The sequence below is a fragment of the Ammospiza caudacuta genome, chromosome 1 (genome assembly GCF_027887145.1).
Source record: "Ammospiza caudacuta isolate bAmmCau1 chromosome 1, bAmmCau1.pri, whole genome shotgun sequence".
NCBI lineage: Eukaryota > Metazoa > Chordata > Aves > Passeriformes > Passerellidae > Ammospiza > Ammospiza caudacuta.
The window spans coordinates 26488590-26552779 of record NC_080593.1 but is presented as its reverse complement, the minus strand read 5'-3'; the positions used below and the strand labels follow the sequence as shown (position 1 = coordinate 26552779).

The window sequence follows — 64190 nt, the reverse complement described above, 5'->3', positions numbered from 1 at the left end:
GATAGTTTCTAAAACACTTGTGGACAATCTACTCCAGCATTTTTAGCAGCTGAAGCAGTTAGGTGCAAAGCAGAGAGAAGGCTGTATTGAGTTCAAAACAGCCAATTAAATGTTCTTAAAGGCTCAAAAAATGTTTGTTCTGTAGGTCACAGATTCTAGACTTACAGGATTAAAAAAAAAAAAAAAGACAAAAATGCCAAAACAATCAAAACAAGGCACAAAACCCCAAACTACTGTCTTGACTGAGACAATTAAGAGCATTACAGAAGTTCAGCTAATGATGTTCTAAATCCTTATCCTGTTCTTAGGTAGGAAAGCATGAGAATCATCTTCCCTTTCACATAAGGCAAACCACAGGTGCAGGGGTTTTTCTTTTCCTTCCTCCTCACACAAACTGCACTACCAAGTAGTTCATATTAAGCATTGATTTCTTGTAATATATAATTTTTGAAATTACTTAAGCTTTGAATCATTTACAATGCAATTTTTTCACACTTTCAAATGAAAAAAAGAAAAAAACAAGCCAGAGATATTTAAAATATAATTGATTTTGCTTAAAGAAAAGCAATTGAAATCCATGTGTACAATGCATTATCATCATAAAGATTTAGTGAAGTTGAAAAACAGAGCAGAAAGCTACAAATCCTGCAAATAGACACTGTTAATGCAAAGTACAGAGCTACAAATAACCCTTCCCTCCTAATAAAGAAGTGTCTGTCACATGCTTGTCAGCAGCCTGGGCTGGGGAGTCACTCCCAGGCCACTGGGAGCACTGTGCTGTGCTTTCAGGCTTGGGACAGCAGGGCAGTTCATCATCCTGGTAAAATTAGATTGATTTTCTACACACATAATGTTCATCTTGATTTAATATGCTTCGTTCCAGTTGCATATTCTGATTCAGTAGTGGATTGTTTTAAAATAAAAACAGCTGCAGAACCCCTATGGCAGATGAAAACAGTAGCAATTGATTAACTGTCCTTTTTGTGAAGTTTAATAAATGTGATGTAATTGATTCTGATGATTCAAGGTTTCTACAAATCTCAGAGCAGCTACTTCAGAGGAATTGGACTGTGAGCCTTGGCAATTGGACAGCTCATAGAGAAAACTAATAAGTAACTTTTCTGGCCTTTTGGAATGACCATGATTTATTTCAACAGGGTAGAATAGGACTTACCTTGTTCCTTTCTGCTGTTTCCATATCCAACATTGCATGGGCATGCCACTGATGTACTTTGAAGGAGGATCACTTGGCCACAAGCAGCCACCTGCTTTCCCCCAGCATCCTTTTAAATTCCTTTCAAACATTAGGGGCTGCATGTGCTAAGTGGGAGCACCTGAGCAACAAGGTGACCAGCAAGCAGCTTTGCTCCAAGTGGGAATACAGGAAATATCATGGTCTACAAGCCCTGACAGCATCTGAGCCTGGAAGGGCTCAGCAGAGTAGGAGGCTGGTGTGAGGCCACAGTACCCAGGTGCTGGCATCATGCTGCCTTTTCCTGGGGCCTCTGTAAAGTGCTGTCTGCATCCTTCCAGCCACATCCCACTGTGAGTGCCAGGGGAGACGGGATGAGCAGCACCAAGGAGTGAATGGTGGGTCCAGTTCTGTGCTGAGGGTGTGTGGAGTCAAATAGGCCCAGAACACAGGAAGGGCAGCTGGAAGATCCTGTCTTCTCTCAGTGCAGTTCCCAAAGATGCTCAGATGTCAGGGCAGCAGCAAGAATTAACATGGTACAGGTGCAGCTGCCAGTATTGGTCCCTCCTCACTTCTTCAAGCTTTCTTCCAAGCACTTACTGCAAATCCCGCTCTGGTTAGCCTACTTTTACAACTTCTGCTCCTTTTATCTTATTTTTAAACAAGCCACCATATGGGGGAGGCAGGAAGCAGAGCAACCACCAGGCTTTGCCTCAGCTGAGCAGCAGAAATGCAGAGATGATCTAGCACCTCACTGGCCAACCAAGCACACGGAGCTGCTGGGGCTGCCATCCTCCCTCTGCTGTGCTCAGTGCACACACATGGGGTGCACAGTCACAGAGCCTCTCCTGGGACAGCACACAAGGGCACCGTGGCCAAACAGGCCCTGCAGGTCCAGCCAGTCTGGCCTTGGGTGCCCAGCCAGCCTCCAGCACCAAGTCAGTCAGTCAGAGCAGTACCTGGCCATTCATTAACAGTGCTCTCCTAGGCATAAAATTGGCTTTTCCCCTCACTTACTAATTACAAACCCTAAGGGCTAAAGTGTGGCCCTCCCTCCAAGTCAGAGAAGGTGTTTGCCAGCACAGGAGCTCTCCCTGCCGGAGTGGGTCCAGAGGAGGGCCACGAAACCAGGGCTGGAGCAGCTGTCCTGTGAAGAAAGGCTGAGAGAGCTGGGGTTGTTCAGCCTGGGATGCAGAAGTCTCTGGGGGTAGACTTTACTGTGGGGCTTTCTTTTCAATATGTACAGATTGTAAGAAAGACTGAGACTGACACTACTGGGGCCTAAGGACAAGAGGCAGGTTTTTAGCTGAAAGAGTGTAGGGTTTAGATTGCACATAAGAAATGTTTTGTGGTGAGACATTGGTACTGTTTGGCCAGGAAAGTGAGTGACACCCCAGCCCTGGAAATGTTCAAGGTCTGGTTCAATGGGACTATGAAGAACCTCATCTCATAAAAAAATGTCCATGGCAGGGAGTTTGGACTAGAAGACCTTTAGAGGTCCCTGCCAATCCAAATCATTCTGCAAGCCTGTGACCAAGCAAGGAGGTCACTGTTTGCCAGACAGCAGTGTTCAGCTCCCAGCAGCTGCATCAGCTTCTAACTCTGTTCTACCACAGCAAAAGCTTGATGGGCCCAGCCTTGTAATTAATCCATAGCGGTTTGAAGTCTCAGCTGCTTGCAAAAAATTACAAAATTTAAATCAGGAAAAGCATGCTGTAGCTTGGAGGTAGAAACTTGGCTGACACTACCTGAGCTATGTACACTGGTTGCTGTTGAAATCCTTTTTCAAGGATTATAGGGAATTATTATAGAGAATACCCAAAAATATGAGGAAAAAAAGTAGATAAGCAATTTCAGAAGAGATAGCAGACCTACCTAAACTGTTAAAGAAGTTACAGCCAGTCTTCTCTTTTTTCATCTGTCCCAAAAGCTTACTTTGCAGTCTGCTTCTTTTATTTTGGACTTCCACAGCTATAATGGCAGTAGGAAAGGCCTAAGGACAGGTGTTGGAAGCCATATGCTTGTTTCATCAGTAGGCTGTAGCAAGGTAAAAAACAATTTTAAAAGTGCTACACAATTAAATCATCCAACCCTGTCTCCATCTAGGTGGGTGGATAACAGCTGGCTGCAGGAAACAAGCATGCTGAATGCAACAGGAGCAGGATGTGACAAGGAAAAAGCCCAAACTCCTGTTATTCCAAGCACAATCCTCAGAATAAACCCTTGACACATAAAATACAGGAATTGAAATCAGGAGCCACTTTGCTCTTACAGCTGCTTATTTTTCTGGACTGTTCTGGCAGTCTGTGTGGTGCTCCCATGACCATCTCTGCCTTGAACTTGAGCACCAGAGCTTCAGAACACCAAAGCCTGACAGCAGAGAGCAGCCCTCACTGAGTTTGATTTTCAGAAAGATTTTTAGAAGACAACAGAAAACATGAGACAAGCCCCATGGGGGACTTTTCTGATCTGTAGTTCAGCTGGCTCTTGGGCTGATCAGCCTTTTCTGCCAGGTTTTCCCTGCATTTGGAGTCAGCAGCCATGGTTGCAAGAGCCCAAGGCACAGGAGCAATTCCAGGCTCTTTCCCCAAGAGCCAGTCTGTGCTCTGGAAGTCACACAAGCCTGCCCAGGGCTGTGAGCGTCCCAAACCCATCTAAACATGGGCCACCACTGTCCCAGCAGGTTATCTCCAGAGCTGGAAAAGAGTCAGCAGTGGCACTGATCTGGCTGAAAACTTACCCCCCTCCCCCCCACCCCCTCCCAAAAAAAAAAAATTTGAAAAAAAAAATTGAAGCATCAGAGGGCACAGAGGGGTGTGAGGCTGCACACTGAGGAGATGGCAGCAGCACTGCCCTGTACAGCCCTCAGGCAAGACCTGTGGCCACCTCTACTTGTCACCAAACCACAGCCAAGCTCACACGCAAGATACTCACAGCTGTTGCTGCTCTTCATGTAGGGGAATGATTACAAGACACCTTCCTTGAACAAAATCTTGCTTTTCTGAATTGTTAACCTTCCCTCCCCCCCTGCAGCACTTTGCAACTTTTGCTTTCATTTTTAAGCGAAGTGACCCAGGTCTCCTTGGAGGCAGGGGACCTCTTGGCTTCAGCAGCCTTTGCAATGTTCATAAGTTGCTACTGCTGTGCTTCAAAGCCTGGCTAGACCTCAGAGTGTGCAGTACACCTCACTGCTTGCAGTTTAAGCCATGGGAATATTGCTGAAACAAAGTATAAAAGGAAATAAGATTAAAATGCAAACGGAAGCATTCAGGAAGAAGGGCTGCACTGACACTGCTTTACAGCCCCTCTCTTGCTCCCATCCATTTGATCAGCCCATCCTGTAGCAAATATTAAATGCAATTGAAAAACACTAAAAATCCATAAAGGTAATTTTCCTGCTTGAGATTTGGAGGAGCAGATTGAACTGTTTGTCCTGGGGTGGTTTTTAATGAACAGTGCAGCTTGTCTATAAGTGGTTTGGGTTCCCTTTCTGTTCCCCATAAACATGTGAAGTATTTAATGCAGGGCTTAACTGAGGCTGAGGTATGTAATGTTGTTTTCTTTAGTGGTTGTTATCCAAGTGAAAAAAGGCAAGTGTGTCAAGGTACAAGAAAATGCTTTTATGGGCCCCAAGTAAGTCCTCTTGTGTAGCAGCACCAATACATATCAAGTCCTTTTCTGCAGGAGCCAACTGACAAAATGAAGTGTCTTCCTTCAGAGAAGATTAATCCAATATATACACCATCAGCAATCTCAAAATCTCCATCAAGGTGCTTAAGTTTCTGCACCAGGGCCTATCAGAAAAAAAAAACCAAAACAAACAAACCCCTGAGCCACAACAGCATCAAGTAGCTTGGGGCCAGTTTTACCATGACTCAGGCAATGATGTTCCTGTCCCCCAGTGTCCAACAGCACCACAGTGCTCCCAGAACTCCCAGCAGCTGCAGGAGTCCAGGTTTGCAGGTTTTCCCCCTGGTTTGCAGCAAGGAGACAACATCTCCCAGTCACCAGAGATGGTGGAAATGAGAGTCCCATGCAGGAGGGGCCAGCAGAGCCTGCACGTACCACAGTGGGAAACAGAAACTTCCACGATGGGGAAGGCTGGGAGATGGAACACAGCTCCTGCTCTGGCAGACCTGCACCCACAGGACAGAGCCAGTGCCACAAAACCCCTGTGCCTAACAGAGGTACCAGTTTCTTGTCCAGTCTGGAGGTATATTTTCTCACTTACTGAATACAAAGGCAAGTCATGATACAGAGCAGCATTCACAGCCTTTCAGCCAGGATGCAACCAAAGGGACAGATTGCAATCTACAGATGGCCTGATTTATAGAACAAATGACATTTATCCAGGCTAATACTCCTCTGGAGTATTAAGGCATCTGCTGTGTTCCTAACCCAAGGAACATCCTGTATGTATCAATACAGATACACAAGGTTGCCCTCCATATCAGGGACCTAGGCTGTCTTTGCTTTCCCATTGTTTAGAAAGTGCAAGACCTACTGCTCCCATCTTCATCACTCTCCTACCCCCAAAGGTTTAATATTCCCCTGCAGAAAAAGAAAACCAGAAAATCCTCCCTAGAAGAGAACAGATTTCTTAGGTACTCAATTCAGGAGGTGTTTAAACAACCTCCTTGGAATTCTCCACTAGAACCAAAACCAGATCCACCAATGTACCCAAACTCATTTCATGAACAAGAGCCCCTGAATGAAGTGACAATCCCTAAAATACACCTACGTGTCGCATCCAAAATATAACCATGCAGTGAAAGTAGGTAGTGTGGTACCATCTCAGTGCTGTCACAGAGATGGAAAGCTACATCTGAACTTTCCTATATTTTCAGCAACTGACATCAAAATGAATGGATCTCAGCATTCTCAAGATGTACAATGAACTAGAATCCAAAGGAATCACAAAAGCAGATTTAAGTGCTTCTCCCCACCACCTCCCATTTCCTAATAACAGTATTTAGTTTCCAAAGGCAACACCCTCTTTAAATCTTTCACAAGAATGAGTTCTTACTTCCCTGTGTAACAAGCCCAAGGATAGCACCAACCTTATGGAAAGGGAAGCTGCTACTCTCTGAGAAACCTCTGCATCACAAAGATAGGGTACATCTAGAAATTCTTATCCAAATAAAACTCAGAACTGGAGTAATTGCACCAGCCAGACTTTTGGCAACAAACTTTAACAGAAAGTCTCTTTCAGCTTTGTCCTCCTTGCAGAAAGAACCTCTGTCCATAAAAATCTCAGAGCACTCAGATCTCACCTGCAGAAAGCAGGTGGACACCTGGTTTTAGTTAACATGACTAACACCTGTCGTGTTAGATGATGCCACTTACTACTTATTTGCAGAAGTAAAAATTAAAATCAAAGGTACAAGAAGTAGATTACCATGGGTATTACTACTGCCCTGAGCAAATCCTATTTTCAACCAACAGCTGCAAAAAAGCACTGAAAAGTTTAACCACACACACTTCACTATGCACATACACAAAAATAAATCTCACACATACACCCCCTTACTTTTCTACAGGCAGTTATTAGCCTAACTGTGCTTTCTTGTGAAGCTCAGTCTCTAATTCAATGGGGGGAAGAAATTACACAACTTTCTCCCAGACTTCCAGCTCCTCTGCCTCTGAGCTTTCCAGGCTACAGATCAAGGCAGTCTAAAATTTTCCCATCAGAACTTCTTACAACCTCAGATAAAACTTCAATTATTCTTAAAATGGGGTCAGCTCTCTATCCAGCTTAATCTAATTGCTCTTCTTTCTTGTCATCAACTGAATTTGCAGTTTGACTTATATGTTCACTCACTTCCAATGTGGCCTTTACGGAGGGAACTCGCTACCTCCTCTCAGCTCCACTTGAGTAACACTTTATTTCTGGGACCTGTTGCCCTCCAAAAAGACAATTCCTACTCTCCAGTTTCTTACCACCTCTCCATAATTATGCTGCTATAGAGGAGGTGCCAAAATCAAAAGAACTAATAAAGCTACTCAACTACATCTACTTTACTGGAGACCTCATTCATGTTTGACAGACCAAAAATTCCCAGAAGCCAAAAGTTACCCTCAAAACCCTATTCCAGACAGTTTAAAAGATGTGTTAACACCCTAGCTGAAAGTATTGCAGCATGTGCTTCTTTAGTGAGGCAAGAATTCCTAAATTTCACCTCTTAACCATCAATTAAAATGCAAAATGCCCCAAATAATCACAAGTTAGTAAGGCTTATAAAAACCTTATTTGAACACATCCTTTGTAAAATCATCTCATTTTAAACATATCAATACTTGGGAAAAAAAATCTTTCCTTGCATATTGGCCCAGTAATTAATTACACTTAGTGCTAAAACAAATTCACATTTTTAATATTAAGTCATCTACCTTCATTTTCTTACTGCTTAAGATTCCATGTCTGCTAAACTTTAAGCTCATTAGTATTTCCTATGTGTAGGTATTTACTAAGTGAAATTAAGTCACTCTTCAACCATCAAGTTAATCATGTTGAGCTCCTACACAGCCACCTTCTAGTTTTTCCAGTACTTTATTCCTATAGCTCTTCCTGAGCCTTTTACAGTCTCTCCCAAACCAGAGTTTTCCAGGACTGTTTACATTAATGCAAACAGAAACAAGATACACATATTTTAACTGCATGTCAGTCTTTCATCAAACAACTTCCTTCAGCCAAGTACCAAGTATGGATGACTGTACGTGTAATGAGTGTACTTTCCCAGCTTTAATTCACTTTTTCCTTGCATTTAGGTTCTGGACATACACAGTAGGAACTTTGGCTATTTCCTCCCTGAGCTGAGTTACCTCAAATCTGTGTTTTTTGTGGCTGTGTTTTGCATAGCAAGGCAGGCTGTTTTACAACAGTAATTGATGTAAACTTCTACTAGTTATCTGTCATCTCCAAACTGCTTGGCTTGTACCTCAAGTAATGTCTGAAGGTCCCAATCCAGTACCCTGGAGGTACTGGTTTTGCTAAGCCTCCATGGTGTTTGCTTACAACTGAATAAATTAAAGAGATGTTGGCTGACATCACCATTTCTTTTGTTTGTGTTATTCCTTACGCATGCATACTGTGAAGATTCTGAGCCCTTCCCAAGAGCTAATTTGTCAGGAAGCCAAAAATCACTTCCCAGACAGCACCGTTTCCTAAAAGCAGCAGGTCACTCACTATCTGTAGTCCCCTACCCCAGCACACACAGCCATGGGCTCTCCTTACACAGACCTCCAGCCTCTGAAGCATTCACTGCCAGAGCCACAAATTACAGAGGTTTCTCAGAGAGTAGCAGCTTCCCTTTCCATAAGGTTGGTGCTATCCTTGGGCTTGTTACACAGGGAAGTAAGAACTCATTCTTGTGAAAGATTTAAAGAGGGTGTTGCCTTTGGAAACTAAATACTGTTATTAGGAAATGGGAGGTGGTGGGGAGAAAAATATATGCTCAAGCTAAGATCTTATATTCACAAAACAGGGACTCAAAGCAAAATTTTTTCATTAGCTCTCTACTCTCAGTGCTTTTCAGACTCCTTGTTTTGGCTTTGGGGAAGACAGAGGCAGTAAGTTACACACAGTCCACAAAGTGTGGCTCATATGGAAAAAAATCCAAAATGTGACTAACCAGGCAAGGCCTAGGTTCATGGGACACAAACTGCACCACCTCTCTGCAGGGCAAGCTACAGGCTTTTGTCAAAGTATTTCCTGAGAAAACACCCTCTCACCCAAAGACAGCCTGAAACTGCTGCAGCCAAATCCATTTAGGGGACAGGATGGTCACAAAATTACTCCTAGGAGTAATCCTTCAAGCTGATGATGAAAAGGCTGAAATGAAGCCATTTCTGACTGAAGGACACGAAGCATTCCCATAGGTGGGTGGGATCACAGAACCACAGAATATCCTATGTTGGAAGGGACCCACAAGGGTCATTTAAGTCCAGCTTCTGGCCCTGGACTTTTAGTTAAGTTCCAGTTAATGTTTTTAACACAGTCGCATAAAAACTTTGTAATCTTTAGGATGCTGAAAACTTAAAATTTCCACTGACTGGCGACAATAAGCATTAATCTGTTCTTGATGGTTATTGCCATAGTACTCTTCAGTAAACACTGATTTTGGAGGATTTACATGTATTTAAATATTATCCTTCTTTCTTCCTCCTTACCCCCCACCCCCATCTGGAAAGAATTATTCTGCAAGTCGAATGACAATCATTTGAGTCATACAAAACAACATGAAATCAAGACTGTCAGTAGATTTATACCACATCCTTTAGGAGTTTAGTTTAGTTTCACATAGTGAAACATCTAATGGCTTTCATAATTTTCAACAGATAACTTGAAATTAGCCATACCACAAACACAGCAGCAGATACACAGTTTCAAACAACTCTTAACTGATTTTTTTCTTGTGCAATGTTGAAATAGAGTATGCTATTTAAAGTATATTTAAACATTCAGCTATTTTAAGGGGTTTTTCCCACTCCTGAGTACAGTATTATGTAAAAATCAATAGATAAAAGACTATCTTGTTCTAGAAGACACAGCACACTTGTCATACATGGTTGGCATTATTCTAGATGTAAATTTGGAACAATATTAAAATTTAATCTCCTTCTATGGTGTTCTATGTACAGTTTCCAAAACAATGAAATGAACCACTGCTTTTGTGTGTTGTCCCCACCACTTTTTTTTTTTTTTTACTATAATTTTTATTTAAATAAGACACAGGAACTTCTATACCGAAAAAAATACAAAACACAAGCCACACATTTCCTTGTGTAAAGCAATATTGTGTGATAACTTGAATACTGTTCAGCACAGTGGCTAGAAATAACAGTACAACTATGTACAAAATTTTAAACAATATTTGACAAATTTCTACAGCTGAATGTAGAATACAATTGAGATAAACAACTGCTGGGAAATTTACATGGCAAAGCATTAGCTTTAACACATTTGGTTCAAAATCTTCAATTCTGCTAAGAACAAATGTGCATTTTAATTAATATTTAGTTTCTCATGGAAAAAATATAAAGAACATGTAATGGCATTGCAAATATTGTACAGAGTTCAGCACTGATCTAAAAACCACTCATCGTATCCCCTGGTAACCTAACACAAATAACTGAGACTACAATGTCATATCTGGACATAGCCAGAGCATAAAAAGGTCATCATACGGCAATGTTAGTCTAGAAAGAAAAATATTAAAAGGAATCAATACTTACGAGTACTTCCTCCCCTTTATCTTCAGTCTATAAAATATATAGTGTTTTCACCTAGGCCTGAGATTAGTAAGGTTAAAGATGGCTGCTGTGTTTCAATAAGCTTTTTCACATGAAAATGGTTACAGACAGACCTCCTACGTTTTCTGCAAGGGGAGTCCAAAAACAGTGGATGTTCTATAGGCTGCGAATTCCACCTTGTAAGACAGCGTTAACAAAAACTCAGTAATAAAAAGGAAGCAATGCTGTATCTCCAAAAAAAGCACATATCTAGTGAGTAGTTACTGGTGGCTCACTCTCATCCCCCTCCAATCTCATCTTCCAAAGCAGAAGAAAACATAAAAGAGCATGTTTAAATGCTCCTAGTAGCTGCAGGCCACTAATCTCTTCAACTCCTGGAAATGGTGAACCTTATTCTCTTAGGAGCAGACAGCATACACGCAGTTCCACCGAGCTGAAAGCAATGGAGCAAGAACATCAAGTTTATTTTGCCTTTGGGGTCCTCTTGGTATCACAGGAAATTCTCTGAAAGCAATGCTCCTCTTTTTCTAGCACAATAGAAGAGTGTCACAAACCCAATCTTGCCATGTTCTATTTTGAGACAGTGTCCAGCCTGCAAAACCAGGATTATTTTACATGGATTTTTCTTTTATTTACACTTAAGGAGGGGGGGGGAAACACACTTTTACACACACAGCTTAAGTAACTGAAAGTTATGGGAGAAGCTTTAAGTAACATAAACTTAAAACTATTGTTTTCCCCACCCCTCTTAGAACACCCACTTGCTACTTCTGGACTTTCATCCAAACACAATTACTCACTACATAAATAAAACACCACTCACCTAACACTGCTCAACAAAATCTGAAAACCTATTTCCAACCAGCAAATGAATGAACATTTCCAAAAGAGAAACTAAACATTAATTTGACTTTTAGACGGTAACAGTAGCATTTCACATCCTTAACTGCCAACAAAAACCATGAGAGGAAATCCCCAATTACCCCCCCCCCCCCCTCCCCCCCGCGTGAAACCTAAAAGAATTTCTGTCCTTTAACAAAAACATTCTTGTCTTTCAAAATCCTCTCACACACAATGTGGAATGTTTCTCATGTATAGCCCAGTACTGAACACTTTATTTGCAACAGTTTAACAGTCATTAACTGAGCAACACCTGAAACCTTTAAATGCCACAATTTTACATCTATTGAAATGACAGTAAATGCAACAGTTGTTTTACTTGTAAGCACATGACAAAGTGATATACATCACAGATTTGCTGGTTCTCCTCATGTTCACCCATGTTCAGGGTCATCATCCACCTGGATCTGAATGCACTTATTCCAAGAAAGTGGAATGTAATGAGGAAATATAATGCATAAAACAAGGAAAGGCAAAAGAGTGATGTTCCCTCTTTAGCTTTGTAGCTGTAAAATATTTTATATTCCAATATGATATACATTCCAAGTTACCTGAGTTTACACTTCAAGAGAAGTACCTGAAGCTAGGCCATAGGGTGGGCACTGTGCAACTGCTGTGGCCATTTTTTTTTTTTTTTTTGCATTGTGTGTATTACAGAAGTTAGAAACATAAACACCTGGATCAATTGTAAACATAATCCTGAAGTACAGTATTTTCCATAGGACACAACACAGCAAGACATTTTCTATTCAGACAGGCAACATTTTTTTATATATAGAGAGAGCTTATTTATACTGTAGAATTTGAAACAGAACACAGGACACAGTACTAATCTGGTCAAACGTACTATGAAATGCATAGTCTCCACTTGAAACATTTCATGTAATATGGATTCTGCAGGCATTACTGCTTTCTCACAAAAAAAATGCCAAATATGGATTCTGTCCCTGCCAAGAACAGTGTTGAGATATTTTTTGAATGCTGCTAAGTATTCTGTGGTGTTCTGAAAGGTTGCCACCTCATGCAGATGTATCTGAACTAGGATCTCCTCCCTCCTTGTCTGGGGCAGAGGCCTGCTCCACCTTGCTCTAGATCAACACGTAGCTCTGAGGAGAGGAATGCTCTTCAGTCTGAATCTCCTGCAGGGGCGGCTGCTGCTGCTGGCACGGCTGTACCGGGGTCTCTGGGGAGTCCATTGTGCTGGTGTCATCTGACAGAGACGAGAAGGAGACCCGAGACGAAAGCTGCTCAACAGTCAGGGTGCTCAGAGCTGTGCTTTGAGCCGAGCTGGGAGAGTTCTTCAGCGTCAGGTCTGAAGCGGGAAGGAGGGGGCCCAGGAGTTTTACAGGACAGAAAGCTGATCCGGTTGGGATGAAATTAACCTTGTTTTTGTCAGGACATGAAAAGAGAGGGGCTGAGACAGGCTGACGAGACCTACAACGAGAAAAAAGATTATATATCTGGCCAGCTGAGATGCCCTTCACATTGTGAACTTTGTGGTTCTATACGTTGCTAAAATGTGAATGACAAGGAATGGGATTAATTGGACAGAGGGGCAAACATCTTCCATATTGGTAGTCAGCTAACTGATCCACAGCATTAAAAATAGTACCATCACAAAAAATGACTTGGTAATTACTGGACAAACATGCAAATTCCAGCACGAAAAATCTGCAGTACATATGCACATGAAAAAATGCCATGATTAATTTAGAATGGCACAAATTCTTCTTTGATAAGCGATGCAGCAACAACACATTTAGTTATTTTAAATTCCTTTGAGGACCTCCACAAAACAGACCTCTCATTTCCCATATTCCATAATTTGTCTGGAGGCTTTTTCCACAATCCAACATTGCTCCCTTTACCACCCAGAAGGCAACGAATGCTGCTACAGCAAGAAACATCCCCTCCTTAATTCTTTCATCCACAGGAGCTTAGCATGCAACCTCAACAGCATGTGCTGTGCTCAAATACTGCTGGGTCTAGGGAAAAAAGACATGATGTCCAAGAGTTTCATTTCCAATTTCTTGCTCAGCAAAAATATTGAGCAAAGTCTATGCCATAAGCATACTACCATCTACAAACACTTTCACTATGTTTCATTCCATTTTCTATGTTTTATACACATCAAAATGCAACCTATGCTTGAAATGGATAATTATGACAAGGGGAGTTTTTGCTTAAGCCATGAAAATTTAAAATGTTAAAAAAATACATGGAAAGAGGTTTATATAAATGCTTAGGAAATTAATGTACCTTATCTTTCCTGCTTAGATTTTTGTTGCCTTTTGTAAACGCACAAAAAGAGGTAAAAGACTCCATATTTTCTCTTCACACCAATGTAAACACTTGAACTTCTCTGTTGCACAAACTATAAGAATAGTTTGCTCCTGCAAAACCCATCAGCTGGAATAGTTTATTCATCTGCAGTTGAATAGGCTCAGTAAACAGGTTTACTGCTTTGCAGATACCAGCTGATATAAAAGGCATTACTTACGACATTTCCTCAAAGACCTTCACTCGCTCACATCCCTCTGGGGGCTCTCGTTTGAACATGTAGCTGTTGTTTGGTTTGGGAGATGAGGCATACTTGGGCAACGGTGAGCTACTCCCACTGTCTGAAAATTTAAAGCAGTTATATTACTAGAGATTGAGAGTGCTTTTTAATTAAATTCGATTTCCAAACAAGATGCCTTTTTTCACAATTTAGCCACTACGCTGGTTTGCTTCTACCACAACGCTTCCTTTATTGCAGGCTACTTCTAACACCCTTGTATAGCACATTTCTTCTGAGTCACAGCTTCGGTGCAGCAGCAATCTATTGTATAACAACACGTAACAGGAGGATATTTTTATCCAGAACACTGCAACTGGAACAAAGCAGAGCTGTGATCCTGGAAACAAATACATTCTTTATTACATAGCTCAAAAACCGCAAATGAACAAGGTAATATGCATAATACATGCAGAAGAATTAAGAGTGGTAATGATAAAACACCTTCTCACTGTATAAACAGTGTACACAGCTTGTATCTTATTTAAAAACATAATTCTTCACTGGAATATTGCCTTATTAGCCTCATGAGCAGCTCAGAAGTCAGAACTAAACAAAACACATTTGTAACACAGGTACTGCTACCTTATCATTACAATGTCTTATCTCACTTGCTTCACAGTTGTGAAGTTGCTTTAGAATCTAGAATAAAACTTCTACAGTTTAATTCTCTCATCACTACTGGCTATATAATACAGGTATTCTTCATAACTCCAGCTACCTGTGTGTATTTTAGCCAGACACGCTTAGAATTAAAGGTGAGAAGATCTAGGACAAAAGGCAATGGGCAGATTTATTTGTACTTCTCAGAAAGTATAAGAGAAGGCTCAAGTCTGGTAATGATAGAAGCACAGAAGGTTCAAATCTTTGGATTATGGAAGGGTTCACTTTAAACAGTCATGCTGACAACATCATAGTAAATGCATTAAGGAAATAAAGTAGGTACAGAAATATCTATCCACAGAAAATTAGCTTTCTCCAGCTGCTTCTACCTTTTCAAAGCGCAACACCTCTCCCAAGGTAGTATTATTGGTTCCCTATTCCCTGCTTAGGATTTCAATTAAAAAACGAAATAGCAAAATTAATGAGGACCCACCAACTTACAAATACACTTTAACTGGAGAGAAATAGCTGCTCTTGCTTTAGCCCTTTTCAAGTCTTTCCACTCATGTGGGGTACATTATTTTTAACTCAAGTTTATAGCCTTTGTTTACTTCTCTGCTGTGCATGTGTGATGCTTTTTCAGCTATCCAAAGCACTACAATCTAACTTCACCAAAGTGGAGAGATTTGTCTTTAACAGCTTGAAAAGAGTAACTACACAAACTATTATATTACCATGACTCAAATACTAAGGCTAATCATTAGATGTTTTGAAAGATTTCTGCTTCCTCTTACAAGAAGAAACAAATCGACTCAAATGTCACACTTCCTTTTGAAGATTTATTATGCAAGATATGAGATGAAAAATAATGTTGACGTGAACCTCAGTAGCATATTGATTATTTAGCTCTTTCCTGCTTTAGAGTGAATACAGAACTTCTATTTACAGAATTTTTGGTGTTAACTACGAAGGCAGAAAATGCTTAGAGACGATACAGATATTTGCCAAGTTGGGAGCACGATGGTCCTGTTGGCATTTTTCCACTGTTGGCCCACACCACTCATTCCAAACACAGAAATCATTAACAGAACCCAGACAGTTTGTTTCCTCCTGCTAATATTTAAAATTGAACATCCAAGTTTCTATTTAAAAAATTAGAGACATAAAATGTACTACTGTTCGTTCCACTGCATAGTGGAAAACCATGGCAGTACACCCAAGTGAAGAATCAAACAGAATTCAAAGTTAAGTCAGGTCTTGGAAGATTTAAGAGTCTTGTCTACTAGCCAGTTCAGCTTTCAATCAAGTTTTTGGTTTAGTTAGCCCTGCCTGGCTGAAACTTTATACGTGAGACAGCTGCTGAACAAGTATTTCTCTTTATCCTCCCTGCTTTTAAAGCTTGTGAAGTTGTTGGATTTTCATTTTGCCCGAACACAGGGCACGCGCTGTTGGAGAACTGTGAGGAGACTCGCACATGCAAGCTGGGCCTTGGGCAAGAGCAGAAGGGACTGGGAGCACAGGCCACCAGTTAAGTGCAAGAGGTGGCATCCACAGCTTAAGCCAGATCCACTTGTGCATCCTGTGGGCTCTGCAGCGCTGAACTGTCCCATCATTAACCCCTGCCCACACGGCACATCCATGTGCGCTGTCCCGGGTTTGATGGGCGCGCTCGCTGCTCCCCCAGGCCGCAAGGCCGAGCCCCCGGCTCCCTCCAGCAGGGGGCGCCCTGCCGGTGTGACCCAGCCCACCCATCCCATCCCATCCCATCCCATCCCATCCCACCCCATTGCATTCCATCCCATCCCATCCCATCCCATCCCGCTCCATCCCATCCGGCACTGATCCTGGAATCTTTAAAGGGAGTTTCCCTCCCACAAACACACAACAGAAAATATGGAGGCTTATCACGCCGAACTTCTGGACACAAATTTAAAACACATATATTCTGTTATCTAGAAAACATTTTAAGAGTGTAATTCAAACACTACTAATGATACTATTTTAACCTTAATACAGGAAATAATATCTTGCACATATTAGAACAACAGAAGAGGGTAACTAAAAAACAATCTGTAGAGCAGTTTTTTGAGTGACTGTACTTTAAAAAGAAACGGCCAGTGAGCCTTGGGATTACTTTTGGTAGGTTCAAAAATTACTAATAAGACTATCCAAAGACTCCACTAACAACTTTCCTTTAAAGAGCTATGAATCAGATGCCCAGAATTTAACAAGGATCTTCACAAGCATCTTCACAAGCATGTTACCTGGAAGAGCCTGCTAGCAACAGTGGGACTACTAAATGCTGCCTAAATCAAAATCCCTGAAAAACAGGGTATACAGTTTATATTTGTACAAAGAAACCCCTCCAGATTTCATCTGGTTATACCTTCAGATGCCTTTGAATTTCACCTCTGTCACAGTTGCTGAGGATGCTATGTGGGGCTCTGAATTACAGTTCCATGGACCAGAGTATCACAAAACAGATCTAGTGCAACCAGTAGTTTTAATACAAAATCCAGGTGCCATGAAAACACATTCTTTCCCAACCCTTCCTTGTCTGCTCTAATCAACACTGTGTAGTATCACTGCTCTAGCCAGAGTAATACTGTCAGCCTCTTCTGAAAATTAGCTTTCACTCACTTTTGAAAAATTCAATTATTTAACAGCCTCTTGCAGAAAGGTAAACCCACCAGTTGATAGAATCCAAAGGGCAGCTGGGAGGGCCTCAGGCCAAAGCACAGCTTTGCACAAAAACTAAAAGATGCTTTAGGAATGTAAAGCAGTGCTGTGTCTGTACAGAACATTGGCTCCTCTCACTGCCTAGTCTCTCAGTCAAACTAACCTTCCTTTCCTATTCAGCAACACACCCCACGACCATTAGTAACACCAGTAGCTCCACTTTTTAATGGTAAATACAAGTTATTTTCATCAAGAGAAAAACTAAGCCTTTACAAAAGTAACAAGAAAAGGTCACCAAAACATCTACATTTGGTTACACAATGCATATTTTCAAACTTAGCAGGCCTCACAAAAAATAGCTGATGGTTTCATTCTAGCTCACAAAAGCTTTTAAAATGAAGGTGTGAAAACCTTCCCAAGTTTTTATAGTAAAGAGCAGTTAGCAGCCACAACAAATGTAATAAACCATCCCTCAAACTCGCTATTCTGTTGTAATTTACAGCCACATCCCTCATTTATCCATAATTTAATAATTTTGAAGCAATATTCTAATTCAGAACAAGTGGCCTGTAGTATTTAGATGATACGAGAGCAAAAAGCACCTTTTTGACTATACTACTGCAACCTCTGAAGAAATTACTTTCTCTTGGAAAACTGCTACATGTTTTCCTAGTTTTTACCTTGCCCTTAAAAACTTAAGTTCTGATGAGAAGTTCAAGGTTTTATCTTTCATACAGACAGTATTATGTACCTTACTTCAACCAAGTTGAAAGTGCCATTATGATGACGTAAAAAACTGGCATCACCTACACACTTCTCCTGGAGAAGACTTTTGATGCAAGCCTAGCATTAAAGGCAGTCTTAAAATCAAAATCCACAAATAAGGATCTATTCATAAATTTCACTCGATTCAGCTGTTCAAAAAATCCAAGGCAAGAGATAAAAAGCCTTGAAAAGCATTAAAAAGGCTAGATGCACTATTTCAAACTGTCTTCACTCACTACTGCCAATAATGTACCAGTGAAAATTCCCATTACTGTGATAACGGAGTACTGACTGAGAAGGAATTATTCATTTCCTTGCTTTTTAACTTATATTTGTTATCAGGACATATATGAACCAATTTACCTGTCAAGATGTTTTTTCTGTGCTAATACTTTAATAGATGTTTCTATAGTGATTCAGTCTCAACAACATATTAAAATTCACATGCATTGTATAAGAAAGGAGTATGGTGGGGGCAAGCTAATAACACTTATTTTTGGAGCATAGCCAACTCTCATTTTGAGGTAAGACTTCTACTTTAATGTGGTTAACTTGCATACACCCACCCCCAGTTCAGGATTTGGGCAGATGGATTGTTTTCCACTATTTCCTTTTAAATCCAAGATGTAGGAAAAAATACTTTTCAGAAATCAAGAAAAGTGTTTCTCCTGTTGACTTCCCCAAGCCTAGTCCCAAATTACTTTAACTCTTAATAAACAGACAGTATTTACAAAAAAAGCACTTAATCTTACTTACAACCTCAAAACTCTGCTATCTTTAGCCCAGTGGTAAATAAAATATATCTCAGAAGTTTTCATTTCCTCTGTGAAACTTACTCCTCTTAGCTTGCATGATTTACCCAAATCCTACATCCTCCATACTGAGTCCATGCTTCAGCTAGCTGACCAGAAGCACAAGGGTAATTTTATTAGTAAACAGTTGTCAAAAAAACCAAAGTCCTTTTTACACTGGTGCCCATATACTCATACTCCATAGTCTGTCAGCAATTCTTAATTCCTGAAACTCCAGTTGTACTCCCACTATAAAACCAAACAACATTTTACAGACTTCGAAAAAAACGCAGGATATTGATAAACGCATAAATTACTCAGAATTTTTGAGCTGTTATGCAGCATACACAGAGAAGTAATTACCCTCCACCAGGCTGTTCAAACAGGTATCTGAGCTCCTCATCAAACAACTCCTAGTAGAATGTAAGAGTTCAGAAGTAGAGTTCTTTTAAAAGCAGTCCAAAACTTCATCACCATTTTCAACAGCAAGCAATTCACCTACAATAAATATACAGTCTACCACAAACCTTACTGAAACCTTTCTTAAAGTTAAACATGTTAGAGTCTGAATTCTTCACATTAGAATCTTCAGAAATAGGTAACTGTTTGCTGTGCTCCTCTGACGTATTTATGGAAGATGTTTGTGAAGTTTCACAAACAAGAGGGAAAAAGATATGTAAACAAACAAAACCAATTTTCAGATAAATCCTCAATCCCTCCACAACCATCAAACAAAAACAAAAACTGATGTAATGAGTAAAATGAAGGTAGTTGTAAAAGCATGACATCGCATGCCTCCCATAGGTAAAGGCAGGCTATTCTACTCTCACCTTTATCACGGTCATAGAGCAAATCTTCTGTTGAACAGGGGCTGCCATCCTGAGATTCAGGAGGGCAGAAGGGAGAGACACAGGGTGAGTGGCTGCTGCAGCTGCTGCTGCGCTCCTGCACAGAGGGCGTCTGCGTGTCGATGCTCCGCGTGCTGCTGCTGCGGTAGTGAGCGGGCAACGGCGCCCGCCGCCCGTCGGGGATGTCCAAAGGCTGCAAGAGAAACAAGCAGTTACCCAGAAAAGATCAAACTCACCAGCAATGCCGGCCTGCAGCACCCGTCAGCAAAGGCCTTAAGAAGAACAAACATGGCATTTTAGAGAGAACAGGGAGATCTCACATAAGAAAGTAATGCAGTGTACAATGGATATAACATACATTAATTATATGGAGTACTGGGGCAATGTGCACATGTTCCAATGCAAAGTTAACATCCACAATTCAACACATGCCAGTGTTGTGTTTTTATGGTAGTTAAAAAAGCAAACCTTCCTCACTAATTATATGTAGTACTATAATTTTCAATAAAGGTCACTGCTATTATAATACAAAAACAAGTACCCCAACAGAATCGCATTTGGATAAAAGGGAAAGTAGAAAATGTCAAACACAATGGCATACTATTGCCATAACAACCAACCGAATTACAATTATAAAAGGAAACCATCCAAGTTTTGCTAGTAAGTTGCAATTCTCCAGCACAGCCCTACAATCCATCCTTTTACAGATGATGCACACATGAAGCAGGCTTGTAACAAGGCTCACAAGCTTTGTCTTGAGCCAAAGCCAGTAAGCTCTACCTGCCTGTGTCAGCCTAGCTGGCACTGGCCAGTGATGCTGCATCCCACTCTGCAACACACTGCATAGAAATGTTCACAGCAGTAGATTGGCATGCTCTACTTATTTGTCCTTCTCAATGGAAAATTATTTTTTTAATAAAGACAGTGCTGCTTTAAATGTAAGAAACCAAGTGGGAATTAGAGTCTTGCTTAGAAGCAAAGGGGAAAAAATATCTGCAAGATTTAAAAAATTTTTATTCTCACTTCAGTGAGAACTGTGTCCAAACCATAAAGAACAGCTTAAATGTTCTAGCTACAAAAAATTAATGTCTTTTTCCTTCTCACTTCAAGTGAACATTTTTTTTTATTTTATTGCCCCTCTTCCGCATATATTCCAAAACTGTAACAGCTTGTTCCAGAGCCTAAAATTCAACCCAACACTTTTGCTAGCAATGAGGACATGACACCTATTGGCTGAGTATCACATTCTCCCCTTTTCAGCAACAGTCTACCCAGAAAACCACCACATATTACACAAAGAGGCAGACAGAGCAGAGCTGGAAGATAATTTTCTTCTTATGAGTCTTCCAGTTAGTACCATTTCGTATTTCAACTAAGAGCAAAGAAACACACTTAAGGGAACATTACAGCTGCTCCATCAAACGCCGTAAGGTTTGGGCACAGCTGTGTGGTCTGTTCCAACAGCTCAGCTCCCATTGCACATGCGTTACAACATGACTTGGTGTTCCATTCCCATCACCCCAACAGGCCCTGACTCATTCAATGCTGCAGCTCTGTAGCATTTGTTACACAGACCGAAGAGAGAAAGCAAAATTGAAGCTGCAGAAAGAACGTAGTCTCATCATTATCATAACCAAACCAACAAAGAAAAAAAGACCACTCCAAAAAAAAAACCACCACCAAAAAATCTGCCAAACAAAACAGCATTTTTATTTCTCTCTCTGCCACAAAAATCCTGTGAGATGTCAGAGAATCAACTAAACCAACCTCTGTCTTCTATAGTATCTCTTCTGGATGCCCAGTTTATACAGGTCTGATTTGCAAGTCCTCTGCATTAACAGATGCAGAAGGAAACTACAGGAGACTTAGGATTTTGAACTCCTAAAATGGAATGTATCATCCTGAGTTACCTGAACAACCACACTATAGAACCCTGATGGGATTTGTGTTTCCCCATCCATAAAGTGTAAATAATACCATCTTTCTTCTCACATAACTGTGATGTAAAGTGAACAAAATTTCAGACATGCTGCTATTATAAAGAAGCAAAATCTCAGGCAAAAGTTCACATTTCTGACTTCAAAGCAAGGTGTAACAGTAAGCATGAGGACACAAATCTAAGGAGGAGAAGGGAAAAACACCAAACAGCTGCTCATTAAGGTCATACACTATGGTCTATGCAACAGGTAAAACAAGGATTACAGGGGGGCGAAAAAACCAGCGAGTGATCATGATCACATAATTAAAGACTTCAGGATAACACAGATGTTCTTCCACACCTAGAGGAACAATGTAGTCTCAGGCAGTCAGGAAGTATATCCCACATCACATGTTTCAATCTCCCCTGAACTAAAGCCTGAGGTACAAAAATAATCCGTATTTTTAAACACATATCTAAATATACACACAAGCAGAAAAAGCTAAAATATTTATCATTCTTTACAAGTGCAGTAACATTTATTAGGCATAAAAAATGCCTGTTAATATCTCAGATTGCTGTGTTCTTATATTTATCTTTCCCTCATTGCTGACAAGTAGAAAAATCACCATGAAAATATCAATTATAACTATTTAGCTTGTTAAAAACTTTATATATCAAACCTGATCGATGGAAAAAAACACTTTTGAAGTTACTTTCTATGAGTCATGCCTGAACTATTCTCAAACTGAAGTTCTCACATAAGATAAGAAAGAGGGTAACTTATCTCTTATAAGGTAAGAAAGAGGGTAACTAATTTGGTACAGCTGCTATTACTTCCCATAATGCCCAATGCATGGAAAACAACTAGAAATTACTGCATTCTATGTGCTATTTCTTGAGGGTTTTTTTCCAAGTATGTCATGTATTAACCTTATGTCAAATGCATTCTGACAGGACGTTTGTCCATCCCTACTGGATGCGTGTTCATGGACACAGTCACATACTGCTCTCATCTCCCAGCAAAGGCAGGAAAAAGCTGCATTTGACAACACATATGCATTTATCAATACATTGTTACCATTCACCAACTTGTTTTCAGCATCAATCTTTTTGCTGGAAAACACCTCAACAACACTCCACTTAGAAGAATCAGGAATGCCACCAGTCTGTAAGGGCATTACCAATGGGAGTCTCCTCACAAGCTGTACATCTATTTAGGAGGCAACTTCTTCAGAGCAAAGCATTCAACGCTATTGATTGAAAAACTTTCCTCCAGACTGGAACACAAAGGCCAACACAGGAAAGTGCTTCTTCCTGCTGGCATCAGTGAAGCCATCAATGTACTTTATAAGGTGCAAGTGCAAAAACCATAATGTACCCTAGGAAGGAACATGTAGGAAAAAAACGATTTTCAGATGAAGGCTATGAGAAGTTAACTAAGGATCCTCTGCATCTGTGCAAAATAAAAGAAGTCATTTTATTAAAAGATTAAGTTTCCAGATAGGTACATAAAACCACCTTGCCATCTCCTTCCAGAAGCATTAGAAATCAAACAAGGAACAAAGTAATCAGTTTACTTGCACAGTGTTGATAATCCATCAAAATTTACTTATTTCTAATTACTTCTGTATACTTGTTCCAGTAGAATGTTTTTCCTAACAGAAGGCCTATGAATGTGTCTGTGTTCTGCTACAGGGCACTTTTCATAATTTCCACTATTGTATTCCAGAAGAGGGAACACCTCTAATCCCTACAAAAAGCCCATCATCTTTTTGCACCTGAGTCTCCAATGATGGTGTTGTGGAATTACAATGGGACAAAGAACAAAAGGTGCAACAACTTCACAAAAACTGATCCCATCTTACAAGTTATGGCGAGAATAGAGACACACCATCACACCTTGTCAGAGTTAATCCGCAAGTTATAAAAAGAAGGAAGGAAAATATATCCAAGAATTTTGAATAAATGCATTAGAACATTAATTAGAAGTTTATTAATAAATTTGAGGAGAAAGAGGTGATTAAGAAGTGGCTCAAAAAGGACAAATTCATTTTATGAAAGCAAAAAGGGAATACCTTCAGCTAACTAAGCAAGATGAATTATGCGAAAAAATACAGCTATGGCTAAACTTCAAAGAATGAAATTTTTTGAGTATTTTGACCACTACGCAAACTCTCTAAACTTTACCTTTTAAAAATCCTATTGACTGTAATGACACAAAGACATTACTAATCCTCAACTATCTTTATGAAATACAAAAATAACTGAACAACACAAGAGTGGTTTGGTTATTTTTGCTTTTATAACTACAATTTTAACCACCATTAAGATGCTAAAACAAATTTTTTTAAACATTTCAGAGAAGTAACAGAACTAAATCAGTGTGAGTTAAGACAGAAGACATATTCCAAAGCAACAAACTATCTTTGACTGTGCTTTTAAAAGAGTTTCTAAAAATACAAAATGTTACAGCGAGAAAGAATGGCAGAAAACTGAAAGAAAAACGAACAGGATCACTAGAGTTTGGTTTCCTATGGTTTATCTTTTGTTCAGTGGTTCCTAACCTTTGACCCAGCTGCCCCTAGTCCCCCAGGATAAACTGCTGTATTAGGAAAAAGTTCACCAGCAGTAAGATTTAAGTAAATTATGATCTTGTTATGATCTTCCATAAGCAAACAGAGAGCTTGTAATCTCACAGTGCTAGGAGTCCCACTCTAGGTCCCACAAGACCAGAGTTCACAGAAATGAACAGTTACATAGCAGGAAACACCCTCTGCCCACAAAGATGGACTTGACTTCAAGGGCAATGTGTGATTTATGACTTTCTTTTGTGTCTGAAGCTCTTGCCAGCTGAATGTTTGGAGGAAGGGTTCACGATTGCCTTGGTTGCGTAAACTGCGAGCACCTCTGGCCCAAATCCAACAATGCACTTAAGTATGTGCTTAGCTGGGTTGCTGGATCAGAGTCAGTACATTCAGTAACACAGGAGAGCTCTGCATCCCAAGCAATAAGCTGTTAAAACACAAGGACAACATTTACAAGGATGATTTGTCTGATAGATAAATGAAACATCCTCCAACTACAGGAGATTACAACCCCAGCCATAGCAACGTCAATGGTGGCACTGCAATACACACTTTTTTGTACTCTTTGGAGATGCTGCAACAAGGCTTGTTGAGCTGGGCATTCAGGCTGCATGTGTGGGTTTTTCCTTATTCACCTGGCACAATACACACTTCTTCTAAAGGGATAAGACAGACTTAGGAAAGAAAACTTAGCATAGAACTACTACTACATTCTTAAGACTGCTTTGTCCACACAACTAGGGGTCTGGAGAAGGCAAGACTACTCCAAAAAAAATTGAAGTTTACTACTGATATGAAGAACTGCAAACATAAGGTTTCAGAATCTTAAACCTCTGATGGAAGTTTTATAGCTTGATTTGTACACTGAATTGCTGTTATATGACCATTCATGAGAAAAGCACCTACAACTTGGAGATTAGGAAAAAAAAACATGGAGTACTTTATTCCACAGCAGAAAATTTTCACTGGCTGTTCAGGAAACAGCAGCTGTAAACCAAGTAATCCACATTTTCAGTGTCATCAAATTCCTCAATGAAAAGTCCAATGCTCCAAAGCAAAGCTGCCCTATTTGTCAGTATTTTCCATACAGACATCTCCCATGACAGATCACAGAGGTTTCATGGCAGTAAAATGGTCCACATTCAGTCCATGGAAAAAAAGCATTAAAACCAAAAAGGAGAGCATAGTACTGGAAACTTACATCCTGCTCAAGAAAAAGAGTGCAAAATGAAGCAAATATAACAATCTCCTGATCTCTAATTACTTATTACTGCAGCCTGAAGTGTCTGAATGTTCTAACACTTCTATCTCTCATGAAAACATGCAAGCTCTCTACAGAAAGGGCATTCTTAACAAGGTAGGTTTGGCCAGAAGCCCTTTAAAAATAAAAAAGAAAACTCAAAAACAAAAACCCACCATGCTAAAACACCAAAACAAAGTTTTCAAACAAACAGTTCTTTGAAGAAAATTATTTGTAATTAAAGAACCAACGAAGGTTCTTTAAGAGGAAGGTTTTCCCTGTGTTTACAGATTACAAAGAGATAACAACCATAAACATGTTACTATATGCTTACCTTGGATACCTCTTCTTTTCCACTGTTCTCCTTAATGAATACTTTTTCCAGTTCAGGGCTTATTCCTTCTACATTACACGGCACACGTGAAGCAGTTGATTTTGGCACTGAAATGCTTGACAGTGGCATAGGGACAGATCTGGAAATACAAGCCTAGAAGGCAGACAGCAACATAATGTAAAGATATGGAAAACAGAATAAAGGCAGAAATCTGAGACCAAAACTAAAAGCTTAAGTAAGAAGGTGTGTATTAATTTTGCCATTTAGAAGATCATCTTTACTTGGTGAATTTAAATAAAAACAAATGCCTGTATAAATCAAAAGCTAATAAAATCATCTCTCCTTAAGTCAAAGAAGAGTTGTATAACCAAAACACTCCATGACTTCACTTGGTAGTTAATAGACAGGTGTATGTACTTTCCAGAGGAACAGACTAAGGTTTACACTGCAGGGGGATGGGGAGTGCATGGGGCCCTGATGCTAACTGGGATCCAAAAGGCCTTTCATAACATTCCTAAAGCTTAATGACTCAACCAAAATATTCACCTAATGCACTTTTACACTCTTTTGGTTGGTTTTAGTGAATGCAAAATAAAACATTCATTCAGAACCTTTAATTTTATTAGCTAATACCTTTTCAGAACTTTATGTTAAAGGTCTTAAGAGAAATCATCTTGAGTTTAAGAAAAAAGCATCTAAGTGAGCACAAGTATGATTTTCAGAAAAGGCTGTTGAGTGGAGCTCTGTTACCAACAGGAAACATTCCTGAGATTGCACTGAGTCTTGCACACTCAACCTTAAAAGCTTCACCTTGGCAGCAGCTACACACACAGCCATGAACAGTCTCATGTGTCAATCAACTTGTTCTCCTCCTCCTCACAGAATCACAGGATGCTTAAGACAAAATGTAAGCATTTTTTGAGTTCTTATCAAGTGCATCTTGCACAATGTGCAGCTCCCAAGGTGCAAGTCTTTTGCCTGCAAGCATTCTCTGATTGCCAGAACACACAGCCTGCAGAATGGCTTTATCAGAGAACTTCTTCCTGAGAAACCAAAATGTCACATGAGCAATGACAAAGCGAGCTCCAAGTACTAAACAATGTTTCTCCACAGCATATGTCCTAGGTGGGTTTCAATCTGTGTCAAAGACTGTCTGCTATGTGACTATAATGGCACAGGTACTTGCAACAGCTTACTTTGAGATGTAAAGCAAAACCCTTTTCTATGTCAAATGTAGTAGGATCCTTTGTTATGAAGGCTAACAGGTTCAGGAAGAGCATCAAATTCCTATTGTCTTCCTACATTAGGACCACAAGATTTTTATCCCCATAGAAGGAATGTAAGGAATCAGCCATCACAGCTCAACCAGCTGCTGTAACTAGCTGATATAGAACACCAGGTAGTTAAAAAGGTACTCAAGAAATACCACGATAGAACCAACATTTCAGATGTTCAGAGTGGCCTGTTAGTAACAGGGAATCCAAGTTAAGGATCAGGTGAAATTTAATCAGGACTCAAATATCTGCACTCTCAAATAAGCCATGGTTAAATGCTTTCTACAAGTGCCTTAAGATTTATAAAGATATTGGCTGAACCTCACCTGAGCTTTAGAACTGTAACTGGGTTTCAATTTTGCTGACAGGTTGTAGTGACTAGATCAGGACTGCTTTGGGTATCCTCCACTGCATCCTGCTTTGGTACTTTCTTTTTCTTTATTTTCTTTTTTTTTTTTTCTTTTACTGGCCCAGATGGAATTAGGTTGCAAAACTGGTAAGTAAATACCTTCCAGAGGAGCTTTGAAAGTTTACCACAAAAAAAATTAGTCTTGGAAGCAAGTATGCATCCCTGGAAGCACAGCCTTATCTGGCCATGCCCATAACTTTTACAGCATCATAATATATTTCAGTTGCTATCATGGTGCAACCCTTCCTTTATTATATGACGACCATCAGATAAAGTCCAGTGAAGGCACAGCAGTATCAGCCTGTAAGCATTTGATGTGCCACACCAGAGAGCAAACACAGGACAGATGGGAAGGCTCAGCAGGCCGTTCAGCCAAGGCTGCTGAGGCGGGAGGCTGTTGATGTGAGGAGCTCCCCTTACCTGAGTCTGACTGAGTGCTATGTGGTTGCCATGGAGCGGTGACTGACGTTCCTTCTCTTTGCTGTGCCGGCTGCTCGCCTTGCTGCGCTGCAGCTGCTGCCTCAGCTTGGCAATCTGCTGGAAAGGAGTTCACTGGTGTGAGAATGAGGTATGAAATGGGTACCTGCCCAAATCTTCACGTATGAAGTGAATCATCGACAAAATCCTCTTTGGAGGATTTTACAGGCATATAGGATTGCCTTTCCTTGAAGTATGAGCATTAAAGCTTCTTTCTGCTTATCAGATACTTACTCCAAAGCATCTGCCCCATCCACCAATATGAATATGACAACAGGCTTAGTTTATTTATTGAATTTCCTCATTTATATCTGATGCAAATAAAAGCAGTCAGAATGACAATTTGTAGCATCTTCTAATCTGTAACTGTTTAAACTGGGGACTTTAAAGCCTACAGTTTAATTTGTTTGATCTTAAACCAAAACAAAGTTTTTTCATGATAATTCATCATAAAAGAACCTTTACAAACAACTGGCACTCAAAATGCACTGTTCATCTTGGAGTACTTATCTAATACATTTAATAGCACTTCCCTGCAGGCAATATTACCACAGATTCCTTCAGGCAGACGGAATTATCTTTCCTGCTGTCTGATGCAAAGATGTCTAATCAAAAGTTACATTTTAAATGTCAAATGCAACTAAAGCCATTATCCATTTGACCTGCTCCTTAACAAGAAACCAAAGAATTTCATTTTGGGATTCCTCTACTTATTTATTCCTCCTGGGAAACTTCTACATGAAAGAGTACTTACCTCTATAAACATTGTCTCAGAAGTTTAGACTGTGTGCAAATTCACACAACAGGTACAGACACTTCCTTAAAACTGGATAATTTGTTCCCTTAGGCTCAAATCCCACTGTTCCTCATGCTCAGCACACTGGAATACAAGGCCATGCATGGCCCCATTTAATTTTTAACTCAGCTAGAGATACAATTTTTAAAAACCCAAAGGGCAAGTAAGGAGAACGAATGCACATGGAATTCATCCATCAGCTGGAAACTAACCTCTCCTTCTGAGTGACAACTCACAAGTACATGCACTCTGTGGTTATTTCCATGTAGTTAAATATATCACTGGTACTCTTGCAAAGCAACTCCATGTCAGAGAATCACTTCACATCACTCCTCACAGTGTCAGAGATGACAGTGCTTGGTGAAGAGGTTTGGATGGAGCTCTGCTGCAGGCTGTGAACTCTTCTTTGTGCTGTTTCTGGTAGCACTCACAGAAGAACAATCTATCTTTAAGGCTTCACATCAAGTGTTGCCACAGGTCATTACCCATATTTAGAGAACTGCTACTCAGAAATGGCTGAATACTTTGATCTTTAAACAACACACAAACAGTTCAAGAGTTCCAAAAGGGTCTGTGTGTCAAATATACCCAGAACAATAGAGCCCTAATACAACTGCATTACTTACACAGATGAGCTACATTTAGAGAATTGGGACACTAAACTCTTCAAAGGTAGAACTCAAGCAAAATATTGCAAGAAACTTTGCAGTCTAAAGAGGTATTTCATGACTAAAAACAATAAATCCATTTGTCTAGAAATTTCCCCTTCTCCTTGTAGAAGTTAGGAAATCTAACATATAGATGAAAAAACATGCAGTAACTACTCTGGTAAATATGCACACATTACAAATATTTATGTCTTACATTGGAATATTGAAGAATGGGGAGAACTGGGAAATAATCCTCATCTTCCCCTTTAAAAACAGAGGAGAAAAATGATGCCTGGATCAGAAGACAGCTGTGGACAGAGATGGCTGGCTATAAGAATAATCAGAAAGCAAGGAGAGTGCTGCATATAAATCTTTAATTTCTCTGTGCACTTCTTCCTAAGTCAAAAAGTTAAATACACTATTTTGTTTAATTTAGGTGAAATACAGTTTCTGAGCTTTCCTCAAGAGCACACTCTGAAAAGAAAATATCTACACAACACCACCTGAGAGATCTGACTGACTGATTTCTGTCACAAATAAGCTTGCAAATCTTTGGCAACATAGCCTCTCACTGCAAAATTTGCACAGTGAAAACTCTAAATGGGAGACTGTTGATAGGCTGGTATGTCTCTAGGCTAGCCAAAAACCTTGAAGCTCTGATACTGTGAAAGGAATCAATAGATCCCTGGAATTTAGGGTTCTCTCAGCCACCTCAAGAGTATGTGTATTGTGGCAGTCAGTAGGTTCTTGACACTAACAAAGGAAAGAGTGCTTGGGTCACTGAGGAGAAACAGAAGATGGAAAATTGTTGATTTGACTGTGTATCTGGAGCTGATACAATCTCTTAAGCCAAACAAGCAATGCAGTGAAGAAACAGATGTGCCTTCTTAGATTATATATCCTTAGCCCTGAACTTGCAGGACCCTAGCTGTCCATGATGTTGCAGTTACTTTTGGACAAGAAAATGAGAAAGTAACACGGGCTTATAAAAAGGAATCTGCCATTTCCTATTTATCCTATTTATGCAGCCCTGGGAGACAGAGGCTTGCTGGCACAGACAACCAGCAAGCTGGCAGTGTCAATGAGTACACCAAACCCACTGAACTGAATGATGCTCCATCTCTTCACCAAGGGGAGTCCACAGGCATTCTACCACTTGCTAATCTTGAAATTGCAATAGCTTTTTTCCTTCTACAAGATTATCTTTTAAATTACCAATTATTTTCTATCTCAAGCTGAAATAAAGCCACTCCTACCAACAGCAAATAGCTGTGCTAGCTTCCTCCAAGTTTATCTACACCTTCTTCTCAGGCAGCAGAAAAGTGCCAGAGCACCAAACATAAGCAAAATGATCTACAGTATGAGCTACACTAATTTTCACAAAATAAATAAAATTCATGGAGTAAGAGAAGAGTCTGAAACATATGCCTTGATGGCACCTGTTTTACCAATTATCTCAAAGAAACAGTAGATTCTGTCTCCTGTGCACTCAACTGGTGCAGCGAATATGAGCTAGGGAGTCTCTGTGCAAAGAAAATGGTGCCAAGTGAGTGGTATCAGGAAAACAGGCATTTAAAGATCCAGCATTAGACCAGATCTGTGCAAAGAAAATGGTGACAAGGAAGTGGCAGGAAAGGAACCATGTGCTGCACTGGGGAAACCAAAGGGCAGTAACAAAACCCTCAATTTTCATCAAGCAGCTGAGAACAGACGGGGTTTGGGACACCACTTCCCCCCCACGCCCAACTGCATGCAGTCTAACATAACTGAGCATTAGTGTGACTGGGGTGTACACAGTCATATTAAGGAACATGTGCAAATCATCACAAAAACATCTAATCTGTATCCTAGAGCACCCACTTGTCGGAGATATTTAAGCCTTAGCCTTGCACATATGCGCCCTTAGATCCATTACATGTGAATAATTTTTGTTTACCAATTCAAATGCTCTCCCTGCCTACCTAACTTGAAGAGGGTCAGAAGATTCTCCTTAGAAAATACAGTTATTTTCTTAGAGGATACAGCTGAAAGTAAAACACAGCCAAAAAGAATAAAAATCAAGGAATTCATCAAGGAGTAAGCCTAATTTGAATGCTATTTCCAATGTTCGAAAGCTATTTGTTATCTAAAATTTTTTTGCTCTATTTCAATGTATAAACATATATGGTAGTAAATTTCAAAAAAATGTATTTTAATTCACATTTGGCAAGTACTTTGATGTGACTGCATGGAGAGAGAAAACACAGCACAGATCTATGCACATTTCAAAAAAATTAAGAAAATTTTAGACTTTGCTCTTCCAAATGACTGTAGTCTGCAATGCTGCTGATGCAGTGGAAAGACTCTTCTCTTCACCTATTTTAAAGTAATTTATAAAAAACCCCCACCAACAAAAAACACTGAGAAAACACAAAGAGCAGTGCATCAGAAACCTACACAAAGTCATTCAGGGCACAAAGTCCTTCATGGTTTACTGTCAGCCAAATGTAAGATGACCATCCAGGATTACTGAACAAACAAGTCAGGAAAATCTCCTATAAATATATTTTTTGCTTGCTAAGTTATTTCTATAGCTCAAAGCTGTACAAAGCTCTATGCCACCTGTGACATGCATGCAGTCTAATATAACTAATGGTACAAAATTGAAAAGTAACCAAATTAGATCAGTTCTTTACAACACTGGGATAATCTAAATATCCTGGTAATTTTTCCCTTTTGAAGGGACCTAGATGCAGACTAAGATGAAGGAACCTGACACACCCCACCATACCTCTCAAATGCTCACTAATATTTACCAGTCACTAGGCTGCATTTCTACAGCTCAGCCTACACAACATGGTAACTTCCTACTGCTGATCAAGCCACAAACTCCTTGTTAATGAGTGAGCTCTATCTCATTCATTAAATGTTTGTTAATAAACGAGTTAGCCAATAGGTCAAAGAGCAAAAGAAGCATTAGAAATTCTCCCTAAACCTTTCAATACAATCTTTCAATTGCTATATGAAAGCACATTAGGCATGCGAGCTCTCATATTCAATTCTCTTTTATTCCTAAGTCCTTTTCAAGTACTCTGTTAGAGCAAAAGGGACCTTCCAGTGAGGGGCTGCTGCTGTCTGTGTAACAGACACAGCACAGAGAGCTGCTTAAGGGAAGTGAAATGTCAGCTGTCTGAAATATGTCTTTAAAAACCTATACAAAGCAAAAACTAATAGTTTTAAATAAAGGGTTTTCCCCAGTTCTGGGTAAATTCCAGTTCAGGGTAAGCTATAACTAAAATTGTCCCTGAACAACAACAAGAGCATTTCAAACTCATTATTCAGGTTGAAAAGGGAAAAAAATTAGTGTCCAGTATAAAGACTGACCACAGTCTTTATGTCCCAGTCCAGACATATATCTACTGAAACAATGTTAAAGCAGTGTGGCATCATCTTAGACAAGTCACACTTAAGACTTCTTAAAATCAAGTAGTAGAGCCCTTCAGAATAAACAAATTCTTTAAAAGTAGATTTTGTTATGAAATGATTAAAGGAAAGTTTATATTGAGAGCTAAGGACTTCTAAATTTCTAATAGACTCACAACAAGAAAGCAAATATAGATCTATTTTAGTGCTAGACAGCCTTAATCCTGACACACAGCTATTTCAATTAACGGCAAAGTTTCACTACCCAAACTGAAATCCTTTTTGTAAGTGGCCATTCTGAATTCATTTGCTTGCTTGGATGTTTTTGTTTTAAAATCTTTAAAAAAGAGTTAGCAGTATTAAAGAAACTTATTTAATTTTAATAGTACTCAAATTAACCAAGGAAAAAACTAATTTTTGAACTTAAATGCACGATGTTATTTTATCAAAACCAGTAACTATCACACAAGCGTTTAGCTAGTTTACACTACCAATATATTAAAAAAATGCTAGAAATCATTACCATAAATTTTTGCAGTAAGAAAACATGAATACAAATTGCTAAAACAAGTCATGGAAACTGCCAACAGCTATCTACTTGTTTACTGTCAAATATTGTAACAAACAATTCAAAATTCTGAGCAGAATGTTACCTACACTACGCACAAGAAATGCAGTTGCCCAGGAGAAGGTGATATTTTCATTTTCATTACTTATGCTCTTGCTTTCAGCTGCCAATAGCTTTGTCAGATGTCTACCATGCAACATTCTACTCTATCTCCTTCCCATCAGAGACTTCAGTAGAGGTGCTAGGGCTGTTTAAGAATGTGATTTAAAATGAAAGGGAGGGTGGAAGAGATTTTACCATTTTATGTGCCAAAGCACATTAGTTTAAGCTTTTTACCTGCATGGTTCTGTTCTCCACTGTTTTGGATGAAAAAACCAAACATTTGCCTGAGGGTCCTTTATGCTGCAAATGTGCTCCTCTAGTCCTCTGGAAGAATCTTTACATTTGGGGAAGCTTTGGCAAAAAAATTCAGTTTGCACATGTTCAAGAAAGATATCTGGAACTGGCAGCTACGCTTGTTAACAATTCTGTCTCTCATGGGCTTTACAGTTTGTGTAACCACACTAGGGAATTTCTCCTTCCAGGACCTGGAGGTTAATGCGGCACAAAGAAACCGAGTGCACAGACACTGCCGGTATTGAACAAACACTTAACACCCACCACACAGGCTGACACTGAGGGAAAGGAAAACGAAAGAGATAAAATAGAAGCCAAACAATGGATAACCAGAACTAACAAGGACCTGGAAGTTAAGAAAGTAAGAGCTCAAATAGGGCAGATGAATAGTGGCTGGATGATGCATGAAGTATGACATGGGCTATGAACCCAAGGAACTAGAAAGGTAAGAAAATTGGCCTGAGTAGCTGGAGAAAGGAAAACAGAGGAAGGGGAAGAACTGTATGCTGAAGAAGAAAAGGGTAGGTTTTGGGGTGAACAACCATCGCAAAGTTTGGATAGAAACAACTCTCTTCCACAGAACCCATTTTGTCTACTAACGCATTCTAGCAAAAAAAGGAACTGTGAAGCATATTGACCACACATTTCTTATCTTTCTCTTGTGGTCAGTACACCAAGAGGGTGGGAACCCAGCACAATGGATCACTGTTATCAAATGGCAGAGACTTGCTTACATGCTGAAGGGTTCACTATCACTGACAGCCACAGGCCCGTGGTGAAGAGCTGCTTGTTGCACAAACTGATAGGAAATTGCCAGAGTATGAAGGATAGTCTCTCAGCAAAGGCAAGGAAACATTATCCTAGAGAAACAGATGCTACTCCTATCTGAATGATCATTTCTTTGTGCTGGTAGGTAAAGTTTAAGCCAAAACTTCTCAGACACAAAACTCCTTCCGCACTTAGTTCTGGTCACTTAATCTGTGACTGTGAATACTTCCTCACAGCTGCAGGTGAAGTCATCCCAGCAAACTCAAGGCCCATGTACCAATACATCAAGGCCCATGTACCAATACATCAAGATGTATTCTGTGAGATGGGAACAGAAAACCCTCTTTTGATCAACCTATCTTTGGCCCAGGACTTCACCTTTACAAATGAGGCTGTTGCCACCAATGGATTGCAAGATTATTCTGTATTTGTCAAATGTGATTTTAAAATTTGAGGAATTAAACTTGCATCACTCCTTCTGACAATTATTCTATCAATGGCTGTCCACAAGAAGAATATATACTGCCTTTTAACTTCTTCTCCTTAGATAACCTATGCATTCCTTCTCATTTTTGAAGGCCCTATTCAACAGAGAGTCAGGAAAGAGCATGCAAAAAGCCAAGAGTATGAGGGAAAAGTTCCATCATGGAAACATGCTGCAAGATTCATTTTTCTAAAAGAAAAGTGGAGTTCTTGAAGAGAGGACACACTCTTCCTGACACAGGCATGAGGCTGAATGTAGCCCCTTATTACGTTCTGGACAGATTTAGTTACTCAAACTCTGGACAACATGGAGATTACTGGGACAAAAACCGAGATACTGTCATTTCAGCTAAGCTGGAGACCATTTTACTGTATCAATTTTCTCATAATGCAAATCCACTTTTTGTACATTCTTTCTAGTTGCAATTGTAGTCTACAGCAAAATATTTATGATTAAAGACCATTTCAAGTACTCATACCATTACTGTATCAACACTTTTTTTGTAGAAGTGGTGTCCCCTCCATCTCCAACCTAAAATTTGAACAAAATTTCTGAGCAAGGATATGTGAACATACCATCTGACACTTGCTTCTTCCAGGAGAGCAGTGTTAAAGGTCAGAAAGCTAACTAACATTGAAAAAGAAGCTGGTTCCTCAAGGCTCCCTCTGGCCACTCTTTCACAATCAACACTTCATAGTATTAAGGGAGGAAGTCCAACAAGCATAAAATAACAATCACTCTTCAAACAACTCTTAGACTGGGGGTAAAACCTGTTTCAAAAGCAAGAGAGGAGAGGGAAAGGGTGCAGTTTCCTGGACTCCAGATAGGGTTTAAAAAATGTCTTGGGCTTATCAAAACTTGAAAGGCTCCACTGTGCAAAACTTCTCACCTCTTTCAGCTGATCAGCACTTCCCCACGATGCCGAGCGCTGATGGGATCTCTTTTCTGCTCCCTCCTCGGCCCAACAGCTGGGTGTCTACAAAGGAAAAAAAAAGAAAATATGGTGTACTGAGTTCTCCAGGTGAGAAAAACTCCTGGCACAAATTACTGCCTTACTCTTTAGGCAGTGTCAGAGTTATGTGAATAAATTTCAGAACCCAATATGCAGCACTAATAATCTCAATAAATAAAAAGCAATATAGAAAACAAAGCTTTGTAAACCTGCACTTACAAAGGATGACTACAATGCACATTACTGAAGAAGGAATCAGAGGCTGACAAAAAAACATTACCTGGCTGCTCCCACTGTGCTTTGGCATACATGTCTACATTTCACTTAGTGGACAGTTTTTAGAAATCCTCAGCATTAAAAAAACTGTAGAACAAACTCAAGCCAGGATTCACTTCTCCCACCTGTCTTCCTCAACCACCGGACCACAGAACCAATCCCTTCTTGCTAACTCTGACTAGATAAGAGTTTTATACACCATTTATTACTTCTGGCACCAACTTCCATGAGCAGCACAGTAACAAGCAAGCCTTTTCCAGCCATATCTCAAAGTCTGCAAGTATGGTGACTGTCCTTAAATGTAGGAACTAAAATTAAACCCCAAAGACTGAGAAGCATCAGAAAGCCCAAACTCTCAACCACTATGCTTATTTGCCACAAGACTATAATGAAAATTGAGGTTATCCACCAGAATTCCTGAATAAGAGAGTCACAGGAACAATAGAAACATCTAAAATTCAGGAAGAGTTTGGGATATGAACTGTATGAAATTCAGTGCTATAGGCACATAAACATAAATCTGTTTATGGTGGGATTTTTTTCCCCAACAACTCCTACTAGTATTAGCTGACTCTTTCACAGTAAGTACACAAGAAATAAAACTGTACCACTGAAAATAACAATTTGTCCATGGAGTTTTTAAGGGAGGGGACCACTGCTAACACTTCTAGGGAGACAAAACCCCAGCCCACAAGACAAATAGGATACAGGATCCACATGCCTGTGGGCCTTGTTCTCATGCATGCAAACCCTGCTCCTCCACAGCTTCCCTTACTCTTGCTTCCCATCTAGGATGTGGAAGCTTCTGTAGTACCCACATGGATGCCAGAGACTGTTTGTTTGGCTGAGGGAGGAGGCTGGGCACCACTCTGGAGAACACCATCAAACCAAGCCCTTCAGCTGGTCCCTGCCCTGCAAGGGGAGCCATGGCACTATCGAGCTCAGAACTGTAACTTCAGAGCATGGGCTGTACCTCCACCACCACCACACTGCCACGGTGTTATAGAGCCTTCAGCCCAGCACCTAACCCATCAGTGCTAACATTTCATCTGCTCTGCCTCTGTGTGCACAGGCCTACAGAACCCTCCTGTGTTTTCTGCCACCCCTGCACTTTCCATGGTTTTGGTGGGGCTTTTTCTCTGTTATTTTTACACCACCAGTAATATTTCAACCAAAGACCCAGCAAGCTGTGTGGGTGACTAGAAAACCAAATGGAAAAAGTCAGTCTTGCAGTTTTTTTCATGGCTGAAAAAGTAAATCCCTATATGAAAAGTTAAGAGTTCTGTGTACTTATTACATAGCTCTGTTATGAAATACCCACTTCTGTTTGGGTCTGGAGAAGAAACCAGAAGATAATGTCGTTATGAAAAAAAATAATAAAATCAAATGTGAAAAGTTAAAACAGCAACTTAAACTATGTGAAAGATAAGGCAGACCCTCACAGCCAGACAGCACTTAACGCTCCTGACCCAAAGCAGAGCCTCTGCCATATGCATGTGCTACCTGTGTGTGTGCATCTGCTTGCTCTGCATTTTAACAGAGCCACACTCTAAATAATTACTTGGTTTTGCAGATTCATCTCCCTGAAATTTGTGTGGAAGACATTCTGTTGGGTTCAAATGTTGTTTTTTTAAACATTGAAGGAGCTTGCAGATTCCTACTAAACTAGTAAAAATTGGGAAAATGTTTTACTTTTTTAAAATCAGAGGCTTTCACAATCTGTTACAATTTACTTTGCAATTTAAATTGCTCTTATAATATTTTACTATATCCCGAGTACAGCTGGAACCATATCCTCACATGACACCAGCAATAAAAAGGCAATTCCAAGAAAATTTATCTTCTAAAGAATGTCTTCTGAATACAGCACTGCTCCACCATTTGGGGAACACCAGGATGAAGCAGAACCAGGCAGTTTGGGGGCCTAAATACTTACCTGTAGTGCAGAAGGGTGTACCAGGGATCACTATAAGCTCATATCCTTTCACCTCCAGCTTAATAAACTGAAAAGATATCAAGAATCTAAAAAGCCAAACTGACTTTCTCAATACAGAGAAGTAAACTGTTAAAAACCAAAACAAATATGTAGAACACACAAGCCTGACTGTATTTTTAATAAACAGATATTGACCCAGATAGCAAGAACAAAACACAAAATAACATCAACCCCTAAAGACCTTCATCAACACCACCACTGACTGCTAGGAGAGAGAGGTGGGAATCCTTATAGTACAGAGGATCTACTCAGAAATCAAAAATAAAAATCAGAAAATATCTGTTCACTTAATACTAAATTTTGTACTTGTTCAAGAATGCTTTGACATTCTCTTCCACTGAAATAGCAACCCCCTTGAGACAAGCACTACATGGATGCTTTCAGCCCCTGGTAAACTGAGTCAAGACACAACCTGCAAAGGATACACACACAATATACAGGGGGCAGACTATCTGTGAACCCCATTTTACCTGCAGTATTAGATTACAAACATTGTATGGTGCTCCTAGCACAGTACTGAAATCAGACAGTGTTACATTTATGGACTATTTAGAGGCAAATTTAAAAAAGATAAAGCTTTACAAAAATAATACAACATAAGTGGTTACTAGAATATTATTACAAGGTAGTCTTCTTCAAACCCTGGAAATTGCTGCTTGCACTATGCTGTAATTCACATTAAATGAAGAATAATTTTGAGTTTGTAACAACAAATCTTTGTATTCAAGCAAAAGCTTTTAAAAAACAAACAGAATCACCCCAGACTTGTTGTATTCAAACAGAAATTCTGCTTTTCTAAGGTTAGCTTATGTATGAACACCTCATATCTCACTTAAATGCTGTCATTTAGATCACAAATAAGATGGGGGTGTGTAGCACCCACAATCTGTCACATTTCATGGAAATTGTTTTCTCATCTTATTTACAACTTCCACAAAACAAGCCTATCAATGGTAGCCTTCATTTGAAAGTGTACTCTTGAAGTGTTAAACATATGAAAAAAATAACTTTGAAGCTGGAATGTAATTCAGAATTGTATTACAAGAAAAATTTCTGAATCACAAACAAAACCACAGTTACTGCACTTCAAGTCAGAGAGAGGGTGAGAGTACCTCCCACAGTAAGAGATGTCAGGCACTATCTCTGAAACTGGTAACATTTCAGAGCATCACAGAAGTAATGCACTGAATTTCATGACAAAGGATTAGTCCTGCAAGGCCACACTAAGAAGCTAAGATTTTAGGGGGAGATCCTTGAAAACACTGGATAATGCATGCTGCAGCTACAAGACACGGATCCCTTGTTTTCAAGATGTTAAGGTTTGTGGTCCATTTCAGCTGACACATGGAATAGGACATGCTCAGAATGCCACATCTGCTTGTTCTCTTCAGCCTTCAGGTAAATCACAATTACCACAGTTCTAATTCACCCAGGCTGGTAGAGATCAGCTCTTCTTCCAACACATTTGGTAACCCTGCCTTGCTTTTCCATCCATGCCAGGGACATACACCAACATTCTTTCCACTTAGATCAGAATGACTGCATAGCATACCAAGCTACCTAAACCTAAAATAATACTGTGGTACCTTAAGTATCTCATATTTATTGCCAGCCTTTCACTCCAATTTCTACATCCAGCCTGCACTCTGGAATATCTACCTATGTCTATGCTTTACAGGGGAAGCAACATGTTTTGTAAAAACTTCCACATTCAAAAGAAACCCAATGGCAGCACTAGAAGATAAAAACTGATGTGTTTTCAGGTATTTCTAAAGCATTCAAAGGGCATTAGAAACTTTACAAAGAGAAACTGCCTAGTTAGAAGTCAATTTGACTGCAGATGATCACTCTTAAACATCAGAGAGGTTAAGTCAGAATAACAAATTCACAGCTCTATGACATATCTTATTCCCTGTCCTTTCTGCCAATATACATCATTAAAATATTCCACAAAAATCAATTATAACTAATACACCAGTAAAAAAGCTTCATGGAATTGAGCCTCTTTGTTTATGTCTCTTAATATTACAGAAAAAAAAAATCTACCCAGAAGGAAAAAAAAGTGCCTAATGACAGCTAGCTACATTAAAGCCTTGATCTACCCATAAGAAAAACATGTTTTAGCCTAAAAACTCTGCATTATTCTCTAGGTTAGAGAGAAATAAAAATTCTGAAAGGCATTTTGCAAACTTTCTTCAGTTTCATTTGTTCCATACCTAATTGCCATATACAATGAGAAAAACTGGATTCCAATATAGCTGGATGTGCCTAAGTCATCAACTGGAAATCACTGGATAATCAAATGCCACTAGGCCATTTGTTCGTTTCTTTCTATTATTTACATTGAGAAAGACTCCATGACAAACTTTAACTGACAATACTTTTGTTATGACATCAACATCATGTTTCTTTTTAATCTCTTTTTTTAATTTTATAAATATCTTCTAAATTACATAGCTACTGCCAAAAAATTGTATTTATTAATTCTGATAATTATCCAAATGTTTCTGAAGATTCCAAGGTTAGACAGCCATTTCAATATTGAGTTGTTCTTTACACTATGAAGGGGGAAATACCTCAATGATGAAGCATAAAGAAGTGGTGTACAAAATTGTTCCATCAGTGCTCCCAAAAGAGATAGAAAAATGGGGAAAGAAATTATACTGAGTTTTAAATGGCCTTAATGAAAAGTTCAGATTTTACACAAGGAAAGGAAAGTAGGACAATGGAGAAACTCAGAAGGGGATCAAAAAGTATACCAACACAAGTAACTTCTTATAATAAGAAGTTTACCTGCATTTCTGAAATACTTAAAACACTACTAAATAAAATTGCCTATCTCTGGTTATCCAAAATGTGGTGTTCCTTAAAGATCAGCCAGTTTCATGTATAAGCACATATACACACACGAACATAGACACAGAATTCTGAGAAATACTGAATTGTACAAATACCACATTGCACTGTTACTGTGCATTTTTCCAAAAGCAAACAACCACTTCTCTTCTGTACTTTCAGTCAAAACACTCGGGGCAAGTGAGAGACACAGAAATATGAACTGTGGTTCCTTTTCTCCAAGATATGACAAACTAAACCAAGCAGAATTCTGTTCCCTCCCTTCTATTATGAAGAAGAAACATTTTATTCATGAGTACTATACAAGCTGAAAGAATTTAAGTGGAAACAAGGATTTGGAATAAAGCTCATTAAAGGCTCATCTGATCACCAAGAAGACCAGAAACTCTCTCTTCTTTAAAAAACAAGAATTCTAAGAAAGCTGGAACAGCCATAATCAACACCTTAATAAAACCGAACAAAATTTGGATTTTAGGTTAACATTTAATTAGGAACAAAATATACCCTTGAAAGAGAAATAATTATTCCACCTACAATGTAGTTATACTGACAACATTGTTCTTAAATTTAGAAGCAAAACAAGAGAGAACTTATTCTCCAATGAAACGTGCTCACACAGAAAAATGGTTTATTGATTTTCATCAACTTCTTTTTATTTAACTTAATTTGCTATGCATGCATCCTATCAACAACTTAGAACTCATGCTCAGGTCTTGAAATTAGATATACTTCAAACTACACAGAGCTCAAACAACAAAAACCCAGACACACACCAAAACATAAGACAATGTTTTATGATCATCTACAGCCTCCCTAGTGAGCATTTTATTTGGGAAAAAAAAAAAAAAAACCAAACAAAAAAAACCCCCAAAAATCCCAAAAACAAAAAACCCAACCAACCCCAAAAAAAACCAAAAAATAAAACAAAAAAAACCCCACCAAATGAAAAATGCCCTCCAGCTGGAAATCACTGTGCATGTCAATATGCTTGTTCCATTTTACATATTTATAGTCCCAAGTAGTGACTCAGCTTAAGCACTGATAAATGGTTGAGTCTGGCACAATTTGAATAAAAAGACGGCTAACAGAATTCCATGCTGGAAAATATCCACAAATGCAAACCTTGAGATCTACCTGCTCCTACCCCTTTGAAGTAATGCTTCATTTTGTAATGACAACAGTATGCTTTTCCTCTCTTTTATACTTGATTATGCTGAAAAAGTAAAATTTCAGTTTTAGTTTCTGAATGAGGCAAAGGGAGGCAGTCAAACATTCACATAACCTGAACACTTACTTGAGCTCACTAGGAAAGCAATTTTACTGCCAAATACTTGGAGCTGAAATATTTATAGAACAGTTTGTTTATCTTTTCTGTAACTAGTGAAAATGCTTGTTTCTGAATGTTTAAATATTCTAAATTTTCTATTCATAAGGGTATTTGTAAAGATTGATATGGATATGCATTTTAAGAGAGGGGTTGAGAAATACAGTAACTACAAAGGTTTCAAAACAGAAAGACTTTAAAGCCATAGTATTTTGAAAAGAAGGCATCTTGAAAATAAATCCAGGATTAAGGGCTTTTTAAGTAGATCTTTTGTGACAGTAAATATGACTGCTGTTTTTTGGCTAAAACCTACTGTCTCATTTCAAAATAAGCAGGACATGAAGACAGCCTTTTCCAAAAGTTCCGCATTACAGTTTCTAAAAATTTTCTTGGAACATTTTAATCATCAGTTTCTCAAATTCATTAAGTAAGATTTCTGAAACATACAGACCCATTTTTTTTTCTTTTCTAAGCATTCTGTACTTATCTTTACCCCATTAAAGGGCTTCCTGTGCCACACAACACCATATTTTAGAGATGAGGAAACTTCTATATACATTCCAACTTGTCCTGAGAAACTCAGGATTACACAAAAGACTAGATTCATAGAATCTATTTCAAGACCCATGATAACTATGGATCAGAATCGTGGCACAAGAGATAAATAACTGATTCAACAACCAAACCTACATGGCCTGTTAGATTGAAACTAGAACTAAAGAGAGCTAGTTTCTTCTAGTTTCCAATTTAGTTTGCAAGACAAACTCAGATGGCTTATTCCAAACCTCAAAAGTACTGCTGGAAAAAAGAATGCAGCTCCTTTGATAATAACTGGGGAGGGGTGGTTAGAATTATGTATTTTTAATCTGTCTGATAGTGATCATCTTTGCAGGCAACAAGCTCCAGCACAAGGAGGAAGCAGGCAAGAAAGAACATTCACCTTTCTAGCCAAAGAGCACTGGAGCAGCAGAATGCCCCAGCAACCTACCTGCCAGAGGGTCCTGCTAAGGACAGAGCCCTGAAGAGAATCCAAGGCTATCACAAGAGTATCCGGCCATGAATAACCTCAGTGGCCTTCCCTCAGTCCCACACACAGAGACAAACACAGTTTTTGAGACTGACAGATTTATTACCATGATTTAGTAAAATCTTTTAGTTTGTCAGCCACTGTTACATGGATGCTTTTTCTTAAATAACACTCAGCAGAATTTTGCAAATAGCAGCTTTAAAATAAACCAGATAAAAGGCTGAGATTGGTATCTGCTTATTTAGCCTCAATAGATCTGCCCACATTGAGAAAATTATTTCTAACAACTGTTTTCTAAAACCATAAAAATATTATCCTCACATACGATGTTACTGCATTGGCAAAGATTAAAAAAAACTACTGTAACTTATTTTAGGATTTCATATTTCTAATAAAATTAAGTGAATCCACATTTCTTCAAAATTAAATTGAGTAGACATCAATTATATGAAACATCTCTGTTGTCTTGTTTTACTGCTTTTACCTGAGTAGATTTATCTTTCATACATGAAGGGTAGTGTACATGGGGATCACGTGGCCACTGTCCTGTGAGGTAAGGTCCTGTTATTGTGTCCAAAGAAGAAGTTCGCCTTATGGTACCAGAAGTTCTGATTTGCTGGGATTTTGGCCTGTCCACTGTAGAAAACCAGAACAAAATCAACAAAAAAGTCAGGCTAAATTTGATGTGAAATGTTAAAAGCTAGCTATGACACACAATGGCAAGAACACATCAGAAACCTTTGTCTAAATGCCAAGCTGAAAAGAATGCCATCACATCAAAGCAAATACATCAGACAAAAAAGAAAAACAAACAGAAAAGGGAAAATGTAACAGTTACAAAAACCCCAATGCTTAAGGTGTTCATACCTGCAAAGAACTGGGCTATTTATGATAGCTATGTATTTTCATCAGCAAAAACACCAAGCAAATTTAAATACAGTGATGATGCAACTCAGGGAAGCCAGACATGCAGAAATAGAAAATACAGCATAGCACTTTTTAAGTCAGCTTGCTTAGCTTTGCAAATATTAAAATACAAATCATGAGAAAAATCGTGGTTGTTAAGAGGAGGCATATCTGATTTATCCTCTTTTCCATATTATTTCATAATTTAAATCAATTCCATATTATTTACAAGATCCCACTGCAGGCCTTAGCAAGCTGAGAGTGCGATTCCATCTCTCCCTCTGACAGAGTGCGGGTCAGAGCAGCTGCCTTGTTTGTTTTCACTCATCATTGTGCCTGCAGTCCTCGACTCCTCCCTGTACTTTTCTCACCATACACCCAGATCATGGAACACTTTTCCTTGCATTTCACTGGGAGAGCAAAGTGCAGGGTGATTCACAAGATTGATGTGGGAAAGAACAGAATTTTATGGCATGCTCTCTGGATTATCTTTGTCTGCTTTGTCCTTTAGGCAAAATTACTTCATTTTCTAGACTTCACATTAGCCAACCTAAGCCCTACATGGCAGCTACTGGCTGTTCTGCTCACTTCTACTAAAAGACATTCACAAGTGAGATAACTTCCAAGCTAATCACGTGCAAAGCACTAATCTGACCCACCAAAAGCTTACTGAGTGCTCAGAACCTGAGAGCAGACCTGGTGGCACAATTCTGAGTCCAAACATGGCCACTGGCCTTCACAAGTATTTTCTATTTGTGTATCACCTAGGACTGATGGATTTCAAAAGGCAGAGTCCATCATCAATGTGATATACAGCATTCAGCACAATTAGGGCATAGCTTGCACCAATACAGTACGTTATAGTATGATATATGAAGACACTATTAAACCAGACCCTTTTAGACAAATATATAGACTTGCTGAAACACTGCATTAGCTACTCATTTTAGGTGAAGGATTCTAAATAATGCTGTGAATTGGACATGATGCAATGCATCATGCTGACTTTTACACTATAATTATTCTGACTGCCTTATCTATAAATCAAATCTCTACCATATCTAACAGATCTATCCATAGGATTCCAATTGTGACAAACCTACATTTTCAGAAAGATCCTTGAACTATTAAAAGTAAATAAGTCTGAAATTCAAAACAGAGATGACAAACTTCAAAAATTAGTGTTTACATTTGTGCTGAAACACAAGTGTATTTAATGGGTAAAAAGCTACAAAGAATTCTTCCAACCTTCCCTGTCATGCTATGGCACTATGCAACTCTCTCAGCCCAAGTTTTGAAAGTTTCTCAAAAAACACCTTTTAAAACAAATCAAAACAATACACAAGATAATGTTTGAAGATGAGGAAGTAAGGACTAAACTCAAGAAAACACAAGCCCAAAAGACACAACAAAATATATACAACCAGACAATTAGCTAAGGTTTGTAACTTGTTCTACACCCAGAGGAAAGGCAACAGAAATCCCAACATTAACAACTAAAATAATGCCATTAAAACTGAAGAGAAATCTACACCACCAAAAATTACTTGTTTTGTTTTTCTGTGGGCATCTTGGAAGTGGACTGCAAGACATTGTCAAGCCTTAAAGCTGAGAGAAGAAAAGGTTCAATATGTGTTTTCCAAAGTCCCTACTATTCATCAATGTTTCTCCAAACTAAGCAAATAAACCACTTCTAAACTGCATAAGCCAATTCAAGTTAATGCTAATTTAATGCCATCCCTATTCCACCATCATCTGTGCTCCCTCCATCTCCTTTGAGATGGCATGCACAGACAGATGTGTGAATTCATCTGGCAAAATAATTCACTGAGTTAAACATAATAAAAACAAAGCGCACCCCCTAAAGTCATAAACACAGGGTTTTCCCCACTACAGCAGAGCTGGCACAACATAATGGGCAGAAACCACCAGGAGAGCTAGAAGGGCAGCAGCCCTCTGGTCTGTTCAATAACAGTTTTGGTTCCTCACCTCTTATGATGTATCGTTAGAACATAAAAAATAAAGGAGAAGGGATCTATAAGCATGACATTTGAAGGAACTTTTGCAAATTAGCATATGACAAAGTGTCTTGGATAGTAATGTACTCAGACATCATGGGATGCCCTGGAGAGCATCAATGTACTGGACCCCAACAGTGGCAGATCAGGTCAGCTTCAGTAGTTTTCTAAACATTAGAACTGCTCTCAGGGTTTATTTCTTAGTCTTGCTTTTCTCACCTCAGCATACGTCTGGCTTCTCACTACTCTAGGAAGGTACTACATTACAATTCTTCCCAAATTTTCATTACCAATGGAATGTTGATGCTAGTATAATGAATACCCTTCTCCAGCCCAAATCACTTTCTCCGGTTGGAAACTTCATGCTTCAGTTTTCTCAGTGAATCAAAACATCTGAGGTGCTTCAACAGTTCCTGAAGATAGCCAACAGACTTCAGCATTCAGAAAGGCTTCAACAACATTAAGAAATCTCTAAAATTACAGACTGATTTTTTCAAAATTTCAGACTAAAACTCACCTGACAAGGGTACGAATGGATTTTACTGCAGCAGTAAGTCAAAGGATTCTGTTGTTTTAGTGACAAGTGAGATATCTCATATGAAACTCAGCCCTACCTCCAGAATAAGCAAATAAGATCACAGCACCTAAGCAGTGTAACATTACCTGAGGAAGTCATCTAGAAGTAAGAAAAGCAAGACATATACTTGCAGCCAGGCAAAATACTTCATGACCACTGAGATTAGCTTGGTTGATTAGAGCATGATGATAATAATGCCCAGGTTGTAGGTTTGATCCCTGTATGGCTGTTCTCTTAAGAGTGGCACTCTATGATGCTTGTGAGTCCCAACTCAGAATATTCTGTGATTCTGTCTTACTTAAAATATGCCACAAGTTTTAATGGCATGTATTTAGGACAAATTGCTACACCATTCTAGTTATGAATGTTCCACAAAGTGACACAATGGTCCACCTGAATGCTACAGCAAAATTCAGTGTGATTCTACCTCCCAGCAGGAATCAACTAAAATAACCTGCATGAAATCATGATTCTGCATGCTGCATTGAGAGCAAAGAGAACTCTAGTTTTACCTAGTCACCTAGACTGACTGCAAAAAGGTTTCCATTTCTCTGATAGCAAAATGTAATTCAGTAAGAGCCTAACGCGACAGCTCTTTTGAAAAGGACAGGGGGCTCAAATAAAACCATCTGCTGCAGCTCTAAAATGAAGAGCTTGCATTCCCATCTAAGATAGAGGCAGCTAACCTGCACATAATCTGAAAGCCATGTTCACAGTCCATTTTTAGCTTAAATAGCTTTGTGCCACATGTGCAAGGAGGAAAATCACCTGCAACAGAACAGCAAGACTGACAGCTAGCATTGGTAGCACTAAAAAAACTGGTTCAGCTCAACCCACCAGAGCTCATCTGTCAACATCTTTTCTTCCCATGTTTCTTTCAACAGTTAGCAAATCCAGTTCAAATTTGGCCAGAACTTTTCCACTCACGTACTTGCATAGATATAACTGATTTTAAAGGACTAAAATTATCCTGAGAATCTCAGATAACACAGACTCCTCTCGAACTGAGAGAAAAATATGAAATAAAAATAAAATTCATTCTTCTCCAAAACTAGGAGTATTGTCATCCCACTTTTGATGTGACTGCGACACTGTCCGGCCAAAAGGTTAAACAATATTCTTGCAGTAATTTCTTAATTTCTTTTCTTCAAAGTTCTTTAAGTTAAACTACTAACCTGAGACCATGAAATATCAGTATTAAATTCCCCAATAATTTTCATGAGATGTCATTTCTCTTCAGTTTAGTTGCTAGCACCCTGCACAACCTTCTGGTCACAAGCTACTCACGAAATGAGTCCCAAGCTTAGGACTCATCCATTCCTGAAGAATTTCAGATTTTATCTAGGAAATAAATACTAACTTCAAAAGAATTTTCTCCAAAAATACTCTTGGGAAAACTCACTATGATGGATATCCCAATCTGCTTAAGACTCTTTTCAAGAGCCACAAAGTCAGAGTTCAAATAGTCTGGCCCAAAGGATATTCAGAGACTGTGTATACCACCATAAAATAGTATCAGATATTTCTAGGACATTCCTATCAGATCTGACATGAAATTTACAACAATCTACTAACCCAAGGAGATGCTGAAGTTCCTGTGTGAGTGCTTCTTAAATAATGAATTATGTGGGAATGCAGTCTAGGAAATGAAAAACTAGAAATGGAAAGCTAAATATTGAGGGATGGTGACCCAGAGTGAATGATGCCTGGCATCACTTAAGTCACACTTCCCACAGCAGCTACTGATGACTGTCCTACACCTAATTAAAAGTCCCCTCTCCTGTTACACCTTGTAAAAGCATGAAAAAGGGATACCTTTGCTCTTGCTTACTTTGGACAGTGATTCCCTGAGTACCATAAAAGCAGACTTCTGGATTCAAGAGAACTCTGTCTCTGAAGAGTCTGGTCAGGAGAGGTTTGTTTGGGGTTATTTTGCTTGCTTTTTAAGCACGTATATAGTGACAGGGTACTGATACCTGAATGTGTATCTGATTGGTCTCTCCTGCTCTGATTATGTAGGTAGATGGTCAAACTGGTGCGTTTTTAATTTGCAGAACTTGTCTCTATGACTTTGCCAGGAAAAAGATTGAAAAATGGGGATTTAGAGGCCACTCTAAAAAAATATTTCAATCTTCATTCTCAAGAAGGCTTTTCTCTTGTAATTGGAGCCAAAATCTCTCATGAAAAAGATTAACAAGGGATTTGGGGTCCCCTGAAGTTTTACTCCAGAGAAGTAAAGAGATCTATTGGCTCAAAAGACATTTCCCAGTTGCCAGTGACTGACGGACTTGTTTCTGACCCAATCTGCTAAATGGCTGCATGACTGCATTAACTGTTCAGAAAGGTGCAGAGCAACAAAGAGCATGTTGTTTGCCATGTACTGCTCATACAAAATAACAAAAAATGGGATTTTAAATAGGATCTTAAAAAACCCACAGCACCCTTTTATGTAATTGAAAAAACATGAAATTACTGCACTCTTCCTTCATAATTTCAAATTAAATAGCCTAATCTCTTTAATAGCTTAAAACAAAACAAAATACTAACATTTTCAAACATTTAAAAGGTAGTACCATGCTTGCTACCAAAACTATAATTCTAAGAGAATATAAGAAGAGACAGTCTTTTCAAGTTACCTTCCAATACATCTGTAAAGTACTTTACGTTTCAGCTCCTTAAAACTTGTTTTCATTATGGGCACCACACTGGTTTTGGTTCAGTAGTATCAACTTCAGAAATTATGCCCCAGTTTCTATCTTTAAAAATCACAAGAGAGAATGACTAAAAATGAAGAGGGCTGACGTTCTGAAGTTACCCTAAAGAGACACAAAATCCATCTAACTTCCTCTCATCATGCTAACTGTAGGGAAGAATAAAGGCAGTACAGAGCAGCACCACAATCTAACCAAGGCTCCAACAACCAAAGCCAAACAAGCAGAAAGCAGGCTACTTCTTGAGAGTGAAGATCCTTTCAGAGATCCATGAATCAAACGCTTTCTACATCCAGAATTCTTTAGGGAGGGAAAAAAACAAAACAAAACAAGAGGGGTGCCAGTCTTCCACAGAGATCGTTTTACAGTCTGGTAGCCAGGGCCGATTTGGTTTTGTACCTGACAAGGCTTATGAGAATTCAGACTGAACTGCAAGAAACAGAAGTCTATCAAGACAGGACATCACCTATACTGGGAAAACAACATAAGACAAAACCAGCTTGTTCCTTCAAAGGAAAATTGTACACACACACTGACCCATAGTATGGGATTTAGGAATCAACTACATTGAGTTATTTTTCATAGGTATCACTAAGTCATCTGAAAAGGGAAGAGATCTTCTGGTTGAATCCAACCCACAGGCTAAGGCATTTCCTTCCATAATGGAGGTTTCATGCAGGACTCTCAAGGACACCTGGCCATACAGGATGGCACAGGGCTAGTATGGACACCAGGGGAAGCAGAACACATGGATGAATTTGTAAGGCATATTTCACTGGACCTGCAGTTGACTGAAAGCCCTGGTTGCCTATGCATGTATGTTGAAGCAAGGTCTCTGCCTCATGTCCCTTATTCCCCCCAACCAGAGGTACAGGTAAAACGTGACTTTGAATATATTTCAGAAGTCAGATTTTGTCCACAGCAAAACTCCCCTGTTTAAAATTAACATTATCCTTAGAGATCAAACACAGAAAGAACGCTCTAATCTCTGTAAGAAAAGTAAACAAACCATATGGCAGAAAGTTTCAGCCCGCTAAAGCTAAACTATTCTTCTAACAAGGATTACTGCTGGCATGCATAGGACCTGTAGGATTTCATGGCACAAAAGCCTGCTTTGTTCAACAGATGTAGCCTACACACTTGCACTCTTCTAGCAGGATGACATGTAAGTAAAAAGCACTAATTCCAAACCTTCACATTTTTGTGTATGTCATGTTTTTAGAATATATTTTTCTTTGTAAGATAATTATTTCAAATTTAAATACTACACAAATACCCAAACTTAGTATCATTCAATAAAGTGTTTGTACTATAAAGTTAAGACAAATTTGATTGGACCTCAGCAGCTAAGTACTTGGGAAAAAGCACACTGAAACAACCATCAATTAACTGTTGGACACTTCAGCAGATACAGAGGATTTCCTTTCTTTTAGTTCATTAATTTAGATCTGCTGAATCATCTACACTATGTATCCAATATTGAGAACCAAACTGGGAAACAAGAACAGCATTAAAGCTTGGGGTTCCTGGGGTCAATATAAACACATGCAGTTGATTCAGTAACTGAAGAACAGTTTTTTTTCAAATAAATTTGATGACTCTGAAGGGATTTTTTTGTTGTTGTTGTTATAAAGACAATACTTAAAATTTAACAAGATGTAGAAAGTGAGGGTTTTGTAAACCTTTAATCTAATTTTCCTTCCATCAAAATGCAGCTGGACATAATAATGAATAAAACAAATCAGAAGGCACAACTCCCCATTTCCACAATCAAAATTCACAAACAACTCTAATCAATGCACAGAGCCCATACAATGCCATCATAATGATCACCAATCATTAGATAGAAAGCATGCTCCTTGCTAGAGCAAATGATACTAAAGAACAATAATATATTTTTCTGGGAAAAAAAAAATTGAAAATAGAAATGTAAAACCAGATTAAAATTGATTGCCTAAATTAGCGCGCTCAACTTTGATGATTGAATAAATTATCTTTTCATTATCAGTTAAGACATAGAAACAAAGACTAGAAACAACTTCCTAAATCTGGAGCCCACTTCACAGCTACCACAGACAAAACACAATCACTTCAAAACACAGTACAGTCAGTATTACAGCAGCTATTTGTCATCACAACTCCTGCTGGGAAAAAAATCCAGGAACGTTTTTTTTTTCCTGATGGTTTCAGGCCTTCTTACAGTTTAATATATAAATATTTACACTGTCAATCCAATCCACCCACTCATACCCTTCCTTGCTCACCTGGATTCTGACAAAGCAACCATATTTTTATTCTGATTTTTTGTAGAATCACACAGTTAAACTCCTAACCTGTGAGTCCTTCTCTGAGTCAGCTCCAGTTTGACTTTACCTCTCTTGAACTGTGGAGCATGAAAAGAGTGTGCAATACACCATTCAATGCCTCAGCAGCCCCTGTGTGGCCAAGTGCTCTTCATGTAAGACCAGACCTGGGCCCAGATGTTTTTCAGTTACCTCATGTTGGCAGTACAGAGATCTCACCATCACCCAACTCCACCCTCCAGAATTTCCAAATGAGATGCTCCTCCTGTGAGGAAAAGATACTCTGATCGAGTACAACCCCACATACATTAACTTCCACTTTTTACTTTTAAATCTAATTTTTTTAAATTATTACTTCAATTCCCATGGCTCTTAAACTCTTCTTGCATAATCTTCCTGTGCACTAATTAAACTTCTCAATATTCATCAATGGTTTCATCACTCTAATTTCAAAATTTGCCTAAACAGATAAGATCTACTTCCCATCTAGGAGATCAGTTTTCTTATCAAAATGACCAGGTTAGCATGACACCACTTGGAAAGCTCATTTTGCACTTTAACATTTCTCCCTGGCTTCTACCATCCCTTCCAATCTGAAGTGCCACCAATAGTTCTCCATACTTTAGAACAGGACACAAAATTTTTAAAACATCAGCATTGCTGATATAGCTGCTATACTCAGGAAGTATCTATTCTCTAATGATGTCACTCTTACTAACAAGACTGCCTCAGAAATTTGAAGGTAAATGTCAATTTCTAAGTAGGCTCTTCCAGAATCCTGCAATAGAGATCTCTGAATTAACTTTACTGAAATATTCGACCTGTATTCATCACAGTCCTGGTAATTCCTAATGCCAAATTATCCTTGTCCCTTACAATTTGGGGGATTTTTATCTTTCTGGGTTAAAAATCACCATCCTTATGGAAAGTGATTTCTTTGACTTTTTTTTCTGGTGAGTGCAAAGCATTGAATAAACATCTGTGCTATTTCCTCTGAGACTGTAGCTACTACTCCTTGGAGCTGACTTTGAAACCATACATTCTAGCAGATCAGTCTCAGATCATTCTCAGATCTTTTTTCCTTCACACCAAATGGTTCCAAGTTTTTCCTCATTTTTCAATCTGCATGTTTCTATTATCTCTTTTAAAGCACACAAAGTCCAAGCCTGTTCATGTTTTAACAATTCTCAGCTAAGGTTCACCTTTTGATTGGTAACATGACATTCTTTTCTCAGTTCTTCCTGCTGTTTCTTGCAGGTGCTCTCCTTACTCCTAGCAGCCTTTTCAAGGTAAGTGTCCACGCAATCAGATCACATCCTTGAACTTTTCTGATGTCTGAAAGACTCCAACAGTATTAACATTTTTCATTAAAACAGATTCTCTGTTATTCAAGGCAAAGCAACCCTGTTTAGACAAATTTTCAAACTACTTTCTTCTGAAATCCAAAACTTTACTCCAGATGCATGAGTTTTAAAAAAACTTTTACATAGGATTTTCTTCTTTTGCTGTATATACATGCAAAATTGCATGACTGAACAAAGGCTAGATCTAACATTTCTTTTCATGTACAGTGTCAGCACACCCATTTCTTCTGCTTCTGCAAATTTTGAGTTGTTCCAATTGGTAATTCCTATTTTCAGTGTGGCCACTCTAAGTTTCTTCTATAAATCTTGCAGTCAAAAGATCTCCCTGTATCCTTTGGCTTCATATTAAAGGCTATACACACCACTAAAGACAAATCATGCACCTCCAATCATCTGAATAGTCTAGTTCCTTCTTTGGAGGAAATTAAGGTAGATCTACACAACACATTTACAAAATACTTTAAATAATATATGGACTGCATACTTTGCTAAACAACTTCTTTTGAAAGAATGAGCCTCTCTTTCTACAGCAACACCAAAGTTTATTTGGATCTTCCATACAGACAATATTCTACACTGAGTATGTGTCTGCAGTCAGTTCCTTGTATGGACATTTTTCAAATACACATTACTTTTAAATATACATGAGTTAATCACATTTTTGTCCATGAGAAATTTTTCTCTTCCAGATTAGGCCTTTTCCTTGCTCCCTTTGAAAAGAACAGAAAGTATTTCAAATGTATTTTATGGTTTCTTTGTGGGTGAAGAAAACATTGCAAAGATAATTATTCCAGGCAGGTTATCAGGTATAACAAAGGAGCCACTGAAGGTGAACTAGAGGAATCAGAGTATGAGAGAAAGGAAGTGTGGTATTCCACTATCAATTGCCACAATTAAGCAAACACAGCTATCAGTTAAGAATGAAGATTTTAAGACCTTGAACAGAAATTTACTTCTGTGAAGACAGCTTCTCCTTTAACCTGGCAGCTTCCCAGCTACTGTGTAAACCTAAGTCTCATTCTGCATTCTTCAGCAGTTAGCTGGTATTTTTAGAGTCACACTGGTCAAAGTCTGTTCCGGGACACAGCGTAAATCTGGGTTTAACTTTCAGCGAGCCGCTCAACTCTTCATTGCTTTGGAAAGCAGAAAGTTAAGATATCACATACAACAAAGATTTAGAATAATATATGCTGAATATGGAGGTGTAACACCTAGCTCACAGAGTCAAAGCTGCAAAGCCACTTGGTTTTCATAATGTACTGTCCAGGGCTCCAGATTCCAGAAAGACTGACTAGCGGGCACTCAGCACTGAGCTGGACTCCATGTGTGAGCACTGGACTCACCCAACCTTTCCAGGGCACAGATAGCACCACTGAGTACCTACTACAGCCACCACCATCTTCTTGTCCTACTGGGCTAGGAGCTCTACCATGGCATGCAGAAGGAGTGGTACTGGGATCATGTTAAACACCTACAGAAATTCACAGCTCTTGTAGAGCTGGCTCCTCTAGGCTGTCTCTCTGTAGCCTGACTTATGGGAACACAGCACAAATTTTCAAGGTTTATCCAGCAACATTTCTGATCCACCATGGATACAGCATGTTATCTAAGAAAAGCAACTGCACTGTTGTCCCCAGGAGCAGCATGTTCACAAACCTGGGAATGTATATTTGCACTTAGGTAATCTGCTCCCTGATAGCCAACTTCTGACTTCATGGCATAATTTGAAGTGGGGTTTGTATTTACAGACTACAACTAATTGAATTAGCTAGTAATTGAACACTGAATAACAAAAACTTGGTTCCTGGTAAGAACATGTTATTTCCAAATGATAGCTTGGTCTCCAAATGCTGACAAATGTCAAACAATTATTAGAGTTTTGATTTTTTTAAATTTTGTACTGCAACCTAAGCACCTATATTAAAATGTCTGGGGTTCTTTTCTAACTACGAAGACTTTTAAAAAATGTAACAGACACCCAGGTAATCCAGCTAGCCAACCTCTACTAATTATTTCTTTGAGAACTCCAGAATAGGCACTGTACATCAAAACACCTGAGATTAAAAGGCACATAATATAATACCCACACTGTCATACATTTAATCAGTTCACAGCTGAGTAGCTACTGTTACACAAAAGATTTCTAAAAAACAGATTTACACTTACTATATAACATTGACTTAGCTACAGAAATTATTTTCAAATTCAAGTTTGAATGTCAGTCATCTTGCAATGACCTGACAATCAGAAATAAGTATTAATTCCTGAAGTTCAGAAGTGTGTTTACAGCACAGCTTGATGCCTGGTGGTAAGGGCACAGGAAAGGAGGCTGAGGCCTTCTCCAAACAGGTGACTAGCATTGTTCAAGGAATGAGACACTTAAATTACTGTTCTTCTTTAGGCTATCTCTCAGCAGATTGAGAAGAAAATATTCTAGAGAGGATATTAGATTATTCAAAAACCATGACAGAACTACTACCTATTGCTCTTGTGAGCAAAATACAAGATACTTTCTTACGAGACACTTTCTTCCTAAAGAGGAAACGATGCCTAGTTTGGGTAAAGCTAGTTTCAAGTTGTGCAAAATAAACAGCATGTAAGAACCGATGCTGTTATTCACTCATGTGAGAACAACATCCATTGCAAACAGCTGCTCCTCAATTTAACACCAGCAGCAGTGAAAGTCCTATAAACACCAACATCAGTGGCATCATTTATCACTGGGGCATATGCAACACTAAATAAGGAACCCTAACCATACAGTACTTTGCATTGAGGTTTCCAAACTCAAGCTCATAACATTTCACGACCTCCTGGGAAGTATATACAATCTGCAAAGCAACAATATTTAATATGGAAAGCTAATTAAGAGATCGACTACTACAAAAAATGAAAACTTCCCATCACAACCTTCTTCACTGACCTAAAACAAACTGCTTAGGTTAATCCCCCATTGACAGGTTTTTTGTGCAGAAAACTGTTACAGCTTGAGGGCAGACACTCACACATTCTGGGTGCTTCTTCTCCCTGTCAGAGAAAGCTAATCTAACAGGGTGAATAGTTTGGCAGGAATCAGCAGCAGCAGCTAGAAGTGCATGTACCAAAGGAGGAGAGGTGAAACGAACACACCCAGGGCAGAGATGGTGTTGCAGGGCCTGAGACAGCAGGCTGAGTGAGGGCACTCCTCAACACAGCCACACCTGGCCGGCCTGTGCTTCCTTCCAAGACTCACTTCCAGGAGCTACATGCCTCCCTCTGTCCTACTGCCAGGAGACACTGTGGGAGCAGAGTTATCACCAGACAGTCCAAGGGGCCATGTACAGAACAGCTCTGGTCCTAAGGCCAGACTCACACAGCTGGGAGGGCAGGGAAGAGTTCCTGAAATCACACATTTTTCAGTTTCAGCTGTGGATGAAGGCTTCCATGGACACCATCTCAGCTTCAGGAAGGTAAGAACCGGAGAGCCCAACTCCCCATTGCAAAGGATCACTATTACACCCTGGGTCATGGTACTCTGTGTGCTATCCATACCGCACAAGCCTCTGATCACTTTCTGCACCTCAGCATTTCAGGCCAACTCAAAACTACTTGTATGGTAGGCATGAGCTTCAGAGTCACATCAGATGGGAAAAAATTAAAGCATAACTGAAAGACTATCTCATTTTAGGGATGCGAATATACATTCAAAATTGTTATTCAGAATTTCATTATTAAGTACAAACGCCCATTTTCCTTCACCCTGATCTCCAATGCTCTTCATTTTGCAATGACCCAAACCTTAAAAATGGTGACACAAAGGAAAAGGTCATAATCTCAGGCTGACAAGTTGCTGTGATGTATTCTAATGATGAGATGTAAATAATATTTTACTTGCCTGGAAATGCCTTAAGCCATTGTTTAAGCACTACAAAAGCAGGCAGCACTGAAAGACTAACATAAACATCCATTTAAATACTAACACTAAAGCAAGATGATGATCATTGACAGTTAAATACTTGAGCACAATTTTCCAGTTATGTATGTTTAATACAGGGTCATTTTTTTCATCAATAAAAGATACTTATTAAAAAATGCTAGTTGATGTTTAAACTCTACTATTTTAACAACTTCTCAAGAACATATGTGAAATCCATGAAGAACTACCTATTTTGTCAAGTGCTGGCAGCACTGTTCTCTACTGAAGTAACTGTCAACTGACTTAAACACAAACTTCCATTTTTAAATGCAGGTTAAAAAAATATTATCTTCTTCAGATGGAGATAATTAATCAACGGGTAAAGTCACATTTAAAATGTATTTTAGATATTCATTTATACTGAAACACTGAGAACCACATACTCTATTTCCAATACATTTTGCCTAGTTTCAACTACTGCTTTCAAGTCTAGACTTAACTGAAACTTCAGAATTACTGCATCGGTTTTTTTTATTATTTTTTTCATAATGATATAGAGTAATAGCACAAAAGCCATTTTGAAAATAACTGGCTTTCCACTGTGAATTTTTGCAATACAGCAGTCTAGACCTGGTGAACACTGCCTTTTTTGTAAGATTCTAAGATACATTCCACTGATCTACCCTCCCTGCATTTTAAAATACATTTTAAGAACCGCCATTCACCCCACTGCCATGGTAAAAAAAACAACAAAACACAGAAACCATGAATTTCAGAAACCAAATTTCAGTATTTGCCACTGTTTTACTACGCACCGATGTTGGCAAGTAACTTCAGTTTGGCCATATGTAACACAAGAATTGCTTATGTGCAAAGAATAAGAATTAAAGGTCAAGTAATGATTTAAAACAGGTAGAATCATATACTTCTAAAGTTAGGGGGTTTTTTCCATTAAACAGGGGGGTTCTGTCTTCAAAGCTAATGCCTTGCTACAGCACTATTCAAGTTCAACAAAGAAAATACCTTCCTATTTTTTCTTCCTGCAGTTTAACACCTGAAAGAAGCTCAATAATTTGTTTTATAAAGCATTATTTATTAAAGACATTTAATACACCATTCTCATTTACAGTCATGTTGAAACATGTAGCTAAAAAGGTTCTGAGTTCAGGACAACTGGATCAAATTCAGCCAGGGTCTTTTACGTCATCATATTATATTCCAATGAAAGCTATTTTGGGAAGTGAGAGGGACAAAGCTGGAGCAAAACTGTTTTGGCCATACAGTTATGGGAATACCACATTATTCAGGGATCAGGAAATAGGAAGCGTCACAAAAATTACTTCCTTACCTACATTTGCTAGAAATAAAGGCAAGATCTTCTTGATCTCTGGTATAAATGCTTATGATGACAAAATATTGGACAGCTTGAATCCAGGATATTAAAATAGTTCTACCTTTTGAAGTAAAAATTTTGGATTTTTTTTTAATATTGATATCCCTTACAAGTCTAGAGATCAACAATATTGTTTGTTTTACTCCACTCCTAATTCCACTAGCCTAAAACCAGATATATATACTTCTTACACTGAACTGGGTTATGCAGTTGTTTTGCATCCTTTGTTATTCCTTTCTCTCACTCATGCTGGCAAATCTTCAGGAGTTATTTTGGGAAGTAAAAGACACTGGGAACCTTTAATAGCCAAACTGATCACAGTATTTTTCATGTCCTTAAAACTAACGTTTGTCCTTAACATTTGGAAATGGAATGGCAAAAAGTTTGTTCTATAAAATATGTAAGTGAAAGTCAGAAAAATATGAGGCATATTACAGTACCACAAGAGTTAAAACTAAAATCAAAGCATTTGGTGAGAGCAGTGTTGATTTTGAATCATAGAAGTAATTCACACCCTCCTTGTATACAAAATATTAATGTATCATGAAAAAAAGAAACTAAACAGGAAACCCACTCTGATATTTATACAAGCTACTTTACATAACAGCAGACACTGCTGATTTTATCCAGGTAAGGCAAGGAGGAAAACAAGTTGCTTTTTTCTTTAAAAGATGTGTCCACAGGCAAATAGGAAATTTTATTTGACATGTCCAAGGGTTTGGCTTTTTTGGATTATTACCAGAATATCCTTTGTCATAAACCACACAGCTTCAGATTCTGTTGACATTACTTTTATGCACTCAAAGATCTAACAGATATATTCCCTCTAAGAAAACCATGTGTTGTTACATTCAACCAGACACTTTTTCCACTGCCAGCTCTCCAAAACATGAACACACACTATAAAAAATATCTACTAGTAAGGAATAAACACATTTCAAGAAAGAGGAAAGGTGTAGACTTGCACATTGCAGATTTATCCAATGATATCACGTTTTCCCCTCTTTTTCTCTCTTTTTTGAGCACCTTAAAAATATATATCTAACATTCACGATTTCTCACCTATTCAGCAACAGTACTAACCAAATACTGCTACTGGCATTGATGGCTTGCTAACAACTACAAGTCCTCAAATTTGCTTAAAAGAAAATATCATATTATTGAAAGTTTCAGTCCTAAAAACACAGGGTGTTGCTACACAACAAAAACCTTTTCAGTATACTACAAAGAAGGGGTAGAAAACATGATGATGGGAGAAAAAACAGACCCTGCTGCTTTCATTCATGTAGTAAGTGATGTCAGCGCCTGCAGTGGTAGCTGCTCTGACCTGTGGAGGCTCAAAGCTGGAGTGTTTGCACAGAAATCTCCTTCATAAAGGAACCTCTAGCAAATCACTAAAATATCCACACAAAATGGCTTAGCAGGATAGCCAGTTCAAGGCAAAGATACTGAAAAAGGCTTAAAGGAGGTGCGGAAGGGACAGGTGTCTTAGGAGAATAACATCTATCCATCAGAATCATAAGCAGTTTCCAGAACAAGCATCCAAGTCAGACTGCAGAGCCAAAGACAAACACATCTCCTGCACTGGTGAGAAAAACAACAGGATTAAACCTCGAGCCTAAGCTCACATTTTACAGCAGTGGGAAATGGCTTTGAAAAACTGACAAAAAAACTTAATCAAGCCACTTCCCCAAGACTTGCATACTCATAACAACTATAAATAGCTGGAGTAGCATTGTTTAACAAGCCACAGCAAAATGGTCCATGTCTGAAAATGGAACATTTAATTTTTTCTTCAAGTCCTCCATTATTACTGCAGTAGTCCTCCAGCTCAGTAATCAAATTTCTATACACTATTATCACCATACAGACTACAAACATGCTTTTAGCGTCCACACATCATTTACTAAAATGCTGAGAACAAGCAGAGAAACAAAGACAAGATACTGTCCCATGGCATGGAACTATATTCCAAATTGTGTAAAAACACCTCTAGCTTTGGGGGGGGGCGGGGTGGAGGGGCAGACGAAGGGGAGGTTTGGTAACCTTTTTTCATTTGCAAGACTGAAGAAATAGAGTATCTTATTACTCTTGCCCGCTAGAAAATGGTGCCTGTATTTCAGTAAAATAAAGCTGTTGACGTGTGCAATTGTGGTCATTATTAGGGCGATCACGTTGTTTTCATTCATTCATTCAGGATTTGCTAAAGGATGTCAGCTTCTGCAGCAGCAGCTGGCTTGACCTGGAGGAGGGGGAACGAATTCTTTGCAGTGCATACAGATTACAGGGAGCATTTCTCGACGGACCGTTTATGATTTTATACACTGCACTCATTAAACCAAATCAAGCTCTGTGACGCAGTTCACCAGGAGGCAAGCTCAAACAAGTCTAATGACAGAAAAGTCATTCAGTACAAATTTATAGTCTGATTTATTAAGGCTAAAATAGCCCACAGATGAAGACTGAAACCACTTTCTAAAATTAAAATTTCCCCTCCAACAAAACAATCACACACATTAATGAAGTACTTCACAGCTTTGCAGTATTTTTGTGGCTTGCAGGTAACTACCCATATTGCTCCCTCTCCAATACACCCTAAGCGTAGGCTTTATACACTGCACCACTACAATGTTTTCCTCCGAGTTCCCATAATTAAATAATTTACTGCTCATCATCAGCACTATCACTACTCATGCACACAGATATTTTAGTTTTTCCTAGTTTCCCATTAGCATTTTCCAAAGGTTTGAGGCAAAAAGGGAAATCGACATTTAGTGCTCCATACAGTCAGAAAAATATGATCTTTAAAATTTTAAACAGAGCTTGAATGAATCAAAACCACAGAAGCTCAGTTCCATTTTCAAGCACGCAAAAACCCTCTGCAGAAATAGACTCTTTTTGGAAAATACATTACAAAGTATCTCTGGTCAGATTATAACACAATCAATTAGGTCATCTGCATAAGCAGATGCATAGGGCAAATTAACTCCATTTGTAACTGGCAGTGACATTTTGCTCATTTGTAAAATGCTGCCCCAACCTAGGACAATTCTGATGACAGATATGCCCAAGTTGCAAGTACTACAGACAGCAAGGGTTTACTACACATAAAAACTGAAGAGGAAAGAAGGTAAGATTCCACTGCTACAACACACGCTGGCATCCAACACAGACCACAATTTGCCACAGAAATCACACACAGTTAAGACTTATGGAAGGGACAGAAAAAAGCAAGTGGTATCGAACCACGGAAAGCATTCCCAGAAAGAGATGATGTGCGATACCTGATAGCTACAGCAGACAACATAAAAAGTGCATTTAGTCCAATTCATTCAACTGCTCAAGTGATGGGGGAAGGCAGAAGGGAGTGGGGGAGGTAAGATGGCCACTGCCACTTTAACACATTCAGTAATTTAACAGACAACCTGACACAGGTTAAGTTGGACTTGCTGGGGATCAATTTTACATTTTAAACTTTACAGGCCTGTTTTGGCTACACGGGGGTTGGTTTGTAGTGGGTTTTGTATGGTTGAGTTTTTTACAGTCCCAAGGATTCAGTACTTAAGTATCACAAGGGACAGACTTGTTTTTAAGCACCTCAATATGGGAATTTCCTTGTTTTGGAGTCTGCGCTGGGAAACATCACATCTTTTCACCTGTGATCTTACAAAAATGCAAGTCTTTTAGGAAACCGAGCTCTGCAGAAAGGAAGAGCATTTGAGGCTTGGTTTTAACACACACTTCAGAACTGGGTTGTGACACCCCAGATATAAATCTAACTCATTATCACCCCTACTAGATAGTTACAGCTGGAGACAGGGAAGCGGGTTAATTTTAGGCTCGCTTCCCTGTTGCACACCTCCGCTGCCAGAGCCCGAGGGCAGAAGCGGCAGGAGCAGCTCCATCGGAGCCCCCGGTGCTCCTCCGCCCGGGGCGGGGAGGGGAGCGGAGCCGCCGCCGGCCCCGGGCTCGCCCCCGCCGCTCCTCCCAAGGCCGGCGCGGGGGTGTTTTCCTAGGCAGGGTCCTCACCTTGCCCTAGACGAGGATGACACTTCAGGCGTCGCCTCCCCCCATCGCGGGGCAGGGCGGCGGGACGAAGCGCTTTTGCCCCCGCTTCCCGGCCAAGCAAACCCGGGCACGACACCTGCCCCGGGGGCGGGGGATTTAAGGCTCGCCCTCGCCCCCCGACCCGCTCCCTGAGGCTCCGGCGGGGCTCCTCCCGTCGGGCCGGGAGTCCCCCGGTGTCCCACCCCCGCTGGCCCGGGGGAAGGCAGGGCGCAGCCCAGCAGCGGAAAGCAGAGCCCGGGGTGCCCGGAGCCTGGGCGGCCCCAGCCCGGCCAGCACCCCCGCGGGGCAGGGAAGCGGGACCGGCTTTCTCCCGGTGCTTTACCTCTGTACACCGGGGAACTGGGGCTCCGTCTCTCAGGTGAGCTGCTCCTCCTGCTGCCGCCACTCTCCGGCGACCGCCGCTGCCTGCCCTTCACCCTGCCCGACTCCCCTCCGCCGCCCGCCGCCAGCGGCGGCGTCGCGCTGGGCGGCGGTGGGGGACTGCCTCCGCCGCGACCCCCGCCGCCCCCCGGGCCCGTGTTGCTGCCCACCGAGGCGGATGGGGAGCGGGTCGGGCTGTGCTGGTTGCCCCGCAGGAGCTGGTACGGGACGGTGGCTCGGATAGGCTGGAGCAGCCGGCTGGTCCCCGCCGAGCCTCCCCCGGCGCCGTTACCGGGGCCCCCGGCCGTGGCGGCGGTGGGGGACCCGGCGGCGCCGCGCCTCATCCTCTGCGGCGGGGGCTGGTGGTGGGACGGGGGGGTTTGCGAGGAGCTGGACGAGGACATAGCGGGGATGCGCAAGACCCCCGCGGGTCACTCGCTCCGGTGGCAGCGGGGGACCCGAGCTCGGCCCCCAGCGCCCCGCATGCACCGGCCGCGGGGAGAGGAGGAGGAGGGGAGGGAAGGAGGGAGGGGGCGGGGCGGGACAAGCGCTGCACGGCCCTGGGGAGTCTCCGCGCCGCCTGCCCAGCTGCCCCCGGCGCTTCCTATCGGCGACGGCGGCTGCTGCTTCCACGCCAGGCTCTGGCCATCGCTGCCCGCCCCAGCGTCGAGAGCACCGGGGGCGCTGCCGAGCCCAACGGCCGCTCACATCGTACAGCGCTGCCGGCTCAGGGCGGTCGGCGGCACAGCACGACGAGGGGACACGCAGCCGGAGCGGGAAGGATGGGGAGGGGGGGAGGCGCTCGCAGCCAGCTCTTGCTCCTGCCCCCGCCGGCGCCCGGGAACCGCTACCAGCACCATCCGCTCCCCACGCCGCCCGCCCTCCGAATGGCACCGCGCAGCCCCAGCGCCCGGCCGCGACGGGCAGGGGCGGTGGGCGCGCGAGCCCATTGGGCGCCAGCGCGGCACCAGCGCGGGTCCCATTGGTCGGGGGCCCTGTCGCTCGTCGCTCTCAGCCAATGGGAGCGGGCAGCGCGGCGGGGGTGTGGCGGTTGGCGGAGAGGCGGGCCGGGGGAAGTGGGATGTGGCGGCGGCGGCGGCAGGGGCGGGCTCGGGCTCGTTCTCGCTGGGATGCGGAGCCCGTTGGGGGAGCGGCGGGAGAGCAGCCCTGGTGGGCGCCGGGTGAGGTGCCGGGATGAGCTTCTCAGTTCAAAGCGGACTTTACGGGATGCCGACTTAACACTGACTGAGGAGAGGCAGTGCTCCGTACCAAG

General features: G+C 40.0%; 1 protein-coding gene across 4 annotated transcripts; it reads right to left on the bottom strand.

Annotated features, from left to right (window-relative positions):
• Positions 1 to 9619: 9619 nt before the first annotated feature.
• GLCCI1 (glucocorticoid induced 1) lies at positions 9620 to 63477 on the bottom strand. 4 transcript variants are annotated; one of them, XM_058802561.1, is made up of 8 exons: positions 62880 to 63477; positions 43807 to 43958; positions 35781 to 35867; positions 27771 to 27887; positions 25668 to 25820; positions 19570 to 19780; positions 13845 to 13965; positions 9620 to 12778 (listed from the first exon to the last, which is right to left on the bottom strand). In XM_058802561.1, exons 1-8 carry the CDS (start codon positions 63319 to 63321, stop codon positions 12433 to 12435), a joined length of 1629 nt encoding a protein of 542 aa, XP_058658544.1. In that variant the 5' UTR covers positions 63322 to 63477; the 3' UTR covers positions 9620 to 12432. The 4 variants fall into 4 exon arrangements, with proteins under 4 accessions (XP_058658544.1, XP_058658553.1, XP_058658561.1 ...); XM_058802570.1 differs by having other exon boundaries at positions 27771 to 27884; XM_058802578.1 differs by lacking the exon at positions 13845 to 13965 and having other exon boundaries at positions 12457 to 12778.
• Between the last annotated feature and the right edge of the window lie 713 nt (positions 63478 to 64190).

Excerpts from the sequence above, each read along its gene's own strand:
- GLCCI1 (XM_058802561.1), bottom strand. The coding sequence starts at position 63,321 with ATGTCCTCGTCCAGCTCCTCGCAAACCCCCCCGTCCCACCACCAGCCC. Across the intron at positions 35,868-43,806 it reads TGAAAGATAAATCTACTCAG|ACACCCAGCTGTTGGGCCGA; the intron begins GTAAAAGCAGTA and ends TTTCCTTTGTAG. Across the intron at positions 25,821-27,770 it reads TAGCACTCAGTCAGACTCAG|GCTTGTATTTCCAGATCTGT; the intron begins GTAAGGGGAGCT and ends TCTGCCTTCTAG.